Source organism: Salmo trutta, chromosome 34 (genome assembly GCF_901001165.1).
Source record: "Salmo trutta chromosome 34, fSalTru1.1, whole genome shotgun sequence".
Lineage (NCBI taxonomy): Eukaryota > Metazoa > Chordata > Actinopteri > Salmoniformes > Salmonidae > Salmo > Salmo trutta.
Window position 1 is genome coordinate 35,718,321 of NC_042990.1, and position 71,739 is coordinate 35,790,059.

General features: G+C 44.0%; 4 protein-coding genes across 5 annotated transcripts; 2 read left to right on the plus strand and 2 right to left on the minus strand.

The window, feature by feature from the left end:
* The first annotated feature begins 273 nt into the window (after positions 1-273).
* Positions 274-2,033, plus strand: LOC115173223 (gap junction alpha-9 protein-like). Its single transcript, XM_029731140.1, has one exon. It carries the CDS (start codon positions 480-482, stop codon positions 2,031-2,033), a length of 1,554 nt encoding a protein of 517 aa, XP_029587000.1. The 5' UTR covers positions 274-479.
* Positions 2,034-3,612: 1,579 nt separating this feature from the next.
* Positions 3,613-6,769, minus strand: LOC115174082 (c-Myc-binding protein). Its single transcript, XM_029732742.1, has 5 exons — positions 6,443-6,769; positions 6,017-6,089; positions 4,930-4,978; positions 4,092-4,221; positions 3,613-3,891 (listed from the first exon to the last, which is right to left on the minus strand). Exons 1-5 carry the CDS (start codon positions 6,455-6,457, stop codon positions 3,847-3,849), a joined length of 312 nt encoding a protein of 103 aa, XP_029588602.1. The 5' UTR covers positions 6,458-6,769; the 3' UTR covers positions 3,613-3,846.
* A 10,943-nt stretch (positions 6,770-17,712) lies between these two features.
* LOC115174083 (four and a half LIM domains protein 3) lies at positions 17,713-48,215 on the plus strand. Its single transcript, XM_029732743.1, has 6 exons — positions 17,713-17,893; positions 39,433-39,612; positions 43,209-43,383; positions 46,839-47,008; positions 47,148-47,334; positions 47,819-48,215. The coding sequence occupies exons 2-6, from the start codon at positions 39,457-39,459 to the stop codon at positions 47,977-47,979; spliced, it is 849 nt and encodes a 282-aa protein (XP_029588603.1). The 5' UTR covers positions 17,713-17,893; positions 39,433-39,456; the 3' UTR covers positions 47,980-48,215.
* A 12,286-nt stretch (positions 48,216-60,501) lies between these two features.
* Positions 60,502-65,178, minus strand: LOC115174084 (chromatin modification-related protein MEAF6). 2 transcript variants are annotated; one of them, XM_029732744.1, is made up of 8 exons: positions 64,965-65,178; positions 64,353-64,468; positions 64,163-64,250; positions 63,485-63,530; positions 63,161-63,350; positions 62,357-62,386; positions 61,516-61,549; positions 60,502-61,401 (listed from the first exon to the last, which is right to left on the minus strand). In XM_029732744.1, exons 1-8 carry the CDS (start codon positions 65,052-65,054, stop codon positions 61,387-61,389), a joined length of 609 nt encoding a protein of 202 aa, XP_029588604.1. In that variant the 5' UTR covers positions 65,055-65,178; the 3' UTR covers positions 60,502-61,386. The 2 variants fall into 2 exon arrangements, with proteins under 2 accessions (XP_029588604.1, XP_029588606.1); XM_029732746.1 differs by lacking the exon at positions 62,357-62,386 and having other exon boundaries at positions 64,965-65,168.
* Between the last annotated feature and the right edge of the window lie 6,561 nt (positions 65,179-71,739).

Consider the following 71,739-nt stretch of genomic DNA (forward strand, 5'->3'; position numbering starts at 1 on the left):
GGTTCTGACAGGGTACGAGAGTTGAACTCGTACCCTGAAACCCCACCTCTTTAAGGAATAAAGTAATCCTTCTAACCCCCCCCCCCCTTAAAAGATTTAGATGCACTATTGTAAAGTGGTTGTTCCACTGGATATCATAAGGTGAATGCACCAATTTGTAAGTCGCTCTGGATAAGAGCGTCTGCTAAATTATTTAAATGTAAATGTAAATGAACTAAGCTCATGAGGCATTTCTAAGTTATATTCTTCAAGAATCAATGGGTACATATCCTTAATTTAGAAATCCCCAAATGGATGTAGGAATGGCAGATTGCCCCTTTTTATATCATCATCATCATCAATTCTGCTTTATAATAAACATTGTTTGTCCATGTATTATTATTGACCTCACCATACACTTCATCTTGACATTCCATTTTCCATATTTTCAGCTTTTTAACATATAATTTTCCCCATTAATTAGCAAAACCCGCGTGAAGATGGGAGATTGGAACTTCCTGGGTGGGATCTTGGAGGAAGTGCATATCCACTCCACCATGGTGGGAAAGATCTGGCTGACCATCCTGTTCATCTTCCGGATGCTGGTGCTTGGCGTCGCTGCAGAGGACGTGTGGAACGACGAGCAGACCGACTTCATCTGCAACACCGAACAGCCAGGGTGCCGCAACGTGTGCTACGACCGAGCCTTCCCCATCTCTCTCATCCGCTACTGGGTGCTGCAGGTCATCTTCGTCTCCTCACCCTCTCTGGTTTACATGGGCCACGCCATCTACCAGCTGCGAGCTCTGGAGAAGACGCGCCACACTAACAGGGCAGCATTGCGTCGGGAGCTGGAGGCAGTGGCCGTGGAGCTGATCGAGGTGCGGAGACGTATCGAGAGGGAGATGAGACAGCTGGATCTGGGGAAGCTCAACAAGGCCCCGCTGAGAGGGTCCCTGCTACAGACCTATGTGGCCCACATCGTCACCCGCTCTGTGGTGGAGGTGGGCTTCATGATGGGCCAGTACCTCCTCTACGGCCATCACCTGGACACTTTGTTTAAGTGCGAGAGGGAGCCGTGCCCAAACGTGGTGGACTGCTTTGTCTCCAGGCCCACGGAGAAGACTGTCTTCATGATGTTCATGCAGGGCATCGCTGCCGTCTCCCTCTTCCTCAGCCTGTTGGAGATCACGCACCTGAGCTACAGGAAGCTCAAGAAGGGCATCCTGGCCTACCACCCACACCTGAAGGATGACTACTACCATAGCAAATCCAAAAGAAACTCTGACGTCAAACAAGTTAACATGGGGGGAACCTCTGGGGACTGCAAGCCTGTTATCCCCAGCGGACCCAGTGGGTACACACTCCTGATAGAGAAACAGGGCAACGGACCGACGCATTCCCTCCTCAATGCCTCCTCTGCCTTTGTTCCTATTCAGGTGGACCCTGGTATCAAGCCATGTACAGACAGTCACAATAAAGCCAGTAAGGAGGCAGTGCCAAGTCCTGAGCACAACAGCAACTCAAAGAACACCAACCGTGAGACGACACGCTCTGCCCTTGTGGACAAGAAGGATGAGCCAGAGGATCTTGTCGTGCATCCTCTTCCCCACCATGTAGATCCTCTCACCCACCACATGGACTTCACAGGGTCACGGGGCTCTGAGTACCCCACCCTACCCGTGCTACCCTTGATGGATGCCTCCTCATGCCCGACCCTTTCGGTCATTGCAAGAAAACCACGGAGGGTCAGTGCCCCCTGGAACTGTTCCACTGTGGTGGAGGGGAATGGCTCAGACAGTGGGGACTCCTTCCCTGGGACTATAAGCATGAAGCCACGCTGTAGCTTTGCTGCCAGCCGAGCCAGGGCCTTCTCTAAGCCGGACATCAAGAGACTGAGCAGGCCCCAGAGCCAGGACTCAATAGGAGAACTGAGCTCAGTGTCTCGGCACAGCCGCGATGGCAACAGCCCTCCCGTCTGCTCTCCCAACCGCCGAATGTCACCGGCAAGTAACGGCAGCAGCAGGCGAGCTCCAGGCGACCTGCAGATCTAAGGTTTATTACCTTATCTCATCATGTCACAAAAAACTGTAACGATGTTAGGGCTCCCGAGTGGCGCAGCGGTCACTACAGACCCTGGTTTGATTCCAGGCTGTATCACAACAAGCCGTGATTGGGAGTCCCATAGGGTGGCGCACAATTGGCCCAGCGTTGTCCGGGTTAGGGGAAGGTTTGGCTGGGGTAGGCCGTCATTGTAAATAATAATTTTTTCTTAACTGACTTGCCTATTTAAATAAAGGTTAAAAGAAAAATAGGCTATGCTTCAGGGTATACTGTTACGGTGTTAGCTAAGTGTGCCCTGAAGTGTAGCCTAAGAAATTATAATTTTCCATAGATTTGCAGTTCTTGAGACAGTGATGTTTTTCTGTCAGTGAAGTTGAGTACACAGTATTAACGTTAAGATAAACTACTCTGGGCCCAGGCCACAATGCATTTTGTCAGAGTCTGTTTTATGCACCAAGTTTGCACCTGTTATTTTCAGAAGACAAAAAGCAAAGCAGAATTTTGCAATGGAAAACGCTTAGTAAATCTAGATAAAAGACAACAGACATTGTTGCCAGGTCTGTTTTAGTTTGAAGGACTTTCATTGCATTGCGTGCATATAAATGCAAGGCTTACATCAATGAACCAAGAGCAATGGAAAGCAGAATCCCAAAATCTATATCCTTTAGGCTGTAATTCGCAATTACGTAACCCAAAACTCAATCAATGATATTCATTAGAAAGAATGTGTTAACAAGAAAAAGTTTCAAAGCCTGATTTCCTCAATATTGTATTTAAGGTTTTGAACTTTTTAAAAGCACAATAACGAAGTGAATTTGACTTTACAAGTTAAATTGGTGGCTGGAGTTCACTAGCTACCAATCTAATCAGAGGACATTTTCCCAGTGACATGACAACAATCTATTTTAGTATCAGTCCAATTGACAGTTTCTTTGCTCATGATATAGGCTACTGGCCAACTTTATTTCAACTATCCAACTAATAACAAAGCAACAGCTTATTTCAGTTCAACTATAATTGAACTACTACAACAACAATGTAGTATTTGGATAAACAAGTTACATAATATTTTCAACTTGTTCTGTTTTCTTTCAGGTTGGGATACTGCAGATGTCCTCCATCCTGAAAAAGCATTGATATTATTGTGGCACAAAGCCCACTAATCATTTGACAAAGTAAATTATACATTTTGATTGGGAGGAAATGGGACTGATTTTGTACAGGCCTATTGCTTAAATGAAATTGTACTTTATTTTTACTGAACACTACGTCATACATTGATTTGTATATTCACAATTGTATAATTTTACTTGATAAAATAAAGTACTAATATTCTTGAATTACTAATGAGATGATACTTTAACATAATTAGTTTACCAAGATATAAAAATATAAATCCAAACAGCAACAGACAAGAACATTGGCTTTGAATGCTAACCCCATACAGGACCAGAAGTAGTAGGCCTGTTGTCACGGTGACCCTGTGTGTGTGGCATTTAAATGAATAGGCAAGGATCAGTTGGGAATTCCATCTAGAGATGCATCAACACAATAACTTTGCATGAGGAATATTTGCTGAAAAGTGTTTATTGACTTGAAATTGGAGAGAAATAGTTGACACTTCAGATTGAACAAGTGTCTGTACACAGGAAATACTACTTAACACAAATACATTGCTTTTGAAATTAACAGTTCTTCCATCCTTGGGTATAGTGTCATATAATACTACTAAGAAATAATAGCTTTAGAAGTGCCTTTTTTTCCTCAAAACAGTGGACAGAAAGAACAATTCAACCAACTCCGCTACTCTGCTGCTCCATCCTCGGGTGCTGGTTCATACTGCAGAAGCTGTAAAACAAGGTAGAAAAAAGTCTGGTATTTGCAACGTACCGAGATTAGATATTTTTGGGGTATTTGGGGGTGGTTTCCCCGGATACAGATTAAGCCTATTTCTGGGCTAAAAAACTAAATCAATGGAGAATCTAAACTTAATCTGGGACCGGGAAACAAACCCTTGAATTTAGGAAAAATGTTCAATTCTCTCTGACCCTGTTTCGGAGGTCTTTGTTTTCCTCCATGAGCAGATCCCACTTCTGCTGTAGCTCAGTTAGTTCCAGACGAAGGGCCTCCGCATCTGCTGGCTCAGCACCAGCCACACCAAGGTGATGCTTTAGAAAGCTAGGGTTTAGGTGAAGGCTAGTCTAAACTCTTGTTGTTGTTGATAGCTACAGTGAACGAGAAGTGATTGAGATGGGGAGATAGAGGAGAGCTGCTGGTGCATAGAATGTAAAGTGGCATAATCAGGGTTTGAACCCATATCACCAGACCGGTCGGGGGGGGGGGGGGGGGGGGCAGCACCATCACTCCGGCCAGCCACTGCACACCCTAAACTCTCTTTAAAAAGGCCCAGTGCAGTAAAAAAAATGTGATTTTCCTGTGTTTCATATATTTCCACACTATGAGGTTTGCATAATGCTGTGAACTTGTGAGAATTATGATAATGCCCTTTTCGTGTAAGAGCCGTTTGAAAAGGCCACCTGAAATGTCAGCCTGTTTTGGTGGGATGGAGTTTTGGCCTGCCTGGTGACATCACCAAGCGGTAAATTAGTTAATAGAACAATAAGAAAAAGAGCCTTTAAAAGACGTCACATGAACCAAGACACTTTTAGACGAGGATGCTGTAATGTACACAAAGTCTACGCCTGATCGTTTTGCACCAGGGGGGCAGTAGTCATCAGATTTCGGGCGAGGTATTTTCTCTGCCCAAAGCTATGAGTGACTACCTGAATCAGCAAGCAACATCTGCATCAACGGGATCAGTAGAGACGGTGGTCATGGTTGTTGTCATCATATTGGAATATTAATCAAACCAATACAAAAGGATACTCCAAAGCATTATTAGGTTTATCTGTCTCCTCGTACAGGGCGACCAACACTGCAAACAGCAATACAATTGTTATGGATATTGGTGGTGATATGCGAGTCAAAGTTTTGTTATAGATCAGGGGTGTCAAACAGGTTTTGCCCTGGGGGCCGCATTCGTTCTTCAACAAGGTCCGGAGGGCCTCACTGAATATGAGTTATATATCCTCACCGTGAAAAATAGCAAAAAAATAGTAATTATCGCTGTTTGTATTTGATGCTTTCTGACTGTCTAGTTTTCATTTCGGTGATTATAGCAAGCTGGACAAAGTCAAGAAACTGTATGAATGTAGGTGGATTAAAATTTATACACAGTTTTGATTTGTTTTTTTGGTGTATTTTTGTCATGGGCGGTAGGTAGCCTAGCGGTTAAAGGGAAAACATTTTTAATGTCTACTTCATTGTCTTTTTTACCACAAAACATAGAACATACGCCATTTTCACTTATGTTAATGTTGAGGTGGTGCTGGAGATTATGAACGAGAAAGATAAGTTTTTCAATTACATCAACCAATTTGCCTACTAATAATTGGTCAAAATCACCCCATACACACCGATGATGTCATTGTAAACACTTATCTACCTTTTTCACATATGTTGATGTCGGGGTAGTGCTGGACTACCTATGACGTTGAACATTTTTGAAGTTTCCCTTTAAGAGCATTCGGCCAGTAACCAAATGGTCACTGGTTCGAATCCCTGAGCCGACTACGTAACAAATATGTCGATGTGCCCTTGAGCAAGGCACTTAACCCTAATGTGCTCCTGTAAGTTGATCTGGATAAGATTTTATGCTAAATGACTAAAATGTAAATCTAAAATGTTAATGTGTATTGAGTTTTTTTGTAACTCAAATCACGTACGGGCCATATTGGACACCCTCGCCTATGTTTGACACCCCTGCTATAGACTATGCAAGTGGTTAGGATTTGGAATCAAAATGATGAACATGAGGTACAAAATCAAAGTATACCGCATGAGAAACGTTAGACTTTATGCATTTTAAAGAAACTTTGCCAGTAATGTTCTTCAATTTCTGAAAGAGGCTTACCATTGGTGAGACTGTCAAGAACTCCAGCTTTTTCTAGATACCTTCGAAATTGTTCTCTCTTGGACTCTGAAGCCTGTGTAATAAACAACGATGAGAAGAATCAAAAGACTAACAAAACATTTTTGCATAAAGCTGTAACTAGATAACTCTACTTCCGTTTCTTTTGAAAGTTTCCAGGCAGGTAAGCAGAATTTAAAAAAAAGATGTGCCTGGTTGACCATAAACTTTGAAAACGAATTGTTTAACTGGCACAACCATACTTCTGATTCCAATTAATGAGAACTACCTAAGATACAAAGTAATCAATGAATGCAGTTAGTTAGCTAACTTAGTTACAAAGTAACAAGTGAAAACATAGGACATGAAAGAAATATCTTCAAACCACTCGTATTTGAAGTTCATTAAAGAACATTTTCGTATACTTACTCTGTAATGGGCCATTATTGCGAACAGATATGTAGCGTTATGATGATTAACGTTAGTAAATTAGTAAATTAGCTAGCTATCAACAGCCGACAAGACCTAGAGCCTCTGACTGCCACAAAGCAATTCCTCCCTCAGTGGTCCGGTTGCTATAACGACAAAACGACAACAACAATAATTAGCTGAACTGTGAATTATGAGATAAAATGTCAATGATTGATGATAATGATGGACTTTTCTTTACTCCGTCGGTTACTTCACTTAACTTCACTATTTGTTATTGAAATAAATGAAACTGAAACTGAGCTACTTGTGTAAAGGCATTAGGCAAAAAAACCCTAGCTATATATTTGGCGCCATCTCATGGCCATGTAGTGAAACAAGCGTTTGGCTGGAGAACCAATGAGATTGAGGGAGAAATTAGACGAAACAGGCAAATTAACAGTTGTCACTAGTTACCACAGCCACAAAGTAAAAAAAAAAATTAATTTAATGTTAGGCATAATGTTAGCAGTGTGATTAAGGTTAGGGTTAAGGTTAGGGTTAGTGCTAAACAGCGCACTTGCTAAACGATTTTAGGCTATGAATAAGAAAGTGAATTTGTAATTTCCAAAGTGTATGCTGCTTTGCCATCTACTAACAGCAAAGGTTGCATTAAATAGGCGCAATATTTTTTTTATCACCTTACCCCTATACATATCTACCTCCATCACTCCAGTATCCCTGTCCCCTTCCCCCTATACATATCTACCTCCATCACTCCAGTATCCCTGCACATTGTTAATATGGTACTGACCCTGTATATAGTCTCCTTCCCCCTATACATATCTACCTCCATCACTCCAGTATCCCTGTCCCCTTCCCCCTATACATATCTACCTCCATCACTCCGGTATCCCTGTCCCCTTCCCCCTATACATATCTACCTCCATCACCCCAGTATCCCTGTCCCCTTCCCCCTATACATATCTACCTCCATCACTCCAATATCCCTGTCCCCTTCCCCCTATACATATCTACCTCCATCACTCCAGTATCCCTGTCCCCTTCCCCCTATACATATCTACCTCCATCACTCCAGTATACCTGCACGTTGTAAATATGGTTTTGGAACTTACCCTGTGTATATAGTATGCTTACTGTTTTTTCCTAGTATTACATTGTTAATTATTGCATTGCTGGGTTTTGAGTTTACAAGAAATGTAGTCCACTGTACTTGCTCATGTGACATTAAAACATGAAAATAGTCGGGCTTTAACCATAAATATGATTTTGTGATTAGTGACGACCTGAGTTGACAGGCAGAATTACAGTGTAAATGAATGATGTTTACTTTGGCACTAAAATACTGGTATTTATTTCGTAGTGAATACACCATATAACAACAACACTAGAATATATTTTCAAGTCACGACTTGGTTGTCAACTAAACCAGTGCTGCTAGTTTGCTAAACACGATTGAATTTGATCAGTGGATTTAACAGCTGCTAGATTTGATTAGCTGGCAGATTTCAGGTAAATGTCGATTCAGTACGAAGATCCTGCGCTGGCAGGGAACTATCTTTCCCAAAGGATTAAGGCTACGGCGTGGAGGAACCAGATATCGAGAACACGTTAGGTGACAGTAAACCAAGGAGAAGTGGTAAACCGAACATTCAAAAGGTTTGTTGTGTTGCCGCCTAGTCATACAAACTATAATGTTTATGCATGTCACACGACTCAAATTGATAAACTAGCTTGTCAAGTCATCTACACTAAAATGCTCTGTATTGTTAATTTGATGTCTGAAGTGGCCGTACAGCATTTACTGCGATGCAGACGTGAGGGCCGTCCTACTTCTTGTACTTAAGCGGAGCAGAGTTACGGTGATGGAAGTGTGTTTGTACAGGATTTACCGCCCCCAGCTACCGTCAGACAATCATGTCAATGCGGAACTATACGGTGCCCTCCACTAAATTTAAGAGGGCACGGCGATGCTGTACAGAGCTTGATTTGGCCACTGCGTGTCTCTGGCGTATACGCAATTGCGTCACACCCCTATACTAAGACTCCGACCACATTTTCGGATCAAGCATAAGTTCACTTTGTCTATTGTGCTCCACTATTCAGGTTGTAGTCCACAAGATGTCGCCAAACGACACACTGTTCTTGGAGAGCGCCAACAAAATCTACAACGATTACATCTCCAGCAGCTCTTTCGTCAAATTCGAAATCTGGGACTTGCCTGGTCAGGTGGAATTCAACCCTACCTTCAACTAAGAGATGATCTTCAGGGGTACGGGGGCTTTGATCTTGTCATTGATGCTCAAGTGAGACTGTTAGGACAGTTAGATGTTGCACTACCCATGGCAAACATTGAGAAGGCTATACAGTCTATAGTTTCAGATTTTTATGTATTAAAAAATAGGTGACTCTCCTCTGCTTAGAGGGGTTTGTCTTTATTACTTTTGTGACCAGACCAGGGCCTGGTCAAAAGTAGTGCACTATATAGGGCAGGGGTGGACAACTCCAGTCCTCGAGGGCCTGATTGGTGTCACACTGTTTCTCCATCCCTAGCAAACACAGCTGATTAAATCAAATCAAATTTATTTATATAGCCCTTCTTACATCAGCTGATATCTCAAAGTGCTGTACAGAAACCCAGCCTAAAACCCCAAACAGCAAGCAATGCAGGTGTAGAAGCACAGTGGCTAGGAAAAACTCCCAAGAAAGGCCAAAACCTAGGAAGAAACCTAGAGAGGAACCAGGCTATGAGGGGTGGCCAGTCCTCTTCTGGCTGTGCCGGGTGGAAATTATAACAGCACATGGCCTAGATGTTCAAATGTTCATAAATGACCAGCATGGTCAAATAATAATAATCATAGTAGTTGTCGAGGGTGCAACAAGTCAGCAACACAAGAGTAAGTGCCAGTTGGCTTTTTCATAGCCGATCTTTGAGAGTATCTCTACCTCTCCTGCTGTCTCTAGAGAGTTGAAAACAGCAGGTCTGGGACAGGTAGCACGTCCGGTGAACAGGTCAGGGTTCCATAGCTGCAGGCAGAACAGTTGGAACTGGAGCAGCAGCACGGCCAGGTGAACTGGGGACAGCAAGGAGTCATCAAGCCAGGTAGTCCTGAGGCATGGTCCTAGGGCTCAGGTCCTCCGAGAGAGAGAAAGAAAGAAAGAAAGAAAGAAAGAGAGAATTAGATAGAGCATATTTAAATTCACACAGGACACCGGAAAAGACAAGAGAAATACTCCAGACTGACCCTAGCCCCCCGACACATAAACTACTGCAGCATAAATACTGGAGGCTGAGATAGGAGGGGTCAGGAGACACTGTGGCCCCATCCGATGAACCCCCGGACAGGGCCAAACAGGTAGGATATAACCCCACCCACTTTGCCAAAGCACAGCCTCCACACCACTGGAGGGATATCTCCAACCACCAACATACCATCCCGGGACAAGGCCGAGTATAGCCCACAAAGATCTCTGCCATGGCACAGCCCAAGGGGGTGCGCCAACCCAGACAGGAAGACCACGTCAGTGACTCAACCCACTCAAGTGACGCACCCCTCCCAGGGACGGCATGGAAGAACACCAGTAAGCCAGTGACTCAGCCCCCGTAAAAGGGGTAGAGGCAGAGAATCCCAGTGGAAAGAGGGGAAACCGGCCAGGCAGAGACAGCAAGGGCGGTTCGTTGCTCCAGCCTTTCCGTTCACCTTCACACCCCTGGGCCAGACTACACTTAATCATAGGACCTACTGAAGAGATGTGTCTTCAGTAAAGACTTAAAGGTTGAGACTGAGTCTGCGTCTCTCACATGGGTAGGCAGACTATTCCATAAAAATGGAGCTCTATAGGAAAAAGCCCTGCCTCCAGCTGTTTGCTTAGAAATTCTAGGAACAATTAGGAGGCCCGCGTCTTGTGACCGTAGCGTACGTGTAGGTATGTACGGCAGGACCAAATCGGAAAGATAGGTAGGAGCAAGCCCATGTAATGCTTTGTAGGTTAGCAGTAAAACCTTGAAATCAGCCCTTGCCTTAACAGGAAGCCAGTGTAGGGAGGCTAGCACTGGAGTAATATGATCAAATTTTTGGTTCTAGTCAGGATTCTAGCAGCCGTATTTAGCACTAACTGAAGTTTATTTAGTGCTTTATCCGGGTAGCCGGAAAGTAGAGCATTGCAGTAGTCCAACCTAGAAGTAACAAAGGCATGGATTAATTTTTCTGCGTCATTTTTGGACAGAAAGTTTCTGATTTTTGCAATGTTACGTAGATGGAAAAAAGCTGTCCTTGAAACAGTCTTGATATGTTCTTCAAACGAGAGATCAGGGTCCAGAGTAACGCCGAGGTCCTTCACAGTTTTATTTGAGACGACTGTACAACCATCCAGATTAATTGTCAGATTCAACAGAAGGTCTCTTTGTTTCCTGGGACCTAGAACAAGCATCTCTGTTTTGTCCGAGTTTAAAAGTAGAACGTTTGCAGCCATCCACTTCCTTATGTCTGAGACACAGGCTTCTTGCAAGGGCAATTTTGGGGCTTCACCATGTTTCATTGAAATGTACAGCTGTGTGTCGTCCGCATAGCAGTGAAATTTAACATTATGTTTTCGAATGACATCCCCAAGAGGTAAAATATATAGTGAAATATATTCCTAAACTGAAGATCATGATTAGGTGATTATTGGAGTCAGGTGTGTTAGCTGGGGCAAAACTGTGACGCCAATCAGGACTGGAATCGCCCACCCGATATAGGGGATAGGGTGCCATTCAGGACCACCATTTTGATTAAATAGTTTGTCATTCATCTGACAACCAATTGGGTTGATTCTGCTGGTTGTACCATTGTGAGATTATGCTTGCATTGCTTTGTTTTGCTTTTGAGTGCAAACGGAGTGAATGATATCGAATATGTTGTCAGATGTCATAAGGTTATAAATCCTTTTTTTTTTTGGTATATCAAATTGTGAGTAAATTAAGCATTTAAAGGGTTTGAATTACAAGGGAAATGTGAATGTCTCCCACAATATTTTTTCTGAAATTGTGTGAAGCATTAAAGATTTTTTTTTTAATTTGAATATTGTCGTTCATCACTGTAACGTTACCGTTTTAAGCATCCAGTCTACCATTTCGGATCCTATGGTAAATGTATTGTCTTGAACAAAACAACATTTCCTCAGAGGTTAGAACAACAAGCAGCTTGCCTAAATGGAGGATATCAAGTTTGTTTTGGCTCGTCATGGCACTGTTGATCTACTAAAGGAAAAGAAGCACAGAAAAGCAGAGTATGATGTCTGTAACCAGGTTACCATTGTAACCAGGTTACCATCCAATCGTTTTATGCACGTAAAGTACATATTGGATTTAAAAAAGTGTCACGACAGTCCTGATGGATACAGAAAATCTTTTCGGTAAAGTTTCCAAATGTCGACAAAAAAAAATACGCTAGACAAGGTCGGATGTTTTTGTTTTCGGAAAAATTAATGATGCGAGAAATTGGGGGTGAAAACGCCACCGCGCACAAATAATGACCATCATATTGAAGTGAGTGACGCGATGACGTCGTGTGGTCCTCCCACTACGACTCGGGAACACGTGCCGTTTATTAGGCTACAGATTAAATAAATGACTGTTAACTTCACACGGTGGGGAAATGCAAGATGAGCTTCATGCTACTTTCCAATAAATATCAAAGGTTTTATTCTGGGGACATGATAATCGACGCTTGGCTGCCGTTTGACAAATAAAAAATGATCTAGCTCTTTTGTCCATAATAATCTCCTGCAGGCTATACCAGCACTGTATCTGCGAGTTGTTGACTAGAGAGCAAATGCCAATCAATATCAGAGTGGATACGTTCGCTATATAACGCAACATTCTTTGTGACAAAACCATCAGAAGAGTTGAAATAGAAATGGAAACCCATTTCACTTGTATTTTTTATTTGGTACATGGGAATTTAACAGGTGGTGGGAACATTTGCATATTTAATTTATGCAGATTTTTTAATCATATTTGCATAAAAATCTGTCGTTAATTGGATGGAAACCTACATAAAAATCAAGTTTCCATCCACAGTTTTTATGCCAGTAAAGACATACCATGTAAAAAATGACAGCTGTGATGGAAACAGGAAGTTTGGTGCTTGCCTACGGAGCTGTGAGGGGAACGGCGCCGCCGTACCTTCAGGCTCTGATCAGGCCCTACACCCAAGAAGGGCACTACCCTCCCCCCCAAAAAGATATAGATGTACTATTGTAAAGTGGTTGTTCCACTGGATATCATAAGGTGAATGCACCAATTTGTAAATCCTTCCCTGTGGCTCAGTTGGTAGAGCGTGGTGTTTGCAACGCCAGCATGGTGTGTGCAACGCCAGGGTTGTGGGTTCGATTCCCACGGGGGGCCAGTACAAAAACAAAAACAAAAAAATAATGCATGAAATGAAATGTATGCATTCACTACTGTAAGTCGCTCTGGATAAGAGCGTCTGCTAAATGACTAAAATATAAATGTAAATCGCTCTGGATAAGAGCGTCTGCTAAATGTAATTTTTTTTCAGTCAACATGGTGAGATCATTTTGTGTCTGTAAGATTAATTATGCCAGTGGAAACGCCTTTTATGCGCAAATATTGATATAATAATCATAATATCGAAGTAAATTTACTCCCTCAGCCTACCCGTACTGTATCTTGGCTAGAGAACACGTGCCAAGACCAAAATGGGCACATTTGCTTTTTAAAACAACAGTTTTTGTGACAAAACTATTAATAGAGTTGAAAATGTGATGGAAACACATTGAACTTTTGATTTTTATTACGTACGTGAAAACTTAAGTGGAAAAAGTTCATTTTGTGTGCACTATGTCATCACTCACAGATTTTTATCAACAGCAAGTCAATTTGGTGGGAACACACCACTGGTGGGAAAATGTGCATATTTTCTTAATGATATTTTTGAATATTCACATAAATCTGTCACCAATCAGATGGAAACCTAGCCAGTGTTTCTCTACCTGTGACTTTGTCTCAACGTTGGTGACCTTACTCTATGTACAGTTGAAGTCGGAAGTTTACATACACCTTAGCCAAATATATTTCAACTCAGTTTTTCACAATTCCTGACATTTAATCTTAGTAAAAACAGTTAGGATCACAACTTTATTTTAAGAATGTGAATGTCAGAATAATAGTAGAGAGAAGGATTTATTTCAGCTTTTGTTTCTTTCATCACATTACCAGTGGGTCAGAAGTTTACATACACTCAATTAGTATTTGGTAGCATTGCCTTTAAATTGTTTAACTTGGGTAAAACGTTTCGGGTAGCCTTCCACAAGCTTCCCAAAATGAGTTGGGTGAATTTTGGCCCATTCCTCCTGACAGAGCTGGTGTAACTGAGTCAGGTTTGTAGGCCTCCTTGCTCGCGCACGCTTTTTCAGTTCTGCCCACACAGTTTCTATAGGATTGAGGTCAGGGCTTTGTGATGGCCACTCCAATACCTTGACTTTGTTGTCCTTAAGCCATTTTGCTACAACTTTAGAAGTATGCTTGGGGTCATTGTCTATTTGGAAGACCCACTTGCGACCAAGCTTTAACTTCCTGACTGATGTCTTGAGATGTTGCTTCAATATATCCACATAATTTTTCTTCCTCATGAAGTGCACCAGTCCCTCCTGCAGCAAAGCACCCCCACAACATGATGCTGCCACCCCCGTGCTTCACGGTTGGGATGGTGTTCTTCGGCTTGCAACCCTCCACCTTTTTCCTCCGAACATAACGATGGTCATTATGGCCAAACAGTTCTATTTTTGTTTCATCAGACCAGAGGACATTTCTCCAAAAAGTACGATCTTTGTCCCCATTCATTCAAATGATGTCAATTAGCCTATCAGAATCTTCTAAAGCCATGACATTATTTTCTGGAATTTTCCAAGCTGTTTAAAGGCACAGTCAACTTAGAGTATGTAAACTTCTGACCCACGGGAATTGTGATACAGTGAAATAATCTGTCTGTAAACAGTTGTTGACTTGTGTCATACACAAAGTAGATGTCCTAACCGACTTGCCAAAACTGTAGTTTCTTTTAAAACAAAAGAAAAGTGGAGTGGTTGAAAAACGAGATTTAATGACTCCAACGTAAGTGTATGTAAACTTCCCACTTCTACTGTGTCTACGTATGGGGTTCCCGAGTGGCGCAGCGGTCTAAGGCACTGCATGTCAGTGCTTGAGGCGTCACTACAGACAACCTGGTTCAAATCCAGGCTGTATCACAACCGTCCGTGATTGGAAGTCCAATAGCGCGGTGGCGCACAATTGGCCCAGCATCGTCCGGGTTTGGCCGGTGTAGGCCGTCATTGTAAATAAGAATTTGTTCTTAACTGACTTGTCTAGTTAAATGTTACATTTAAAATGTTCAAAATTAATGAGCCATGCGTTTGTGTCCTTCAGGTAGATCTTCTGACCTTGGGAATGATTAGGTCAGGTGGTTGGTATCAACCATAGAGAATGTTTCATTATTACATTGCATAATGTGACCCCCCCCCCCCCCCCCCCCATTTAAAAAAATAATTTAAACATTCTAGAACCCCCTGAGGCATATCCACAAGCCTTTTAACAGTACAGGGTAAACTATCAAGATAAATAGGTTGAAATATGTATGTGACACAAAAGCTTCGTTAATACTCCACATGTGCTCATACATTTTGTCATGCCTAATGAGTAGTGGCAGGATGAAGCCACAATGTATTGAACATAACTCTCTAATCAACCCCAGACCTGCAGTTTGGAGTGGTGGAAAATGGGAGGTAAAATGTTTTTGGGGAAAAAAGATATCTTGCTTGCTAGAGTTTTTTCAGGGACCAGCAATTTCTTGTGACCGCAGAGAATGTAATCTGGTGATTAAGTCGGTAAGGAACCCTAAATGAGTCTGAATGAATGACAACACAAGTAAAGCCTTATGCTAGTTCACTGCTTCAGTTTTTACCCAATCCAATATTAGTGCGACATACAGCCTGGTCCCAGATCTGCTTGTGCTCTTGGCAACTCCATTGGTCATGGTCAAGCAAAACATGGCATGTCAATTAGGAGTTGACACGTTAGTACAGACTGGCACTCATTCACTCAGGCTAACATAAAACAGGGACGAAGAACAAACAGTTTGATGAGGTGTCTGTGATCCAGAAGTAGCCTATACAGAAGCCTATAGAGTTCTGTTCGTGTTTGACTTTTTCACATTGACTTTTACAGTGACAACATTGATATGTTGGCTAAAGAAACACTTTTCAAGTTAACGAAAAGCTCAGTAAAGATTTGTTTGCCTGTGCCATTTGAATTTACTTATGGAAGCCCATTTACCACCACCCCCCAAACAATCTGACTTTTGGGGTAAGGCCGTTGATCATGAGGCATTTCCAAGTTACATTCTTCAAGAATCAATGGTTATATATTAATCATTTAAAATTCAAAAAATATATTAATTAAATCTCATGTCAACCAGATGTCATCAAACAGGCACCAACTCACATCAACAAAACTGTCCATTCCATTAATATGGAACAATATCACCACAAACTCTCTCTCTCTCTCTCATGCACACACACACACACACACACACACACACAAAACGGTCAACGCCAACACAACCGGCGCGTGAACGAAATGACCAGCCCAGTAATAACGGGCACACAGTCCGGAAAGAAAATCAAGGCGAATAGCCAGCACATCCAAAAAGCACACTGACATAAAATAATCCCGCACAAACCTGGGTGGGCTAAACAGGCTTAAATAAACACAAATCAAGACACTCAAATAGGGAACAGGTGCAACCAATAAGACATACAAACAGAAAAGGAAAAAAGGATCAGCAACGACGACCGCCGAGCGCCGCCCGAGCAGGGGAGCCACCTTCGGTGGGATTCGTGACAGACATACTGTCTCATGATGACTTTCTGTCTCATAATAATGACTTACTGTCTCATGCTGTACCTTAGATAGGCTTTTGTACAACTTCATATGGAAAAACAAGCCACATAAGATAAAGAGATGTTATCACCAACAGGGATTGTGATGGTGGTCTAAATGTCTTAGACTTCACTCTCTTTAATCAGATATCAAAGGTCAACTGGATTAAAAGATATATAAAAAAATCCTCATCGTTTCTGGAATATTATACCTCATTTTGTTTTTCAGAAGCTCGGAGGGCTTAATTTTTTACTACAATGTCCATATATTGTGGGTAAACTTCCTGTGAAACTGGCAGATTTTCACAAGCAGGCTTTAATGTGCTGGGCTTTGCTGTATAAACACAACTTTTCACCTCATAAATGTTTTATATGGAACAATGGGTCGATATATAGAAACAAGATGTTGTTTAACCATAAATGGTTCTCGAAAAACATTGTCCTTGTCAACCAATTGGTTAATATTAGTGGGAATCTATTTACACGGAGAGAATTTATGGAAAGATACAACTTTGAGGTTTCAAGCAAGGAATATGACACTGTTATTAAAGCTATACCTAGTGGGATAAAAACTTTACTTCAGAATAATGCATATTTTGGAATATCTCCGATTGTAAGCAATGTTCAGGTGAATGGCATTGGTCTACTAGATACGAAATTCAACAATCGTTTATTAAGGGATATTTTCTACAGGAAGTCGATTCCCTCTGCGATATTCTGTTGGGCTTCATCGTTTGATGTAAACTGGCGCCGTGCTTGGCTCACTCCACACAAATTTATGGTGAACAATAAAGTAAAGGAGATCTCCTTTAAGATTATCCATAGATTATATCCGTGTAATAGCTTGATTTCTAAATATATACTTGATGTTACCAGTGAATGCAGTTTTTGTGAACTAGAAACTGAATCTTATCCTGTCATTGTTTATATAGTGAAGTGTTCTGGACTGATGTAAAAATACATCTTGGCCTCAAATTGCATACAACCATTGATATTACTAAGTTTGACATATTATTTTACTACACTGATTCCACAATTGAACGTGAGTATGTCATAAATCTCTTTATTTTATTAGGAAAATATTTCATACACAAATCAAAATTTATGAAGAAAAAGCCCCTTTCCTTAAATGTTTTATCTGATTTGGAAAACTATTTAGAGTCTTTAAAACGTATACAAAACAAAATGTCAAAAAAAATTATTCGTTATATGTCTGTATTTGATATAATGTGGAATAGTTTTTTTTTCTTTTTTTCTCATTTCTTTGTAATCCCTCTGGCGGGTTTGATTGATGCTGTTGCGCATGGGGAGGTAGTAGCTAGGCTGCACAATGCGTTTCATAGTAGTTGAAGTAGAGGAGGGTGCGCCACTTCGTCGGAGGAGTGGGATCTTGACTGACCATCATTTGGAGTCAATTCAGCTGCCGGACAAAAACTGCAAGCCACAGGTTGGTGACTGAAACAAAGGGACGACATTTCGCAAAGTTCCCTGACACGCAAAGAGCTGCTGCTGGTAAGATATTTGACATTTGTGCACGTGTTAATAACGAATAATAACACACTTATAGGAGTCGATATTATCAGTATTGGATTTAAAACGTGAATTGCCTTATTTCGGGCAAAGAAAGAACCTCGATAATGCAGCGTCAGTCATGCGAATCGATTCACGGTTCATCCGTTGATATTTATCAGATAACATATACCAAATATGTTAACTACTTTCATAAATTGGGAAAGGTAACCTGTGTGTTTTTATCAAGAGAACAGATATTCGCGTGGCTTTGTAGGTCAAGAAATGTGGACACAAACAAAGATATCCTATCTATCACAGCTGTCAGGAGACACCTGTCTGACTGAGTCAGTAACTCAGGCGGAAAAAGACTCCTGAGTCCCGAGATCCGTTTTGAAGTGGAAACGGAATTTAGGTTGAAAATCTGTATCCCTAAAATCTAAAAACGTCCCTACCGTTGACCCCGCAGACAGTGGTGTGGGTGTGATACCAAATCAGTGATATGAATGCGGGTTGAAAACGAAGCAGATGCAGTGCTCTTTAGAAGGAACATTTTATTAGGTGTTGTTTTACACAAGACACAGGCAGAACATGTAACTTATTTCTCTCAGCCTCATACCCCCTCTCTCTCAATTCATTTCAGTGGGCTTTATTGGCATGGTAAACATATGTTTACATTGCCAAAGCAAGTCAAATGGATAAACAAAAGTGAAATAAACAGTCTCTCTCTCTCTTACATATTCTCTCTCTGCCTCATGCTCTCTCTCTCGCCCTCTATTTAGGCCTCATGCTCTCTCAATTCAATTCAAAGAGCTTTATTGGCATGGGAAACATATTTCACTTGCCAAAGCAAGTGGAATAGATAATAAACAAAAGTGAAATAAGTAATACAAAATTAACAGTAAACATTGCACTCACAAATATTCAAAAATAATAAAGACATTTCAAGTGTCACGTTATGTCTATATACAGTGTTGTAACAATGTGCAAATAGTTAAAGTATAAAAGGGAATATAAATATGGATTGTATTTACAGTAGTGTTAGTTCTTCACTGGTTGCCCTGTTGCCACAAGAAAAGGTCACAAATCTCTCTCTCTCTCTCCATTTTATGTTTTCTCTCTCAGCCAACAAATGGTTAAATGTCCTCTATCTCTCTTTAAACGTTCTATCCTGTATAGACAGTGTCCTGACTAGTATAGGGGAGACCTTGTCCTGTTGCACATATTCCTAGGGCTCTAAACTGGATAGATTGTTGGACAGGGATCATAAACTAGATTCGATCCACAGGCCACCAGTAGGGAAACCCTAATTTACTGGATCATTCAAAGTAAGAGCTTGATTGACAGTGTCCTGACTAGTATAGGGGAGTCATTGTCTACTAGGAAGAATACAATAGTTTTGTTTTCTGTTTTACTTTTGTGTGATTTACTGGCCTTATCAGCATCACAGTTAAAACAGTTAGGCCAAATTCTGTATAAGATGCCTATGTAGCCATCTCATATATCATCGCCTTCATTCGATCCACTTTGGTCCAACTGTACATATATTGGTTTGATTATTTAAACAATTGGCATTTTGTGAGGAATCTTTCCCTGTGAATAACCCGCAGAAATGTGGTGGCAGCCAGAAAGAACTCACTCATTATTTGTAGGAAAAGAGGAATTTGCCATTTTTAGAACAGAGGGGTGATGGTAGAAAATGCATTTTGTTAGCTTTTTTTTAATCCTAACATTGCAGCCACATGATTCTGTCCCATTCTGACCACAGTGGCACTCCCCTGACATTCTTCTCATTGGGGAAGGTTGGTTCTCTGTACAATCATTGAAGCTGTGCCAGACGGTTGGCAGGACTTCTAGAGATGGAGTCTTTCCCAGCAACTGCCTGAGAGGGTACACTCTTAGAAATAAGGGTTCCAACAGGGTTCTTTGGCTGTCCCCATATAAACAACAGTAGCAAGGCTATATACAGTAGCGAGGCTATAACAGTAGCGAGGCTATATACAGGCACCGGTTAGTTGGGCCAATTGAGGCAGTATGTACATGAATGTATAGTTAAAGTGACTATGCATATATGATAAACAGAGAGTAGCAGCAGCGTAATAGAGGGGTTGGGGGGGGGGGGGGACACAATGCAAATAGTCCAGGTAGCCATTTGATTACCTGTTCAGGAGTCTTATGGCTTGGGGGTAAAAACTGTTGAGAAGCCTTTTTGTCCAAGACTTGGCACTGCGGTACCGCTTGCCATGCGGTAGTAGAGAGAACAGTCTATGACTGGGGTGGCTGGGGTCTTTGACAATTTTTTGGGCCTTCCTCTGACACCGCCTGGTGTAGAGGTCCTGGATGGCAGGCAGCTTAGCCCCAGTGATGTACTGGGCCGTACGCACTACCCTCTGTAGTGCCTTGCGGTCGGAGGCCGAGCAGTTGCCGTACCAGGCGGTGATGCAACCAGTCAGGATGCTCTCGATGTTGCAGCTGTAGAACCTTTTGAGGATCTTAGGACCCATGCCAAATCTTTTTAGTTTCCTGATGGGGAATAGGCTTTGTCGATCCCTCTTCACGACTGTCTTGGTGTGTTTGGACCATTCTAGTTTGTTGTTGATGTGGACACCAAGGAACTTGAAGCTCTCAACCTGCTCCACTACAGCCCCGTCGATGAGAATGGGGGCGTGCTCGGTCCTCCTTTTCCTGTAGTCCCCAATCATCTCCTTAGTCTTGGTTACGTTGAGGGATAGGTTGTTATTCTGGTACCACCCGGCCAGGTCTCTGACCTCCTCCCTATAGGCTGTTTTGTCGGTGTTCAGGCCTACCACTGTTGTGTCGTCTGCAAACTTAATAATGGTGTTGGAGTCGTGCCTGGCCATGCAGTCGTGGGTGAACAGGGAGTACAGGAGGGGACTGAGCACGCACCCCTGAGGGGCTCCAGTGTTGAGGATCAGCGTGGCAGATGTGTTGCTACCTACCCTCACCACCTGGAGGCGGCCCATCAGGAAGTCCAGGATCCAGTTGCAGAGGGAGGTGTTTAGTCCCAGGGTCCTTAGCTTAGTGATGAGCTTTGAGGGTATTATGGTGTTGAACGCTGAGCTGTAGTCAATGAATAGCATTCTCACGTAGGTGTTCCTTTTGTCCATGTGGGAAAGGGCAGTGTGGAGTGCAATAGAGATTACATCATTAGTGGATCTGTTTGGGCGGTATCACTCTGGGGATGACGTCCTTGATGCACTTATTGATAAAGCCAGTGACTGATGTGGTGTACTCCTCAATGCCATCGGAAGAATCCCGGAACATATTCCAGTCTGTGATAGCAAAACAGTCCTGTAGTTTAGCATCTGCTTCAAGCATTGATTATGCAAGAATGGGCTGCCATCAGTCAGGATGTGGCCCAGAATTTAATTGATAGCATGCAAGGGCGGATTGCAGAGGTCTTGAAAAAGAAGGGTCAACACTGCAAATATTGACTCTTAGTATCAGTGAAGTGGAGGTAGAGCCAGTGGGGCAAGGCAATGTAGGCCTCCAGGCTAATTTAGCTGAATTACGTAGGGACCTGGGCAGTTTTTTCCAGGATAAAGCAAAGGGAGCACATGTAAGAGCTAGATTCTCAATGTTCAAGGAGATGGATGCTCCCAGCTCCTTCTTTGGTTTGGAAAGACAGAGCGGTGAAGCCAAGGTTATGCATTGTCTACGGCTGTCTGATGGGCAGGTGACCTCTGTGGTGGGTGAGATGCGGGAGCGGACTGTGGAGTTTTATACTGAGTTGTATAGGGCAGAAGTGTGTGATCCTATGTGTGCTCAGGTCTTGTTCGCAGGACTCCCAAAGCTCTCTCTGGCACAGAGGGATGAAATGGACATTCCTCTGTTGTCCCATGAACTGGCAGAGGCCGTAACCCAGATGTCCCCCGGCCATGCACCGGGGGTCGATGGACTCCCAGTGGAGTTTTATGAAAAATTCAGGGGACTAATTGGACAGGACTTCTTTTGCATGTTGCGTGAATGTGTCGGGGTAGGAGAGTTGCCGATGAGCTGCCGTCCGGCGGCTCTAACTCTCCTGCCCAAAAAAGGGGACTTGTGTGAACTTAAGAACTGGAGGCCTGTGGCACTGCTCTGTGCGGACTACAAGATATTTGCCAAGGTCCTCGCTAACAGACTGAAGTCCCGTCTGGACTCTATAGTACACAAGGACCAGACATATTGTGTACCGGGACGCTCAATCACTGACAACTTGTTCTTAGTCAGGGACATTTTGGACTTGTCGTGACTGCTGTACCATACTGATGTTGGCTGGTAGGAACCTGCATGCGTGCTGCTGAGGAGAGCTGGCGGACTAGGATTGGACCGGCAGCTGTTCCTCATGAAGCTGGAGAGGCTGAGTACAGCAGGTCTCTCAGAATTTTACTCTGCAATGCTGAGGGCCTGGCAGCTGCTAAGGCCCACACGAGAAGGGGGTGTGGAGCCTGGCCTGTGGGTGTGGGAGGAGCCTATCTTCCACAACCCAGCCATCCCTTTGAGATCGGTTCAGTCGGCCACCCTGCAGAGGAAACTGATGGCAAGGGGTTTACTAAGGCTGGGCAACCTGCGGCTGCGGGGGGAGCAGGGGTGGAAAACCCCGGAAGTCTTGGCACAACAAACAGGACTAACGTCTCAGGGGACCTCCAGTGGAGGGTTCTAGATGGAGCCCTGGCCACTACCAGCTGGTTGGCACGGAACGACCCGGGAGTCGGACAGGGGTGTTCTTTCTGTGTCATGAGTGAAACTGTGATTCATGTGTTTTCTGTGTGCACCAGGTTAATTCCATTAATGTCTCTGTTGAAATGTCTGTGTGAGAGGTTGGGGGAGGTTTTTACTGTTGGGATGTTTATAATGGGGTACAGGTATTCAAATAAGGAAAATGCCAAATGTGTGTTGTTGAATTTTCTGTTTGTTCAGGCAAAGTTGGCTATTTGGCTAACAAGCAGGAACAGGGTCAAAGGTGGAGGGATGACAGACCCTTTACTAGTGTTTAATGGGATGGTCTCTGCGCGCCTTAGGGTGGAGTTTGACTTCTATAGAATGATAAAAAGTGTGGAGATGTTTCAGGAGATATGGTGTGCTGGGGGGGCTGTCTGTATAGCTGAGGAAGGTGTTTCAGAAGATATGGTGTGTTGGGGGGCTGTCTGTATAGCTGAGGAAGGTGTTTCAGAAGATATGGTGTGTTGGGGGGCTGTCTGTATAGCTGAGGAAGGTGTTTCAGAAGATATGGTGTGTTGGGGGGCTGTCTGTATAGCTGAGGAAGGTGTTTCAGAAGATATGGTGTGTTGGGGGGGCTGTCTGTATAGCTGGGGGAGATGTTTCAGGAGATATGGTGTGTCGGGGAGGCCGTCTGTATAGCTGAGGAAGGTGTTTCAGAAGATATGGTGTGTTGGGGGGCTGTCTGTATAGCTGGGGAAGATGTTTCAGGAGATATGGTGTGTTGGGGGCCGTCTGTATAGCTGGGGGAGATGTTTCAGGAGATATGGTGTGTCGGGGAGGCCGTCTGTATAGCTGAGGAAGGTGTTTCAGAAGATATGGTGTGTTGGGGGGCTGTCTGTATAGCTGGGGAAGATGTTTCAGAAGATATGGTGTGTTGGGGTGCTGTCTGTATAGCTGAGGAAGATGTTTCAGGAGATATGGTGTGTTGGGGGTGCTGTCTGTATAGCTGGGGAAGATGTTTCAGGAGATATGGTGTGTTGGGGGGCTGTCTGTATAGCTGAGGAAGGTGTTTCAGAAGATATGGTGTGTTGGGGGGCCGTCTGTATAGCCGGGGGAGATAGGTTGGATATACGGTTGTAGAAGTGGTGAGGTTTTGGTTAATGTGATGTTGTTTTGTATCGTGGGGTAGAGGGCAAGGTGAGTATGCAGCACAAGGGATATTTGTTTTAATGAAATGAGGATGTATCATTAAAGAAAGGCAACAAGTCAAGTCTCTCCCCCGTCTCTCCCCGTCTCTCTCTCCCCGTATCTTTCCCCGTCTATATCGCCCTCTCCCCATCTCTCTCTCTCTCCCTCGTCTCTTTTTCTCTCCCCATTTCTTTCTCTCTCCCCCGTTTCTCTGTCTCTCCCCAGTCTCTCTTTCTCTCTCTCTCCCCCATTTCTCACTCTCGCTCTCTCCCCCGTCTCTCTTGCCCCTGTCTCTCTCCCCCGTTTCTCTCTCTCTCCCCAGTCTCTCTCTCCCCCGTCTCTCTCTCTCTCCCCCTGTCTCTCTCTCTCTCCCCCGTCTCTCTCTCTCTCTCCCCCGTCTCTCTCTCTCTCCCCCGTCTCTCTTTCCCCCGTCTCTCTCTCCCCTGTCTCTCTCTCTCCCCTGTCTCTCTCTCTCTCCCCGTCTCTCTCTCTCTCCCTCCCCCGTCTCTCTCTCTCTCCCCCGTCTCTCTCTCTCTCCCCCGTCTCTCTCTCTCTCCCCCGTCTCTCTCTCTCTCCCCCGTCTCTCTCTCCCCAGTCTCTCTTTCCCCAGCCTCTCTCTCCCCTGTCTCTCTCTCTCTCCCCTGTCTCTCTCTCCCCCGTCTCTCTCTCCCCTGTCTCTCTCTCCCCCGTCTCTCTCTCTCTCCCCTGTCTCTCTCTCCCCCCGTCTCTCTCTCTCTCCCCCCGTCTCTCTCTCCCCAGTCTCTCTTTCCCCAGTCTCTCTCTCCCCTGTCTCTCTCTCTCTCCCCTGTCTCTCTCTCCCCCGTCTCTCTCTCTCTCCCCCGTCTCTCTCTCTCTCCCCCCGTCTCTCTCTCTCTCCCCTGTCTCTCTCTCCCCCGTCTCTCTCTCCCCCCGTCTCTCTCTCTCCAGTCTCTCTTTCCCCAGTCTCTCTCTCCCCAGTCTCTCTCTCTCTCCCCAGTCTCTCTCTCTCTCCCCAGTCTCTCTCTCTCTCCCCAGTCTCTCTCTCTCCAGTCTCTCTCTCTCTCCCCAGTCTCTCTCTCTCTCCCCAGTCTTTCTCTCTCTCCCCAGTCTCTCTCTCTCTCCCCCCATCTCTCTCCTCCCCCGTCTCTCTCTCTCTCCCCTGTCTCTCTCTCCCCCGTCTCTCTCTCCCCAGTCTCTCTCTCTCCCCTGTCTCTCTCTCCCCAGTCTCTCTCTCTCTCCCCAGTCTCTCTCTCTCTCCCCCCCCGTCTCTCTCTCTCTCCCCAGTCTCTCTCTCTCTCCCCAGTCTCTCTCTCCCCAGTCTCTCTCTCTCTCCCCAGTCTCTCTCTCTCTCCCAGTCTCTCTCTCTCTCCCCAGTCTCTCTCTCTCTCTCCCTCTCTCCTCTCTCTCTCCCCCCCCTGTCTCTCTCTCTCTCCCCCCGTCTCTCTCCTCTCCTCCCCAGTCTCCTCCGCTCTCCTCACCCAGTCTCTCTCTCTCCCCCGTCTCCTCTCTCCTCCCCCTCCCTCCCCCTCCCCCCCGTCTCTTCTCTCCCCCCCCCAGTCTCCTCTCTCTCTCCCCGTCTTCTTCCTCTCTCCTCTCTCTCTCCCCCCTCAGCCCTCTCTCTCCTCTTTCTCCCCCAGTCTCTCTCACCATCTCTCTCTCTCCTCCCCATTAGTGTCTCTCTCTCTCTCCCCAGTCCCTCTCTCTCTCTCCACTCCTCCCCCAGTCTCCTCTCTCTCATCCCTCGCCTCTCCTCCCCAGTCTCTCTCTCCCCAGTCCCTCTCTCTCTCTCCCCAGTCTCTCTCCTCTCCTCTCCCCCACGTCTCTCTCTCTCTCTCCCCCGTCTCTCTCTCTCTCTCCCCCGTCTCTCTCTCTCTCCCCAGTCTCTCTCTCTCTCCCCAGTCTCTCTCTCTCTCCCCCGTCTCTCTCTCTCTCCCCCGTCTCTCTCTCTCTCCCCCGTCTCTCTCTCTCTCCCAGTCTCTCTCTCCCCAGTCTCTCTCTCCCCAGTCTCTCTCTCTCTCCCGTCTCTCTCTTGCCCCTGTCTCTCTCCCCTGTTTCTCTCTCTCTCCCCAGTCTCTCTCTCTCTCCCCAGTCTCTCTCTTGCCCCTGTCTCTCTCCCCCGTTTCTCTCTCTCTCCCCAGTCTCTCTCTCCCCGTCTCTCTCTCTCTCCCCCGTCTCTCTTGCCCCTGTCTCTCTCTTAAATTGATTTGTTCTTCACTCCATCTTATAGTTCCTCATACTCCCTCCCTCAAAGCTTGTTGAGTTTCTGGGTTGGGTTGACAGACATTTGTCTCAACAATCCTAAACTGCTTACACATGGAGATGTTACAACAGGCCATAGGGGTGCCTGGGGCTCTGGGAAAATAAACAGAGTTGAGAACATTAACACCCGTGGCCTGGGGTTGGATGGATGGATGCTCCACTGGCTACCAGCAGCTATCTGTTGGGAAAATGTGTTTACATTGGACAAGCATATTTGTTTTGGATAATGACTGACTGCTGATTGTGCGGATCAAGACAACTTTTGTTTATTTCTTCTTTGGTCAAATTTCCACAGAAAAATAATCTAAATGAAACAGCCTGTTGCCACAAGTAACTTTGCTCGAGAAGAAGATTCTAGAGATGTATCTTGCCTCTTCATTCCATGGCTATCTATGACTACATGAAGAACAGTAAAGATTTATACAGTATAGATGTATACAGTATAGATGTATAAGGTATAGATGTATACAGTAAAGATTTATAAGGTATAGATGTATACAGTATAGATGTATACAGTAAAGATTTATAAGGTATAGATGTATACAGTATAGATGTATACGGTATAGATGTATACAGTATTGATGTATACAGTATTGATGTATACAGTATATATGTATATAGTATTGATTTATACAGTATTGATTTATACAGTATTGATTTATACAGTAAAGATGTATAAGGTATAGATGTATACAGTATAGATGTATAAGGTATAGATGTATACAGTATAGATGTATAAGGTATAGATGTATACAGTATAGATGTATAAGGTATAGATGTATACAGTAAAGATTTATAAGGTATAGATGTATACAGTATAGATGTATACAGTATAGATGTATACAGTAAAGATGTATAAGGTATAGATGTATACAGTATAGATGTATACAGTATAGATGTATAAGGTATAGATGTATACAGTATATATTATACAGTAAAGATGTATACAGTATAGATGTATACAGTATTGATTTATACAGTATAGATGTATACAGTATAGATGTATACAGTATTGATTTATACAGTATAGATGTATACAGTATAGATGTATACAGTATTGATTTATACAGTATAGATGTATACAGTATAGATGTATACAGTATTGATTTATACAGTATAGATGTATACAGTATTGATGTATACAGTATTGATGTATACAGTATATATGTATATAGTATTGATGTATACAGTATATATGTATATAGTAAATATTTATACAGTATAGATGTATACAGTATTGATTTATACAGTATAGATGTATACAGTATAGATGTATACAGTATTGATTTATACAGTATAGATGTATACAGTATTGATTTATACAGTATAGATGTATACAGTATAGATGTATACAGTATTGATTTATACAGTATTGATGTATACAGTATTGATGTATACAGTATATATGTATATAGTAAATATTTATACAGTATAGATGTATACAGTATTGATTTATACAGTATAGATGTATACAGTATAGATGTATACAGTATTGATTTATACAGTATAGATGTATACAGTATTGATTTATACAGTATAGATGTATACAGTATAGATGTATACAGTATTGATTTATACAGTATAGATGTATACAGTATTGATTTATACAGTATAGATGTATACAGTATTGATTTATACAGTATAGATGTATACAGTATAGATGTATACAGTATTGATTTATACAGTATAGATGTATACAGTATTGATTTATACAGTATAGATGTATACAGTATAGATGTATACAGTATTGATTTTTCTTTAGATTTTCTTCTAACTTTATGCTCTTTTTCGTTAGCTTGACTAGACCAACTTCAGCACCAGATTATGCTCAGGCTTTCAGAGCGAAGAAGGCCTTGACACAGTGATATCTTTATTTGTTATCTGGTTTGGCACCAGAGGTGGTGTAGGAGGGACGTGGTTATAACAATTCTTTCAGTTGCAGCTTGCATTGTTCTCTGCAGAGTATAAACGGTCAGCTGGAAGCCAAAGCTAAACACAGCCAAGCACGTAGCCTCTCATTAATTTAGCTTTTAATGTTCCTCAGTGGGCAGGTGAAAGATTACAGGATCAGGGTTTCTGTTTTAATGTCAGCAACGGATATTTTGATTATTACCCTACGAGCAGGTGGAGACATGAATCAGTCCGTGCTTGTAAGTAAATTCAGATAAGAATGAAGATTAGATAAGTCTTCACTTGTCTTCATTTGCTACGCCATCATCATCATCATCATCATCGCCCAGTGTGTTTCCCAGTGCAATGCAGTCTTTTTTCAACACATTGCTTCAAGTGACCTCAGAAGGACATTGGTCAAGGAATGTTGGGCTTGGTTGACGTTCAAGCACTCAGTGTCTCAAAACATCCCGTTTGGGTATGTTGAAACAAACAGAAATTGCATATCGATTTGATGAGAGCAAAGACAACAAATGCGAATGCCAGTAGTGTTCATTTTGGTTTCTGTGCGTGCAGGCAGCTAACAGCGCTTTGTGGTCCGTCAGGACATCAGCCACTTCACATTGGGGGTGCCGGTACTGGAATAAAAGAGAGAGGGAGCAGTCATCTGTTTATACTGGGATAAAAGACAGAGAGGAGCAGTCATCTCTTTATACTGGGATAAAAGAGAGGGAGCAGTCATCTCTTTATACTGGGATAAAAGAGAGGGAGCAGTCATCTCTTTATACTGGGATAAAAGAGAGAGGAGCAGTCATCCCACCGATAGCCTAATCTGTGAATAAATATTAAAGTGAAGTTGGGTAACTATTAAATTACAGTTGACCCCTTGTCCTGTTGCTGCTGTTTCTTACTGTTTTCATATGGTCTGCAGTTTTAGGGTGTTACTGTACCAGATGGAGCACCCTCATGATGAGACCAAAGTCAAAAAGCCTTTCTTAGAACATGAAATTACTGTGTCAAGAAACAGGACACATGTTGACTACCCGGTGGTTCTCACATAATACTGATGAACAGTTTTATCCTAGGAAGAATGTAATGTAATGGTAATGTCATCAAGGAAGTAGGCTACCTACACACTACTGAAGGATTATTCAATTTCTCTGTTCTCTCGCTCCTAGGTGACAGACCAGGGGTTTCATCATGGAACGTTCTGGGTTATACAGCATAGGGCACACCAGATGGGGAAAATAAACACACACAGAGCAGACAGAGAGAGCACCCTGTGAACTAACTCATGGCAGAGAGAGCACCCTGTGAACTAACTCATGGTAGAGAGAGCACCCTGTGAACTAACTCATGGCAGAGAGAGCACCCTGTGAACTAACTCATGGCAGAGAGAGCACCCTGTGAACTAACTCATGGCAGAGAGAGCACCCTGTGAACTAACTCATGGCAGAGAGAGCACCCTGTGAACTAACTCATGGCAGAGAGAGCACCCTGTGAACTAACTCATGGCAGAGAGAGCACCCTGTGAACTAACTCATGGTAGAGAGAGCACCCTGTGAACTAACTCATGGCAGAGAGAGCACCCTGTGAACTAACTCATGGCAGAGAGAGCACCCTGTGAACTAACTCATGGCAGAGAGAGCACCCTGTGAACTAACTCATGGCAGAGAGAGCACCCTGTGAACTAACTCATGGCAGAGAGAGCACCCTGTGAACTAACTCATGGCAGAGAGAGCACCCTGTGAACTAACTCATGGCAGAGAGAGCACCCTGTGAACTAACTCATGGTAGAGAGAGCACCCTGTGAACTAACTCATGGCAGAGAGAGCACCCTGTGAACTAACTCATGGCAGAGAGAGCACCCTGTGAACTAACTCATGGCAGAGAGAGCACCCTGTGAACTAACTCATGGCAGAGAGAGCACCCTGTGAACTAACTCATGGCAGAGAGAGAACCCTGTGAACTAACTCATGGCAGAGAGAGCACCCTGTGAACTAACTCATGGCAGAGAGAGCACCCTGTGAACTAACTCATGGCAGAGAGAGAACCCTGCAGAACTAACTCATGGCAGAGAGAGAACCTGCAGAACTAACTCATGGCAGAGAGAGAACCCTGCAGAACTAACTCATGGCAGAGAGAGCACCCTGTGAACTAACTCATGGCAGAGAGAGAACCCTGCAGAACTAACTCATGGCAGAGAGAGCACCCTGTGAACTAACTCATGGCAGAGAGAGCACCCTGCAGAACTAACTCATGGCAGAGAGAGAACCCTGCAGAACTAACTCATGGCAGAGAGAGCACCCTGTGAACTAACACATGGCAGAGAGAGCACCCTGTGAACTAACTCATGGCAGAGAGAGCACCCTGTGAACTAACTCATGGCAGAGAGAGCACCCTGTGAACTAACTCATGGCAGAGAGAGCACCCTGTGAACTAACTCATGGCAGAGAGAGCACCCTGTGAACTACCTCATGGCAGAGAGAGAACCTGCAGAACTAAATCATGGAAGAGAGCACCCTGCAGAACTAACTCATGGCAGAGAGAGCACCTGCAGAACTAACTCATGGCAGAAAGAGCACCTGCAGAACTAACTCATGGCTTAGAGAGAGCACCCTGTGAACTAACTCAAGGCAGAGAGAGCACCCTGTGAACTAACTCAAGGCAGAGAGAGCACCCTGCAGAACTAACTCATGGCAGAGAGAGCACCCTGTGAACTAACTCATGGCAGAGAGAGCACCCTGTGAACTAACTCAAGGCAGAGAGAGCACCCTGTGAACTAACTCAAGGCAGAGAGAGCACCCTGTGAACTAACTCATGGTAGAGAGAGCACCCTGTGAACTAACTCATGGCAGAGAGAGCACCCTGTGAACTAACTCATGGCAGAGAGAGCACCCTGTGAACTAACTCATGGCAGAGAGAGCACCCTGTGAACTAACTCATGGCAGAGAGAGCACCCTGTGAACTAACTCATGGTATAGAGAGAGCACCCTGTGACCTAACTCATGGCAGAGAGAGAACCCTGCAGAATGAACTCATTTTTTTCACTTTTATTTAACTAGGTAGGCTAGTTGACAACAAGTTCTCATTTACAACTGCGACCTGGCCAAGATAAAGCAAAGCAGTGCGACACAAACAACAACACAGAGTTACACATGGAGTAAATAAGCGTACAGTCAATAACATAATATAGAAAAAAGAAAGTCTATATACAGTGTGTGCAAATGGTGTGAGGAGGTAAGGCAATAAATAGGCCATAGTGGCAAAGTAATTACAATTTAGCAGATTAATACTGGAGTGATAGATGAGCAGATGGTGATGTGCAAGTAGAAATACTGGTGTGCAAAAGAGCAGAAAAGTAAATAAAAACAATATGGGGATGAGGTAGGTAGATTGGATGGGCTATTTACAGATGGGTTGTGTACAGCTGCATCGATCAGTTAGCTGCTCAGATAGCTGATGTTTAAAGTTAGTGAGGGAAATGTAAGTCTCCAGCTTCAGCGATTTTTGCAACTCATTCCAGTCACTGGCAGTAGAGAACTGGAATGAAAGGCGGCCAAATGAGGTGTTTGCTTTGGGGATGATCAGTGAGATATACCTGCTGGAGCGCGTGCTACGGGTGGGTGTTGTTATCGTGACCAGTGAGCTGAGATAAGGCGGAGCTTTACCTAGCATAGACTTATAGATGACCTGGAGCCAGTGGGTTTGGCGACGAGCATGTAGCGAGGACCAGCCGACGACAGCATACAGGTCGCAGTGGTGGGTAGTATATGGGGCTTTGGTGACAAAACGGATGGCACTGTGATAGACTACATCCAGTTTGCTGAGTAGAGTATTGGAAGCTATTTTGTAAATGACATCGCCGAAGTCGAGGATCGGTAGGATAGTCAGTTTTACGAGGGTATGTTTGGCAGCATGAGTGAAGGATGCTTTGTTGCGTAATAGGAAGCCAATTCTAGATTTATTTTTGGATTGGAGATGATTGATGTGAGTCTGGAAGGAGAGTTTACAGTCTAACCAGACACCTAGGTATTTGTAGTTGTCCACATATTCTAAGTCAGAACCGTCCAGAGTAGTGATGCTAGTCGGGCGGGCGGGTGTGGGCAGCGAACGGTTGAAGAGCATGCATTTGGTTTTACTAGCGTTTAAGAGCAGTTGGAGGCCACAGAAGGAGTGTTGTATGGCAATGAAGCTCGTTTGGAGGTTAGTTAACACAGTGTCCAAAGAGCTAACTCATGGCAGAGAGAGCACCCTGCAGACCTAACTCAAGGCTCACACACTTCCAACTGGTTCAGATAGGCCTGGTCGGTCGCTGGGCCATGTGGCAGACAAGGCCTGGTCGGTCGCTGGGCAATGTGGGAGACGAGGCCTGGTCGGTCGCTGGGCCATGTGGGAGACGAGGCCTGGTCTGTCGCTGGGCCATGTGGGAGACGAGGCCTGGTCTTTCGCTGGGCCATGTGGGAGACGAGGCCTGGTCTGTCGCTGGGCCATGTGGGAGACGAGGCCTGGTCTGTCGCTGGGCCATGTAAGAGACGAGGCCTGGTCTGTCGCTGGGCCATGTGGGAGACAAGGCCTGGTCTGTCGCTGGGCCACGTGGGAGACGAGGCCTGGTCTGTCGCTGGGCCACGTGGGAGACGAGGCCTGGTCTGTCGCTGGGCCACGTGGGAGACGAGGCCTGGTCTGTCATTGGACCATGTGGGAGACGAGGCCTGGTCTGTTGCTGGGCCATGTGGAAGACGAGGCCTGGTCTGTTGCTGGGCCATGTGGGAGACGAGGCCTGGTCTGTCGCTGGGCCATGTGGGAGACGAGGCCTGGTCTGTCGCTGGGCCATGTAGGAGACGAGGCCTGGTCTGTCGCTGGGCCATGTGGGAGACGAGGCCTGGTCTGTCGCTGGGCCATGTGGGAGACGAGGCCTGGTCTGTCGCTGGGCCATGTGGGAGACGAGGCCTGGTCTGTCGCTGGGCCATGTGGGAGACGAGGCCTGGTCTGTCGCTGGGCCATGTGGGAGACGAGGCCTGGTCGGTCGCTGGGCCATGTGGGAGACAGGGAGAGAGAGAGAGAGTTCTGCTGTCTGGCTCACAGTACAAAGCCTTCAGAGTCGATGACTCCGATTAATCTTTTACCAGCCAGCGCAACCAATATATCACTGAAGAATACCCATGTGTCCTCCTGGCCAGTGTGAAATGCAGAGTTATAACAGCAGTGTGCTAGGAGAGAAAAACACGTCTCCCACTGATGGCTTTTTGTTTGACTTAACATCTCACTGGGAGCGCAACGCAGAGACACAGATACATTTTATGTGGTTTCAGTTGGTTGGAAGAAAGACACATGTAGAAGGATGTGTTCAACCCATCTGTGGCTGAAAACAATCATGCCAGCCAACATATTTAGTGTGTGTGTGTGTGTGTACGTGTGTGTACGTGTGTGTGTGTACGTGTACGTGTGTGTGTGTGTGTGTGTGTGTGTTTGTGTGTGTGTGTGTGTGTGTGTGTGCTGTTCAGTCCATTCTCTTTATTATTCTCTATATATCTTTGAGACATTCCCTCTAAACTGTTTCTATACCCAGGTCACGTTCGTGTGTATTTCCACCCCCCAGTCATAATGATGATGAACCACTGACGTGGCTCATTCAGGATCAGTCATCTCCCTCACAGTACAGTAGTTATTACTATAACAGAACAGTCTGGACATTGTATAAATGAGCTGAAACTGAATTAAACAAAGCTATTGTCTGTGGGTGGGTAGACTCAATACAGTTAGATTATCCAACAGAAAGGCCAGGGTTTGTATTTCAGACATGTTCTTTTTTTGGTACAAAGGAATGTCATAATGTCTGTGCTCAGCAACACAACAGCTGGAGTACAAAGAATACATTTGCAGATGTCCTGCCGGGGTCCTCAGAGAGCTGTAGAATGAGGAAGTATGTCTGGAAGAACGGCCATGGTGTCAGTGTAGTGTTGATTCCAAGGATGTATGGACTAGAATATAAACCTCTTGAGAGACATTAGCTGGGGAAGTCAAGCTGATTTCCACTGCTCTGACAATAAACAGGCATGAAACAGACATGAAGTGTGATGGAGTTGTGTCTGTTTTGGGTTCCGTCCATTTGCCTTTGAACTTGTAAAGCCTCAACCTTCTTCAGGCTGATGCAGTCTAGCTCATGGGAAAGGATATGGCTGTAACGTTCGTTGCCTGGTGACGAGGAAGCGGACCAAAACGCAGCTGGGAGCGAACACATGTTTATTCAACACACTGGAATTAAACATGTACACAAAAATCAAGGAAAATGCCGATACGTTACGTGCTCAAACAAAGAGACAACACCCCACAAACAGCGTGGTGAAAACAGCAACTTAAATGTGATCCCAATCAGAGACAATTAGCGACAGCTGTCTCTGATTGGGAATCGACAGAACCCAACATAGACATCACCCACCTAGAGCCTACACAAGGCTAAAACGTAAACAAACACAAACCCAGGAAAAATACCCAACATGACACACCCTGACCCAAAATACCCGAGTTCACCTGGTCAGGGCGTGACAATGGCTGAATGTTCCCATTCCAAATGCTCTGCTGCTATGACATTTTGTAGGGGCTACTCAACCAAGTTTCAGTTGCTTGATAATAAACAAAATAGACAAATAAGGTGGATAAAACAGGAGTTGATCTTTCACCAGCTCTTCTTTCTTGTTCGCTTACCGTGGTGTTTAACAGGGGCTCAGAATGGTAAATAAAGTCTGAGGCTTTTCATTTTAATGGCACATAAATCCCACTCACTGCTGAGATGACTTCTTAATGGACCAGATGCAAATAACTCGTGGCTTCCAGTACATTTACCTCAGTACCTGGAAAACAGAACATCAACTGTTGGATGGGATTCCTTTCATGGGTCAACCCCCCCGCTCCATATCAAGACACGCCCGTTTGTCCTAATGCATTTCCAAGAAATGAAGTCGGCTTCATTAGGAGCACCAGGTTGTGCGTATCAAATTACACCCTATTCCCTACATAGTGCACTACTTTAGACCACAGCCCTATGGGCCCTGATTCAAAATGAGTGCACTATATAGGAAATAGGGTTTCCATTTGGGACGCAGCCTGTTCCTGGGTTCAGTCACCACTTTGGCATGGAGCCTGTAAGGCTGTGACGTCAGGTCTTTCTGCTCGGTGGGAGCTGCTGAACCCACAACCCCCAGGGTCGTCACTTTAAAAACCCACCGTCTGTTTCTCAGCTGCACATCACTGAACCCACAATCCCCCTCCTCCTCCTCGCTCAACACTTTTTGACATTCTGAAAGCAGTTCAAGGGTATTCTTTGCCCCGAAAAGAGGGAAAATGTTATAAACAAAACGGCTTCCAAGAGAAACATTTGTGTCTGCCTTTAGTCTCTGTCAATGCCATGTTCCTGACATTGTTTCCTTGAGCCGGTGATACCTAAACTCTTCAGACCTTCTGGCAGTCATGTAATTCCTGCGGTGAACTACTTTGAACTACTATAAAGGGAATATGGTGCCATTTGTAATGTTGCCAATATGGATCCTAATAGGCCCTATCGGCCCTTCCTGTTCCATAGGAAAAGCTACAGATACAACCCCCTTCTCTGTTTCCCAGACTGTTCCCCACCCTTTGTTAATGGGGTACATGTATTTGACCTGGGGTCACATGTATTTGACCTGGGGTCACATGTATTTGACCTGGGGTCACATGTATTTGGCCTGGGGTCACATGTATTTGGCCTGGGGTCACATGTATTTGGCCTGGGGTCACATGTATTTGGCCTGGGGTCACATGTATTTGGCCTGGGGTCACATGTATTTGGCCTGGGGTCACATGTATTTGGCCTGGGGTCACATGTATTTGGCCTGGGGTCACATGTATTTGGCCTGGGGTCACATGTATTTGACCTGGGGTCACATGTATTTGACCTGGGGTCACATGTATTTGACCTAGGGTCACATGTATTTGACCTGGGGTCACATGTATTTGGCCTGGGGTCACATGTATTTTACATTTACATTTACGTCATTTAGCAGACGCTCTTATCCAGAGCGACTTACAAATTGGTGCATTCACCTTAAGATATCCAGTGGAACAACCACTTTACAATAGTACATCTATATCTTTTTTGGGGGGGGGGGGTGGGTTAGAAGGATTACTATATCCTATCCCAGGTATTCCTTAAAGAGGTGGGGTTTCAGGTGTCTACGGAAGGTGGTGATTGACTCGCGTCGTGAGGGAGCTTGTTCCACCATTGGGGTGCCAGAGCAGCGAACAGTTTTGACTGGGCTGAGCGGGAACTGTGCTTCCGCAGAGGTAGGGGGGGCAGCAGGCCAGAGGTGGATGAACGCAGTGCCATTGTTTGGGTGTATGGCCTGATCAGAGCCTGAAGGTACGGAGGTGCCGTTCCCCTCACAGCTTCGTAGGCAAGCACCATGATCTTGTAGCAGATGCGAGCTTCAACTGGAAGCCAGTGGAGTGTGCGGAGGAGCGGGGTGACGTGAGAGAACTTGGGAAGGTTGAACACCAGACGGGCTGCGGCGTTCTGGATGAGTTGTAGGGGTTTAATGGCACAGGCAGGGAGCCCCGCCAACAGGGAGTTGCAGTAATCCAGACGGGAGATGACAAGTGCCTGGATTAGGACCTGCGCCGCTTCCTGTGTAAGGTAGGGTCGTACTCTGCGAATGTTGTATAGCATGAACCTACAGGATCGGGTCACCGCCTTGATGTTAGCGGAGAACGACAGGGTGTTGTCCAGGGTCACGCCGAGGCTCTTAGCACTCTGGGAGGAGGACACAATGGAGTTGTCCACCGTGATGGCGAGATCATGGAAAGGGCAGTCCTTCCCCAGGAGGAAGAGCAGCTCCGTCTTGCCGAGGTTCAGCTTGAGGTGGTGATCCGTCATCCACACTGATATGTCTGCCAGACATGCAGAGATGCGATTCGCCACCTGGTTATCAGAAGGGGGAAAGGAGAAGATGAATTGTGTGTCGTCTGCGTAGCAATGATAGGAAAGACCATGTGAGGATATGACAGAGCCAAGTGACTTGGTGTATAGCGAGAATAGGAGAGGGCCTAGAACTGAGCCCTGGGGGACACCAGTGGTGAGAGCACGTGGTGCGGAGACGGATTCTCGCCATGCCACCTGGTAGGAGCGATCTATCAGGTAGGACGCAATCCAAGAGTGAGCCGCGCCGGAGATACCCAACTCGGAGAGGGTGGAGAGGAGGATCTGATGGTTCACAGTATCAAAGGCAGCAGATAGGTCTAGAAGGATGAGAGCAGAGGAGAGAGAGTTAGCTTTAGCAGTGCGGAGAGCCTCCGTGACACAGAGAAGAGCAGTCTCAGTTGAATGACCAGCCTTGAAACCTGACTGATTTGGATCGAGAAGGTCATTCTGAGAGAGATAGCAGGAGAGCTGGCCAAGAACGGCACGTTCAAGAGTTTTGGAGAGAAAAGAAAGAAGGGATACTGGTCTGTAGTTGTTGACATCGGAGGGATCGAGTGTAGGTTTTTTGAGAAGGGGTGCAACTCTCGCTCTCTTGAAGACGGAAGGGACGTAGCCAGCGGTCAAGGATGAGTTGATGAGCGAGGTGAGGTAAGGGAGAAGGTCTCCGGAAATGGTCTGGAGAAGAGAGGAGGGGATAGGGTCAAGCGGGCAGGTTGTTGGGCGGCCGGCCGTCACAAGACGCAAGATTTCATCTGGAGAGAGAGGGGAGAAAGAGGTCAGAACATAGGGTAGGGCAATGTGAGCAGGACCAGCGGTGTCGTTTGACTTAACAAACGAGGATCGGATGTCGTCGACCTTCTTTTCAAAATGGTTGACGAAGTCATCCGCAGAGAGGGAGGAGGGGGGGGAGGGGGAGGAGGATTCAGGAGGGAGGAGAAGGTGGCAAAGAGCTTCTTTGTGGATCTGTGTAATCTGAGGGAAATATGTGTCTCTAATATGGTGATACATTTGGCAGGAGGTTAGGAGTGCAGCACAGTTTCCACCTCATTTTGTGGCCAGTGTGCACATAGCCTGTCTTCTCTTGAGAGCCAGGTCTGCCTACGGCGGCCTCTCTCAATAGCAAGTCTGTACAGAGTCAAAGCTTTCCTTAAGTTTGGGTCAGTCACAGTGGTCAGGTATTCTGCCACTGTGTACTCTCTGTTTAGGGCCAAATAGCATTCTAGTTTGCTAAGTTTTTTTGTTATTCTTTCCAATGTGTCAAGTCATTATCTTTTTGTTTTCTCATGATTTGGTTGAGTCTAATTGTGTTGCTGTCCTGGGGCTCTGTGGGATCTGTTTGTGTTTGTGAACAGAGCCCCAGGACCAGCTTGCTTAGGGGACTCTTCTCCAGGTTCATCTCTCTGTAGGTGATGGCTTTGTTATGGAAGGTTTGGGAATCACTTCCTTTTAGGTGGTTATAGACTTTAACGGCTCTTTTCTGGATTTTTCCCCCAACACCACTTTCCGTCAATATGTATAGCAGGCCCTCGTGCCAATTTGCGTTTGTTTTGGTTTGTATGTTTGTCAATTAGGGTGTGCAGGGTGAAATACGTGGTCTGTCGTACGGTAATTTGGTAAAAAGCCAATTTGACATTTGCTCAGTACATTGTTTTCACTGAGGAAATGTACGAGTCTGCTGTTAATGATAATGCAGAGGATTTTCCCAAGGTTGCTGTTGACGCATATCCGTCTCTCTCTCTCTCTCTCTCTCTCTCTCTCTGTCTCTCTCTCTGTCTCTCTCTCTCTGTCTCTCTCTGTCTCTCTCTCTCTCTCTCTCTCTCTCTCTCTCTCTCTCTCTCTCTCTCTCTCTCTCTCTCTCTCTCTCTCTCATCATTTGTTTTCATGTTCTCAGGGTTCCTGTTAATCACAGATCCAAATGGGTTTGTTATTGATAACAAAAGAAACATTACTAGATTGTGTGTGACAGTTCAATCCCATTAAAACCTCTATTCTCTATCTTCATCTCTAATCAGAGAGCAATAAAAGTTAATAGGCCTTCATTTCCCCTGTATCTGCTGTCTCTCTCTATTTCTCTCTCTTTCTCTCTCTTTCTCTCTCCCTCTCTAACTCATTTCCCCTGTATCTGCTGGCTCTCTCTTTCTTTCTATTTCTCTCTCCTTTTTTCTCTCTCCTTTTTTCTCTCTTTCTCTCCCTCTTTCTCTCTTTCTCTCTCCCTCTTTCTCTCTCTTTCTATCTCTAACTCCCATCTCCTAAAACTCAGTTTACCCGTTAATCTGTGGATTAATTGTCGGAGTAGAGGATATAGTCCATTTCAGCTAGCTAGCTGTCCTCAAATTAATATAATTGGTTCAGAGTTTGTTTTGATATTTCAACCTACTTGTTCTGATCGCGTCTGGTGTGGGGGGACAAAATCAACATGCGTGTTCGGTCTGGTCAACATGTCACTCCCCCTTCCCTCCCTCTCTCTTTCCCCTCTGTCTATCTCTCTCTCTCCCCCCTCTCCTTTACTCCCTACTCCCTCCGCCCTCACATGTTTCCAGCGCTGTCCTGATTCCTTTCCTCCTTCTCTCAGCTAACGCCCCTTCACTGTGGTTGTGATGTTTGACTTCAGGAGGTGAATCAGAAATAAGACAACATGAGTGACCGTTTTGACTGTGGCGAGTGCAAGGAGTCCCTGTACGGACGCAAATACATTCAGGTGGAGGACGTTCCCCACTGCATCCCCTGCTATGACCGTCTGTATGCCAACACATGTCAGGAGTGCAAGGAGCTCATCGCACACAACACACGGGTGAGTATATACAAGGCCCTGTGGTGTGTGTGTGTGTGTGTGTGTGTGTGTGTGTGTGTGTGTGTGTGTGTGTGTGTGTGTGTGTGTGTGTGTGTGTGTGCTTGTCCTTGTCCTTGTCCTTGTCCTTGTGGTTATCTATAGTGGATTCTAAAGAGCAGATGGAGTTTTTGGAAAACATAACTTTCCTGCTCTTTGTCGAATACCAAGACGTCTGCAAATCCCCTTTGAGTTCCTCCAGCCAGACATTAAAGCCTTTTAGTTAGTCAAATGAAAACATAGGGTTGGAGGAAACACCCTCAGGCGCCACGGGGCCACGGGTGACCCCTGAGTTAAATCAAGGTTCTGTTAGCTTTGGCCCTCATCCTTCTCTGTCCCATTCCCTGTACTGGTTCGTGTCAGATCTAATGGATTATTATATATAGTTTTCACCCAGAACATAATGTGAGACATTAATCATGCAATGTGTGTTAACAGTGTTTGCTTCCACTAGGGTTGACCTGGAACAGAAGTGCTGGTTATGGGCACTGTTTCAATATTTACTCAAATGGTTTATATTGAAGTTAGAGTTATGCCGTAAAACCTCCTTGTTAACAGATCTAATCTAGCTCCTTGTTAATCTAGCTCCTTGTTAATCTAGCTCCTTGTTAATCTAGCTCCTTGTTAATCTAGCTCCTTGTTAATCTAGCTCCTTGTTAATCTAGCTCCTTGTTAACAGATCTAATCTAGCTCCTTGTTAATCTAGCTCCTTGTTAATCTAGCTCCTTGTTAATCTAGCTCCTTGTTAATCTAGCTCCTTGTTAATCTAGCTCCTTGTTAACAGATCTAATCTAGCTCCTTGTTAATCTAGCTCCTTGTTAATCTAGCTCCTTGTTAATCTAGCTCCTTGTTAACAGATCTAATCTAGCTCCTTGTTAATCTAGCTCCTTGTTAATCTAGCTCCTTGTTAATCTAGCTCCTTGTTAATCTAGCTCCTTGTTAACAGATCTAATCTAGCTCCTTGTTAATCTAGCTCCTTGTTAATCTAGCTCCTTGTTAATCTAGCTCCTTGGTAATCTAGCTCCTTGTTAATCTAGCTCCTTGTTAACAGATCTGATCTAGCTCCTTGTTAACAGATCTGATCTAGCTCCTTGTTAACAGATCTGATCTAGCTCCTCGTTAACAGATCTAATCTAGCTCCTCGTTAACAGATCTGATCTAGCTCCTTGTTAACAGATCTAATCTAGCACTTTATTAACAGATCTAATCTAGTTCCTTGTTAACAGATCTGATCTAGCTCCTTGTTAACAGATCTAATCTAGCACTTTATTAACAGATCTAATCTAGTTCCTTGTTAACAGATCTGATCTAGCACCTTGTTAATCTAGCACCTCGTTAATCTAGCTCCTTGTTAACAGATCTAATCTAGCTCCTTGTTAATCTAGCTCCTTGTTAACAGATCTAATCTAGCTCCTTGTTAATCTAGCTCCTTGTTAACAGATCTAATCTAGCTCCTTGTTAATCTAGCTCCTTCTAAACAGATCTAATCTAGCTCCTTGTTAACAGATCGAATCTAGCTCCTTGTTAACAGATCTAATCTAGCTCCGGGTTAACAGATCTAGTCTAGCTCCTTGTTAACAGATCTGATCTAGCTCCTTGTTAACAGATCTAATCTAGCTCCTTGTTAATCTAGCTCCTTATTAACAGATCTAATCTAGCTCGTTGTTAACAGATCTGATCTAGCTCCTTGTTAACAGATCTAATCTAGCTCCTTGTTAATCTAGCTCCTTATTAACAGATATAATCTAGCTCCTTGTTAATCTAGCTCCTTATTAACAGATCTAATCTAGCTCCTTGTTAACAGATCTAATCTAGCTCCTTGTTAATCTAGCTCCTTATTAACAGATCTAATCTAGGTCCTTGTTAACAGATCTGATCTAGCTCCTTGTTAACAGATCTAATCTAGCTCCTTGTTAACAGATCTAATCTAGCTCCTTGTTAACAGATCTGATCTAGCTCCTTGTTAACAGATCTAATCTAGCTCCTTGTTAACAGATCTAATCTAGCTCCTTGTTAACATATCTAATCTAGCTCCTTGTTAACAAATCTGATCTAGCTCCTTGTTAACAGATCTAATCTAGCTCCTTGTTAACAGATCTAATCTAGCACCTTGTTAATCTAGCTCCTTGTTAACAGATCTAATCTAGCTTCTTGTTAACAGATCTAATCTAGCTTCTTGTTAACAGATCTAATCGAGCTCCTTGTTAACAGATCTAGTCTAGCTCCTTGTTAACAGACCTAATCTAGCTCCTTGTTAATCTAGCTCCTTGTTAACAGATCTAATCTAGCTCCTTGTTAACAGATCTAATCTAGCTGCTTGTTAACAGATCTAATCTAGCTCCTTGTTAACAGATCTAATCTAGCTCCTTGTTAACAGATCTGATCTAGCTCCTTGTTAACAGATCTAATCTAGCTCCTTGTTAATCTAGCTCCTTATTAACAGATCTAATCTAGCTCGTTGTTAACAGATCTGATCTAGCTCCTTGTTAACAGATCTAATCTAGCTCCTTGTTAATCTAGCTCCTTATTAACAGATATAATCTAGCTCCTTGTTAATCTAGCTCCTTATTAACAGATCTAATCTAGCTCCTTGTTAACAGATCTAATCTAGCTCCTTGTTAATCTAGCTCCTTATTAACAGATCTAATCTAGGTCCTTGTTAACAGATCTGATCTAGCTCCTTGTTAACAGATCTAATCTAGCTCCTTGTTAACAGATCTAATCTAGCTCCTTGTTAACAGATCTGATCTAGCTCCTTGTTAACAGATCTAATCTAGCTCCTTGTTAACAGATCTAATCTAGCTCCTTGTTAACAAATCTGATCTAGCTCCTTGTTAACAGATCTAATCTAGCTCCTTGTTAATCTAGCTCCTTGTTAACAGATCTAATCTAGCTCCTTGTTAATCTAGCTCCTTGTTAATCTAGCTCCTTGTTAACAGATCTAATCTAGCTCCTTGTTAACAGATCTAATCTAGCTCCTTGTTAATCTAGCGCCTTATTAACAGATCTAATCTAGCCCCTTGTTAACAGATCTAATGTAGCTCCTTGTTAACAGATCTAATCTAGCTCCTTGTTAACAGATCTAATCTAGCTCCTTGTCATATTAACATAATTTATGAATGTGAATCAGCGGAGGCTGGTGTGCAGAGATATAGAAGGACGGGCTCATTTTAATGGAATGGGAGGAATGGAAAGGTATGGAACGATATCTCTGCCCACCAGCCACAACTGATGTGAATGGTCTTTCAATCCCAATTTTATGGATTATAATGCTGTGTTCATGACCAAGTAGGAAGCTGTTAATTACCAGTTGTAAAGTCACAAATACCAGTTGGATGCATTCACATGCTTTAAACTCGTTGAGAAATGCTTATTGGCTAATGGCCAACAAGCTGCATCAACCATAAACTAAAAGTACAGCTGTCATGTTTACCGTGTTAAAATAATGTATGAATAGTTTGCTTTTTATAAATAATGTGTTTTGTTGTTGCATTTAACTGCCGAAAATGTAACTGCTGAGTTTCCCATCAGTAATTACCTTTCTTCCTTTCCCTCTCCAGGAGCTGTTCTACGAGGACAGGCACTACCACGAACACTGTTTCCGTTGTTTCCGCTGTGACCGCTCACTGGCGGACGAGCCCTTCACCAGCCAGGAGGAGGCGCTGCTGTGCAACGACTGCTACCGCAATGAGTTCTCGTCCAAGTGTGTGGCCTGCGACAAGACCATCATGCCAGGTACCCACAAGTGCTACTGCTTCCCTTGAGTAGCAGAAACATCGAAACTCCCAAAAACAACACCCTTCCGCCCTACTGAGCTGAGCCGAGCTGAGCCGAGCTGAGCGGAGCTGTACTGTGCTGCCCAGGTTACCTATCCATCATAGTTGCCGTGGCATAAAAAATGGCCTGCTTTGGCCTCAGTTACTCAACTGCTCTGTTCTCACACCTATCACTGACAGGCGTTTAATACCTGGGGAAACCACTGTCAGGACTATAGAGTAAGCAGCTCTGTCTCAGTCAACGTCACGCAAGTATAGACATAGGAGTTTTCACAAGCAGTCGCAGAAGACATAGCCGTATGGGCCTGGTCAGAAGTGATGCCCTACATAGGGAATAGGGTGCCATTTGGGACGCAGTCTAATGTATTTTTGTGGTTGAGCTGGGTGTGACACAGCTTAGATGTGAGTGTGATTGTCTGCTGACTTGACTGAAAGTACCTCTCAGTTGAATTCTGGCCCAACGGTCTTTGTGACGGCATGGCAGCGTTCCACCACCAGCAGACGCTGGAAATGACACAGGATTCAATCTGGACAGGGCAGGTTGGGGGTTTTTTCTCCACAGTTTCTGTACAACTGAGCACTGAGTAGTCGTTTTAGCTTGTTTCTGTGGTCTAACGCAGTTCAACTCTACACTGCCCCCTCGCCCCTCTTAAAAATGCAGCCAATTGCGATTGCACTGGCTGACCTCCCCACGTGCACATTTCAGTTCCCAAGGCTCGTCAAACAAAGGCAATGATTAAGAGATCTGATGTTTGTTTCCATAGGCATGGCTCGCTGTTTATTTTGGCTACTTTTATTACCTACTTGGAGGAAGTGTTTATTTGTTGGAGACACTTAAAGTCAGAAGTTTAAATAAAGTATGAATAATATTACTGGATGTTTGGATGGTGTTACAGCAAGTCAGACTGGATGGTGTTACAGCAAGTCAGACTGGATGGTGTTACAGCAAGTCAGGACTGGATGGTGTTACAGCAAGTCAGACTGGATGGTGTTACAGCAAGTCAGACTGGACGGTGTTACAGCAAGTCAGACTGGATGGTGTTACAGCACGTCAGGACTGGATGGTGTTACAGCAAGTCAGACTGGATGGTGTTACAGCAAGTCAGGACTGGATGGTGTTACAGCAAGTCAGGACTGGATGGTGTTACAGCAAGTCAGACTGGATGGTGTTACAGCAAGTCAGACTGGATGGTGTTACAGCAAGTCAGACTGGATGGTGTTACAGCAAGTCAGGACTGGATGGTGTTACAGCAAGTCAGGGATGGATGGTGTTACAGCAAGTCAGGACTGGATGGTGTTACAGCAAGTCAGACTGGATGGTGTTACAGCAAGTCAGACTGGATGGTGTTACAGCAAGTCAGACTGGATGGTGTTACAGCAAGTCAGACTGGATGGTGTTACTGCAAGTCAGACTGGATGGTGTTACAGCAAGTCAGGGATGGATGGTGTTACAGCAAGTCAGACTGGATGGTGTTACAGCAAGCCAGGACTGGATGGTGTTACAGCAAGTCAGACTGGATGGTGTTACAGCAAGTCAGACTGGATGGTGTTACAGCAAGTCAGACTGGATGGTGTTACAGCAAGTCAGGACTGGATGGTGTTACAGCAAGTCAGACTGGATGGTGTTACAGCAAGTCAGACTGGACGGTGTTACAGCAAGTCAGACTGGATGGTGTTACAGCAAGTCAGACTGGATGGTGTTACAGCACGTCAGGACTGGATGGTGTTACAGCAAGTCAGACTGGATGGTGTTACAGCAAGTCAGGACTGGATGGTGTTACAGCAAGTCAGGACTGGATGGTGTTACAGCAAGTCAGACTGGATGGTGTTACAGCAAGTCAGACTGGATGGTGTTACAGCAAGTCAGACTGGATGGTGTTACAGCAAGTCAGACTGGATGGTGTTACAGCAAGTCAGGACTGGATGGTGTTACAGCAAGTCAGACTGGATGGATGGTGTTACAGCAAGTCAGGGATGGATGGTGTTACAGCAAGTCAGGACTGGATGGTGTTACAGCAAGTCAGGACTGGATGGTGTTACAGCACGTCAGGACTGGATGGTGTTACAGCAAGTCAGACTGGACGGTGTTACAGCAAGTCAGACTGGATGGTGTTACAGCAAGTCAGGACTGGATGGTGTTACAGCAAGTCAGACTGGACGGTGTTACAGCAAGTCAGACTGGATGGTGTTACAGCACGTCAGGACTGGATGGTGTTACAGCAAGTCAGACTGGATGGTGTTACAGCAAGTCAGGACTGGATGTGTTACATCAAGTCAGGACTGGATGGTGTTACAGCAAGTCAGACTGGATGGTGTTACAGCAAGTCAGACTGGATGGTGTTACAGCAAGCCAGGACTGGATGGTGTTACAGCAAGTCAGACTGGATGGATGGTGTTACAGCAAGTCAGGACTGGATGGTGTTACAGCAAGTCAGGACTGGATGGTGTTACAGCAAGTCAGGACTGGATGGTGTTACAGCAAGTCAGACTGGATGGTGTTACAGCAAGTCAGACTGGATGGTGTTACAGCAAGTCAGACTGGATGGTGTTACAGCAAGTCAGACTGGATGGTGTTACAGCAAGTCAGACTGGATGGTGTTACAGCAAGTCAGGACTAAATGGCTTTATGTTATCAGAGATGACTGGGAGGTATATTGTGTCTGTGTACAAACAGGTTCAGGTTTTACTGAATTATCTGGTTTGGTAAAAAAAAAATATGACCTTTATTTAACCTTGATTTTGTCAGATAGTCATACTGAGAACAAAGTATATGAGCCCTGAATTACAAAAAAATACAAAAAATACACATCATAATATAAATCCAAAATGCAAGCAGAAAGAAAACCACGGTCATAAAAAACAAACACATTTATCAGTAGTAAGGTCCTCAATCAGAACCAGCTATAGCAGTAGGTGTCAGAGCCAGGAGATTACACAATACTGAGGTTTGACATTCTAACCCAGAAGTGGCTGACATGGCACACAAACCTGTAGTTGTGATGACTACACAGGTAATGACTCTTGCAGACAGAGTGAATTATACCAAACCTGTCTGTGTCTCAATCTCAGTCTCTGTCTCAACTATGTCTCAGTCTCAATCTCTGTCTCAGTCTCTGTCTCAACTATGTCTCAACTATGTCTATGTCTCAACTATGTCTCTGTCTCAGTCTCAATCTCAGTCTCAATCTATGTCTCTGTCTCAATCTTAGTCTCAATCTGTCTCTGTCTCAACTATGTCTCTGTCTGTCTCAATCTATGTCTCAGTCTCAATCTATGTCTCTGTCTCAGTCTCAATCTATGTCTCTCTGTCTCAATCTCTGCCTCTGTCTGTCTCTGTCTCTCTCTTTCCATCTCTGTCTCTCCCCTCCCCTCTCTCTCTCCCCTTCTCTCTCTCTCTCCTTCTCCCTCTGGCAGGCTCAAAGAAGTTGGAGTATGGGGGCTCTGCGTGGCACGAGGACTGCTTTGTGTGCCATGGCTGTGAGAAGCCCATCGGTGGCCAGTCCTTCATCCCCGACAAAGACGACTACTACTGTGTACCCTGCTACGAGGGCAGGTTTACCCCGCGATGCAGCCACTGCAAAAAGGTGAACCAGGGTCTCCTCCAATCAACATTATCCTCTCCCTGTCACTGTTATTGACCTTCTCACGGTAGTAGATGGGTTTGTTGTGAAACCACTTTGTCAGATCAAGTCAGTAAGGTTGATGGGTATGTATCCTGCGTAGGTGCTGGCGACAGGGGGCGTCAGCTACAAAGATGAGACGTGGCACAAGGAGTGTTTGGTGTGCACGGGCTGTAAGAGCCCACTGGCCGGCCAGCCCTTCACCTCCCAGGGAGACACGCCCTACTGCGTCAAGTGCTTCAGCAGCCTCTACACACAGAAGTGTGCCTCCTGTAACTCGCCCATCACAGGTCATGTCTTCTCCATTTCACTAGATAATATGGGTTGATTTCAAACACTCAAATGGTACCCTATTCCCTAAATACTGCACTTACACCGTGGCACTAAGTACGAGCCCAGGCAAAGACGCCCTGCATGCCAGAGCACAGACATACTGGAAATATACTGGTAGAGCCTGTGGCTGTTTAGAATGCCAGTGTTTCAGTTGAACACAGAGAACTGGCTGGTATTGCAGCCAACCATAGAATTACCCACATGACTTAATGTTCAGAATGTCATTTCTTACTGCACACCTGTCACTCCAGGTGAGAGTCAAAGTTCTCTATGTAGACATAGGGTACGTCCCACATGGCATCCTATTCTCTTTTTAGTGCACTACTTTTGACCAGGGCCCATAGGACGCTGGTCAAAAGTAGTGCACTATATTGGAAATAGGGTGCCATTTGGGACATACTCGTATGCTACTATACATGCTAAGTGTTTTATTCCCTCCAGGGTTTGGCGAGGGGAAGTACGTTTCTTTCCAGGATCGGCAGTGGCACCAGCCCTGCTTCAAGTGTTCCCACTGCTCTGTCTCTCTTGTTGGGTCCGGCTTCTTCCCTGACCGGGACCAGATCCTTTGCGGAGACTGCAACAACGACCAAGAAGACCAATGAGAATCACTGTCTCTGTCCTTCAACTGTGCCTGACCAATCACAAATGTACAGTTATTGCTATCCTGTTTGTAACACACAGTGGTGACATGACCACCATGACCACCTATCGTACAGTTAAGAAAGCCTCTAAACCTCAACCTATATTTAATACTACATCACCCTAAATATATACAGTACCAGTCAAACGTTTGGACACACCTACTCATTCAAGGGTTTTTCTTTATTTTTACTATTTTATACATTGTAGAATAATAGTGAAGACATCAAAACTATGAAATAACACATGTGGAATAAACAAATCAAAATATTTCATATTTGAGATTCTTCAAAGTAGCCACCCTTTGCCTTGATGACAGCATTGCACACTCTTGGCATTCTCTCAACCAGCTTCATTGGGAATGCTTTTCCAACAGTCTTGAAGTTCCCACATATGCTGAGCACTTGTTGGCTGCTTTTCCTTCACTCTCCGGTCCAACTTATCCCAAACCATCTCAGTTGGGTTGAGGTCGAGTGATTGTGGAGGCCAGGTCATCTGATGCAGCACTCCATCACTCTCCTTGGTCAAATAGCCATTACACAGCCTGGAGGTGTGTTTTGGGTCATTGTCCTGTTGAAAAACAAATGATTCTCCCACTAAGCTCAAACCAGATGGGATGGCGTATCGCTGCAGAATGCTGTGGTAGCCATGCTGGTTAAGTGTGCCTTGAATTCAAAATAAATCACAGACAGTGTCACCAGCAAAGCACCCCCACAACATCACACCTCCTCCTCCATGCTTCACGGTGGGAACCACACATGCGGAGATCATCCGTTCACCTACTCTGCGTTTTACAAAGACACGGCGGTTGGAACCAAAAATCTCAAATTTGGACTCATCAGACCAAAGGACAGATTTCCACCAGTCTAATGTCTCTTCTTCTTATTGGTGTCCTTTAGTAGTGGTTTCTTTGCAGCAATTTGACCATGAAGACCTGATTCACGCAGTCTCCTCTGAACAGTTGATTTTGAGATGTGTCTATTACTTGAACTCTGTGAAGCATTTATTTGGGCTGCAATCTGAGGTGCAGTTAACTCTAATGAACTTATCCTCTGGAGCAGAGGTAACTCTGGGTCCTCCTTTCCTGTGGTGGTCTTCATGAGAGCCAGTTTCATCATAGCCCTTGATGGTTTTTGCGACTGCACTTGAAGAAATATTCCAAGTTTGAATGACCACGTCTTAAAGCAATGATGGACTGTTTTTTCTCTTTGCTTATTTGAGCTGTTCTTGCGATAATAAGGACTTGGTCAATACCAAATAGGGCTATCTTCTGTATACCACCCCTACCTTGTCACAGCACAACTGATTGGCTGAAACACATTAAGAAGGATAGAAATTCCACAAATTAACTTTTAGTAAGGCACACATGTTATTTGAAATGCATTCCAGGTGACTACCTCATGAAGCTGGTTGAGAGAAGGCCAAGAGTGTGCAAAGCTGTCATCAAGGCAAAGGGTAGCTACTTTGAAGAATCTCAAATATAAAATATATTTTGATTTGTGTAACACTTTTTTGGTTACTACATGATTCCATATGTGTTATTTCATAGTTTTGATGTCTTCACTATTATTCTACAATGTAGAAAATAGTACAAATAAAGAAAAACCCTTGAATGAGTAGGTGTGTCCAAACTTTTGACTGGTACTGTATACATCTTAAAATATATAATACACATTTTTTTCAGTGTTGCATGTACATCTATGTTGTTAATCTGATTTTCAAACATAAAAAGCACATTGAAATATATTTATAATGTAAACACTTTTTTACCCTTTTTTCTTCCCAATTTCATGGTATCCAAGTGGTAGTTACAGTCTTGTCTCAATGCAAAAACTCCCGTACGGACTCGGGAGAGACGAAGGTCGAGAGCCGTGCGTCCTCCGTAACACAACCTAACCAAGCCGCACTGCTTCTTGACACAATGCCCACTTAACCCGGAAGCCAACCGCACCAATGTGTCGGAGGAAACACTGTACACCTGGGGACTGTCAGCGTGCAATGCGCCCGGCCCCCAACAGGAGTCGCTAGAGCACTTCTAAGAATACATGAACTATTCGTATCCCAAAGGAGCTTACATATTAATGCAGCTGACCTGAGCTCTGCTGAAATATGGCATTAATGATGCACACACAGTCTGAACTAAATAGTGTCTTAACAGCTGTATTTTATTGCAGCTATATCAAAAAGTATCAAACAGTATTCAAATGTAATAAGGGCTCAGCTTGTCAATTATATTTGTTTGTATTCTTTTATAACTTTCTTTCCTTTGTTTGCTGTATTGTAACCAGTAATATTACAACTCTAAACCAATCCAGTATGTACTGTAATAATAACACAATTGGGTCAGAATACTGTGTCTGTAAAGGTGGGCCAAAATAAAAACTTCATAAGGCTTCTTTGAGGTGTGTTGTCTTCCAATGAGAACAGCCTGGACTACTGCGTACATAACACATTAATATCTTCCTTACTTAACCCCCGGTGTGAACAACTTTTATCATTTTTACAATGGTCATGCCAGGGTGGCGGTGCCAATGTGATGCCAGGCCAGGGTGGTGTCCAGTGCCCACTCGCTGGAATCCAGTGAAGGTTCAGGCAGACCAACACAGGCAAACTGTCCCAGAAGGCTGACTGAGTCTTTATTTAGTCTGGAATGTAATTTTCCTCAAACTCCATAACAGGCTCTATATTTGCGCCCATTGTTTTGGATTTCTATCACAAAATAAGTTACTTGCTAAAGCCTTGGCATTATGGAAACTGTAAGGCACTATGGAAAAGCCCATACTCTCCATTTGTACCTTAGAAGACTACACAGAGAACAGTTAAAGACATGCTGGCGACTATTTAAACCTCCTGCTGTGGGCTGGATGTGTCAATGTGTAGTTCATACATGCATAATCTATGAACAGAAGTACTGTCTAACTTTTATTAGCCACAAAATCCCTAGTATGAAAGCTACAGTTTTTATGGAAGATGTGCTGTGCCATTTCCCCTAAATGTTTCCCCACTTGGGCCAGCCCCCTAGCAATTTAAGTTCAACCAATGAGCTTCAGCCCGTTGCCATATGAGTGACAGCTAGCAAGATGCACATGATGCACCCACAGCACAGCAGAGAGAGAAAGCGATGACGTGGTGCACATATCTGCACATACAGCGCATTCGTAAAGTATTCGGACCCCTTCCACCTTTTGTTATGTATGTTACAGCCTTATTCTAAAGTTTTTTTTTCTTTTAAATGTTCCTCATCAATCTACATACAATACCCCATAATGACAAACTGAAAACAGGTTTTTTTTTTCCATTTTTGCAAATGTATTAAAAATATAAAACAGAAATACCTTATTTATATAAGTATTCAGACACTTTGCTATGAGACTTGAAATTGAGCTCAGGTGCATTCTGTTTCCATGGATCATCCTTGAGATGTTTCTACAACTTGATTGGAGTTCACCTGTGGTAAATTCAATTGACTGGACATTACTTGGAAAGGCACACACCTGTCTATATAAGGTTCCACAGATGACAGTGCATGTCAGAGCAAAAACCAAGCCATGAGGTCGAAGGAATTGTCCGTAGAGCTCCGAGACAGGATTGTGTCGAGGCAAAAATGTCTGCAGCATTAACGGTCCCCAAGAACTCGGTGGCCTCCATCATTCTTAAATGGAAGAAGTTTGGAACAACCAAGACTCTTCCTACAGCAAGCTGCCCAGCCAAACTGGGCAATTGGGGGAGAAGGGCCTTGGTCAGGGAGGTGTCCTTCCAGAAGGCAAACCATTTCTGCAGCACTCCACCAATCAGGCCTTTATGGTAGAGTGGCCAGACGGATGCCACTCCTCAGTAAAAGGCACATGACATCCCTCTTGGAGTTTGCCAAAAGGCACCTAAAGGACTCTGACCAAGATTCTCTGGTCTGATGAAACCAAGATTGAACTATTTTGCCTGAATGCCAAGCATCACGTCTGGAGGAAACCTTGCACCATCCCTACGGTGAAGCATGGTGGTGGCAGCATCATGCTGTGGGGATGTTTTTCAGTGGCAGGGACTGGGAGACTAGTCAGGCTTGAGGGAAAGATGAATGGCGCAAAGTACAGAGAGATCCTTGATTAAAACATTCTCCAGGGCGCTCAGGACCTCAGACTGGGGGCGAAGGTTCACCTTCCAACAGGACAATGATCCTAAGCACACAGCTAAGACAACGCAGGAGTGGCTTCGGGACATTTCTGAATGTCCTTGAGTGGCCCAACCAGAGCCCGGACTTGAACCCGATCGAACATCACTGGAGAGACTTGAAAATAGCTGTCCAGCAACACTCCCCATCCAACCTGACAGAGCTTGAGAGGATCTGCAGAGAAGAATGGGAGAAACTGCCCAAATACAGGTGTTCCAAGCTTGTAGCGTCATACCCAAGAAGATGACTCGAGGCTGTAATCGATGCCAAAAGTGCTTCAACAAAGTACTGAGTAAAGAGTCTGAATACTTATGTAACTGTCATATTTGAGTAAAAAAATAAAAGTCAAGGGGTCTGAATACTTTCCGAATGCACAGTACAAAGGTACCGGATAATCTCTTTAAAAAGAGATCTGTTGGTCACTGGGGTCAATAGCAAAACACAACACTGTTCACACATTAATAACAGGATTGACAGCTGTGTGTCTGTAGTAAATTAAAAACTATGGTTCACAGTAAGTGAGGGGCTATAACCTATGAAGTCACAAGGGCATGTGCTTGAGGATCCACCCTCTGGGACCAGCAGACCAGTATCAGCACCCAGATCAATGCAGTGTGTACACATCGGTGAAGAATTGGGGTGGGACTGATAATCAGGATTTAGGTAGGGATTCAATCTGAGGCGCGTTGTATAGTCCCAGCCATATGTACGCATGGCATCATTCGCAGGTGTCTTAGCAGTGGATCGTAACAGTGTAATAGATCATGCAACTCTCATTCAAAACAGATTTGTTTTGTTCCCATAATCCATTTGGACCCATATTAGAAACACCAACTGCGACACAAAAGCCTCAACAAAAGCCTATCTGATTTAGATCGACAATCTATGAAATCAAGGGCACTGTTGTTTTTATATGTAGCTTTTCCCATGACTTCTGGAATACGGCTGACCCTGTTTGATCCCACGAGGGCTATCAGCCAGGCCACACTACCCACTGAGATCTGTGCATCAGATCTGGGACTGGGGACTAATGCAGTGAACAGGCCCCATTGAAAACTACCATGCATCCCAAATGGCTCCCTATTCCCTATTTACGGCACTACTTTATAGGGAATGTATAGGAAATAGGGTGCCATTTGGGACGCATGTCTAGTCAACAGAGTTCTGCTGGTGGCAGCTGCAAAACAAATCACCACCCACAGGCCATCACATCACTGAGATACAGGCCTAACATCACTGAGATACAGGCCTAACATCACTGAGATACAGGTCTAACATCACTGAGATACAGGCCTCACATCACTGAGATACAGGCCTCACATCACTGAGATACAGTCCTAACATCACTGATACAGGCCTCACATCACCGAGATACAGGCCTCACATCACTGATACAGGCCTCACATCACTGAGATACAGGCCTAACATCACTGAGATACAGGTCTAACATCACTGAGATACAGGCCTAACATCACTGATACAGGCCTAACATCACTGAGATACAGGCCTCACATCACTGAGATACAGGCCTCACATCACTGAGATACAGGCCTAACATCACTGAGATACAGGCCTCACATCACTGAGATACAGGCCTAACATCACTGAGATACAGGCCTCACATCACTGAGATACAGGCCTAACATCACTGAGATACAGGCCTCACATCACTGAGATACAGGCCTCACATCACTGAGATTACAGGCCTCACATCACTGAGATACAGGCCTCACATCACTGAGATACAGGCCTCACATCACTGATACAGGCCTCACATCACTGAGATACAGGCCTCACATCACTGAGATACAGGCCTCACATCACTGAGATACAGGCCTAACATCACTGAGATACAGGCCTCACATCACTGAGATACAGGCCTCACATCACTGAGATACAGGTCGAACATCACTGAGATACAGGCCTAACATCACTGATACAGGCCTAACATCACTGAGATACAGGCCTAACATCACTGAGCTACAGGCCTCACATCACTGAGATACAGGTCTAACATCACTGAGATACAGGCCTAACATCACTGATACAGGCCTCACATCACTGAGATACAGGCCTAACATCACTGAGATACAGGCCTCACATCACTGAGATACAGGCCTAACATCACTGAGATACAGGCCTCACATCACTGAGATACAGGCCTCACATCACTGAGATACAGGCCTAACATCACTGAGATACAGGCCTCACATCACTGAGATACAGGCCTCACATCACAGAGATACAGGCCTCACATCACAGAGATACAGGCCTCACATCACAGAGATACAGGCCTAACATCACTGAGATACAGGCCTCACATCACTGAGATACAGGCCTCACATCACCGAGATACAGGCCTCACATCACTGATACAGGCCTCACATCACTGAGATACAGGCCTAACATCACTGATACAGGCCTAACATCACTGAGATACAGGCCTCACATCACTGAGATACAGGCCTCACATCACTGAGATACAGGCCTAACATCACTGATACAGGCCTCACATCACTGAGATACAGGTCTAACATCACTGAGATACAGGCCTAACATCACTGAGATACAGGCCTAACATCACTGAGATACAGGCCTAACATCACCGAGATACAGGCCTAACATCACTGAGATACAGGCCTCACATCACTGAGATACAGGCCTAACATCACTGAGATACAGGCCTAACATCACTGATACAGGCCTCACATCACTGAGATACAGGCCTCACATCACTGAGATACAGGCCTCACATCACTGAGATACAGGCCTCACATCACTGAGATACAGGCCTCACATCACTGAGATACAGGCCTAACATCACTGATACAGGCCTCACATCACTGAGATACAGGCCTCACATCACTGAGATACAGGCCTAACATCACTGATACAGGCCTCACATCACTGAGATACAGGCCTCACATCACTGAGATACAGGCCTAACATCACTGATACAGGCCTCACATCACTGAGATACAGGCCTCACATCACTGAGATACAGTCCTAACATCACTGATACAGGCCTCACATCACTGAGATACAGTCCTAACATCACTGATACAGGCCTCACATCACTGAGATACAGGCCTAACATCACTGAGATACAGGCCTCACATCACTGAGATACAGGCCTCACATCACTGAGATACAGGCCTCACATCACTGAGATACAGGTCTAACATCACTGATACAGGCCTAACATGATACACTGGGTCTATAACAGGATACAGCACAATATGCTGTAGGCTACTGGAATTAACCTCACAACACAGAATCAAATCTCAAGTGCATGCTGGCCAGCTACTTCATTTGGCTAACACTTATGTTAAGTTTGTCATGGGAGAGTACGCTAGAACCAATTATACAACTTAGTGCCATTTGGAGGAACTCAGTCGTTCCAGGAAACTTTCAGTCCCAGAATTTCCATCAGGATTCTTCAGTTCATGAATTTCCTGAACTGTCTGGAATCAAAATACAATTGTCCCTGAACCTGTAGTACATGTGTATTTTTCTAGCTGATTTACACAATCCATTGATCAGATAAGATTTTTTTTTTTATGGAGCAGTAAACAGCCGCCAGATCATATTGCTACAGTAAACAGCCGCCAGATCATATTGCTACAGTAAACAGCCGCCAGATCATATTGCTACAGTAAACAGCCGCCAGATCATATTGCTACAGTAAACAGCCGCCAGATCATATTGTAACAGTAAACAGCCGCCAGATCATATTGCTATAGTAAACAGCCGCCAGATCATATTGCTATAGTAGACAGCCGCCAGATCATATTGCTACAGTAGACAGCTGCCAGATCATATTGCTACAGTAAACAGCCGCCAGATCATATTGCTACAGTAAACAGCCGCCAGATCATATTGCTACAGTAAACAGCCGCCAGATCATATTGCTACATTAAACAGAAGCCAGATCATATTGCTACAGTAAACAGCAGCCAGATCATATTGCTACAGTAAACAGCTGCCAGATCATATTGCTATAGTAAACAGCCGCCAGATCATATTGCTACAGTAGACAGCTGCCAGATCATATTGCTATAGTAAACAGCTGCCAGATCATATTGCTACAGTAAACAGCTGCCAGATCATATCGCTACAGTAAACAGCCGCCAGATCATATTGCTACAGTAAACAGCCGCCAGATCATATTGTTACAGTAAACAGCCGCCAGATCATATTGCTACAGTAAACAGCTGCCAGATCATATTGCTACAGTAAACAGCTGCCAGATCATATTGCTACAGTAAACAGCTGCCAGATCATATTGCTACAGTAAACAGCCGCCAGATCATATTGCTACAGTAAACAGCCGCCAGATCATATTGCTATAGTAAACAGCTGCCAGATCATATTGTTACAGTAAACAGCCGCCAGATCATATTGCTACAGTAAACAGCCGCCAGATCATATTGTTACAGTAAACAGCCGCCAGATCATATTGCTACATTAAACAGCAGCCAGATCATATTGCTACAGTAAACAGCTGCCAGATCATATTGCTATAGTAAACAGCTGCCAGATCATATTGCTACAGTAGACAGCTGCCAGATCATATTGCTATAGTAAACAGCTGCCAGATCATATCGCTACAGTAAACAGCTGCCAGATCATATTGCTACAGTAAACAGCCGCCAGATCATATCGCTACAGTAAACAGCCGCCAGATCATATTGCTACAGTAAACAGCTGCCAGATCATATTGCTACAGTAAACAGCCGCCAGATCATATTGCTACATTAAACAGCAACCAGATCATATTGCTACAGTAAACAGCCGCCAGATCATATTGCTACAGTAAACAGCCGCCAGATCATATTGCTATAGTAAACAGCTGCCAGATCATATTGCTATAGTAAACAGCCGCCAGATCATATTGCTATAGTAAACAGCCGCCAGATCATATTGCTACAGTAAACAGCCGCCAGATCATATTGCTATAGTAAACAGCTGCCAGATCATATTGCTACAGTAAACAGCTGCCAGATCATATTGCTATAGTAAACAGCTGCCAGATCATATTGCTACAGTAAACAGCTGCCAGATCATATTGCTACAGTAAACAGCTGCCAGATCATATTGCTATAGTAAACAGCTGCCAGATCATATTGCTACAGTAAACAGCTGCCAGATCATATTGCTACAGTAAACAGCTGCCAGATCATATTGCTACAGTAAACAGCTGCCAGATCATATTGCTACAGTAAACAGCTGCCAGATCATATTGCTACAGTAAACAGCCGCCAGATCATATTGCTACAGTAAACAGCCGCCAGATCATATTGCTATAGTAAACAGCCGCCAGATCATATTGCTACAGTAAACAGCCGCCAGATCATATTGCTACAGTAAACAGCCGCCAGATCATATTGCTACAGTAAACAGCCGCCAGATCATATTGCTACAGTAAACAGCCGCCAGATCATATTGCTACAGTAAACAGCAACCAGATCATATTGCTACAGTAAACAGCCGCCAGATCATATTGCTACAGTAAACAGCCGCCAGATCATATTGCTATAGTAAACAGCTGCCAGATCATATTGCTATAGTAAACAGCCGCCAGATCATATTGCTATAGTAAACAGCCGCCAGATCATATTGCTACAGTAAACAGCCGCCAGATCATATTGCTATAGTAAACAGCTGCCAGATCATATTGCTACAGTAAACAGCTGCCAGATCATATTGCTATAGTAAACAGCTGCCAGATCATATTGCTACAGTAAACAGCTGCCAGATCATATTGCTACAGTAAACAGCTGCCAGATCATATTGCTATAGTAAACAGCTGCCAGATCATATTGCTACAGTAAACAGCTGCCAGATCATATTGCTACAGTAAACAGCTGCCAGATCATATTGCTACAGTAAACAGCTGCCAGATCATATTGCTACAGTAAACAGCTGCCAGATCATATTGCTACAGTAAACAGCCGCCAGATCATATTGCTACAGTAAACAGCCGCCAGATCATATTGCTATAGTAAACAGCCGCCAGATCATATTGCTACAGTAAACAGCCGCCAGATCATATTGCTACAGTAAACAGCCGCCAGATCATATTGCTACAGTAAACAGCCGCCAGATCATATTGCTACAGTAAACAGCCGCCAGATCATATTGCTACAGTAAACAGCCGCCAGATCATATTGCTACAGTAAACAGCCGCCAGATCATATTGCTACAGTAAACAGCCGCCAGATCATATTGCTACAGTAAACAGCCGCCAGATCATATTGCTATAGTAAACAGCTGCCAGATCATATTGCTACAGTAGAACTGAATAACTTTTGTACCTACATATGACACGACTGCTGCTCATGTCAGACTCCATGGCAACAGACGTGGGAAGAGACAGGGAGGGGAGACTGGTTTAGTAGAGAATGGAAAGAAGTACGTCACTTGAAATGCAACATTATTCTTTATGAGTGATTATGATTGGGGTAAAAGCTAGAGGATACAGTTTGTTAGAGAAAACCCCAAATCCTTATTACGTAAATCCCCCCACACATCAACAACACCCAAATCCAAGAGGAGTGGTAGGCCTGACTGTGGAAAGTAGCATCAACGAGAGGACAAATAAAATCTAATTCTATAGTACATTCCAAATGAAATGTGACTGTAAAATGTGTGGCAGGAGAACAGCGTGAAACAGGGATTGAGTAATTCCAGACAGCCTCTCCATCTTGCTTGTCAGAAGTTTGGCTTTGCCTGGGTTTCACCAGTGAGATGATGCTTGGAACCATTCAGTTTGCATCCTATCTCCTATATAGTGCACAGCTTTTGACCAGGGCCAATAGTGCTTTGGTCAAAAGTAGTACACTATATTTAGGTTATAGGGTGCCATTGGGACACGCATGGTCTGTAGGCTAACGTAAAAGTCACTACATCATTAATAGGTCAGTGTTCTGACTAACCTTTGCTGTACTGCCCATGACCATAACAGAACTGAGAGATGTGTGATTTTTAAAGAGGACGACCTCTTCTAAATACTGAAGAGATACATGTGTATCCCAAATGGCACCCTATTCCCTATATAGTGCACTACTTGTAACCAGAGCCCTATGTGTCCTAATCAAATGTAGTGCTCTAAATAGGGAGCTATAGTAGTGTACTAAATAGGGTGCTATTTGGGATGTACACAGATATCCATGAGCCAAGCCCAAAAGCCCTGGTCGTAAAGGTCTTTAAGTGTGCCTTGGGGACATCATACTGTTGGCATGGCAGAATACAGGTTTGGAGGACAAACACCCTATTCATCTGAGGATCTTTGGCCTTACAGAGAATTAAAGAACAGCATAAACCATGCATTTGATAGATTGATGGCAGATTTAACAACCCACTTATGACTCATAGTCCTAGTAGTCACACTGTGGGACCGGGTTAGGACTTTGTTTATGATACGGGAAAGCCTGTGGTTGAGACATTTAAGGCAATGCTTTTGAGTACTGTCAAATACACATTGTGAAGTAGCACTACCTAGTGAAGGAATGTTGTATTGCATACTGACAATAAAGTATTCACTAATAAGCATATCTACTTTAAATAGACATAATACTATATTGTTATCTGGATGATCAAAATGACAACTTTGTCTGTATTCACCAAACTATTTCAATACTACACACCTGATCAGTACTGGTCGCACACAGGGAACATTCTAGAAATAGCATGGGACCAGTGTTGGAGAAGCTACTCTTAAAATATAGATTTCCAAGCTAACATTTACATCTCACTGGCAGACTTTAAGCTACGCTAAAGCTAACCTTAAGAAAAATGTTGTTTACTTAAAGTTGCTTTGAAAAAGTAGTTCACTACATCCAAACTACTTCATGAAAAAGTATCATATCTAAATCTTAAAATGTCAGACTACAAATTCCAAGAACAGATCACACTAGGGTCAAATGTTAACAGAATGTGTAATTTAGCCAATTAAACACAAAAACAATGTTTCAAGTGAGAATTAGGCAGGTATGATGCCGAAAAATAAAGGATTGTATCATGTTAGGCCTGTATCAGTGATGTTAGACCTGTATCTCAGTGATGTTAGCTACACAACAAAAAAAGTTAACTACTGAAAACACTACCAAGATTTGAATTTAGTTCAAGTACCACCAAACTACTGTAAAATGTAGTTCAATTACTAGTTAAACTACATATAGTTCACTGCTCCACAACGTGGCATGGGTCATGTGTTGTCATCCTGTTGCCCCCTGGTTCACTTTAACTGCCACTGTTCAAAAATCAAACTCAAATCTCTGAAATTGCCACCATAGGAATGCCATAATGACTTCATATCTTTGTGTGTAAACAGAGTTATTTTAATCGTACTTGGGGGAGTCAGAATAAAGCTGTTTGAAGGTGAACACAGTACTAAAAACAATTTCCATGATCTCACTGAAACTTCACCAGTCAAACGTAGTGCATTATAAATGGAATAGGGAGCTATTTGAGACTCAGCCAATAAGCTGGTGGACTAGAGAGAGGGCCTCATCTGAGCACCTTGGCAGGTAACAGGGCCATGAAGAAGCCACAATAAAACCAGGCAGTAGATGCTGTCAGACACAGATGTTGGTCATAAACTCGCTTCCCTGTTGATTTCCCTGCTATATGATTACTGAAGAGTGCAGAGTAAAGACGGAGATTACATTTTGATTAACAGCAAGTCATTTTCAATGCTTCTGGTGGGCTAGACATTCACAAATTTAGATTTTTACCATAAACAACTATATATAGTGATATTTATCATTTCAATGTTTTATTACAATTTTATGCTAAACAAATCTCAAAATAAAATAAAATAAACAGAAGCTGGGATATTCTAGAGCTACAAAACTACACAAGGACAAAAAAAATAATGATTATTTTTGTCACAAGAAGAGCAGTAATGTGAAGTTACATGATAAATATAGAATGTTCCACACTATACAATAACCCCAGCTGGGTATTGAGTAACATGCAATAACACACCTTGTACTTTTCTGCAGGAAAATCATGAAACAAATATTTCCAGGAGCAGGTGGGAGGGGCAACAGTTCATGCAGTATACACAAAGCAGAAACCAAGTCAGTTAACATAAGGCATATAAAGTTCACAAAGCCCAGAGAAGTGACTCTCTGCTTCACTGTAGACTTCTCCTGTGTGGCCAGTTCTGGTCTGAAGTGCTTAACACCCCCATTCATCATCAAGTTGAATAGTCCTGAGGAACAACGATAACGTCGACAACAGAATTAAAAACAGAACTTTTAAATATTTCTAAATCACATATTGCTTAATTGGAAGCTCAAGACAACATAACATTCCAATAGCTTACCGCTCTTGGTTTTTTGTTCACCTTCATGTCGAATCTAAAAACAAAAGAAGCAAGAGTTACGACAGGTCTTTCAGGTTTCACTAAATACAACACGAGTAACCATGGAGACAACAAGCACCACTACAGTTACTCAAACTAAGAGACCAAGCAACACACAAGGAGACAACTAAAGAACCATATGAAAGCCTGGGATGTGCTGAAAGATGTGGGTTTTTACTCAACCTGTGAGCTCCCCATCTCATTTTGGCAGGAAGAGCAGACTTTTTCATAACTGGATTAAGGGACCTTTATGGAATGAAACCAGGGTCAAGAAATAAATTGTGCTTCTAAAGAAGTAGTGTTTATGCCCCTATGACTCAAAACACTACAGAATCAAGCGTTGAGTCTACAGAAGCTAGGTGCTAATACTTTATTAGATACAATGCATTATTTGAGAAATGAAGGGTGCGTCCCCAAAATGGCACCCTATTTCCTATATGGGCCCTGGTCAAAAGTAGTGCACTAAATAGAGAATAGGATGCCATTTGGGATAGAACCAAAGATTTGGACATGTAGTAATGATAGATTTGCTATGATGCCACATTAACTGTGACAGAAGCAGATAGAGAGCTGAGGGAGAGAGAGAGTGGGAACGTCAGGATGTGGTCAGAGAAGGCAGGGGTAAGTCCCCAACATGGCACCCTATTCCTGACACGGGGCACTACTTTGACCAGAGCCCTATGGGTCAAAAGAGCTCTGGTCAAATGCAGTGCACTATATAGTGAATAGGGTGCCATTTGGGACACAGACAGGGGGCTGGATGCATCACCACAGGAAGCAGGAAGTAAAATTTGAGACTTACTCAAAGTCATAATGAAACATGGCAGAAGGGCTGGGGCAGCATTAGAGGAAGTAGAGAGCAGTAGTAATTACTACACCAGCCTGACTCACTCTAAAGGGATGCTTTTGTATCTGGAAAATACAGGCTTGTTAATAATTGAACTAGCTAACACAATATTTTGTCTTTTCATTTAAGTTATTGAGATGATTTTGTCTAAAAATATATGGTGGTTTTATTAGTCTACATACAACATAACACAATGTGGCTAGGAACTGGTGTGATGAGTTAATACAGCTGGAAAAGTTGCCATTGTTTCTTACTACTCCTCACATTCCAGCTCCAATACAAACAGACTAAGCCACTTGCTATAAACCAGTAGTACAGCCAATCAAACAGACCCTCCTGATGTTTATACAGTAGTACAGCCAATCAAACAGACCCTCCTGATGTTTATACAGTAGTACAGCCAATCAAACAGACCCTCCTGATGTTTATACAGTAGTACAGCCAATCAAACTGACGTTTATACAGTAGTACAGCCAATCAATCTGACCCTCCCAGACAACTTTTTAAGAAAGTTACCTTGCGCGCAAGAGAGATACACTTGCACATATTTCAGACTTGATAGCAGGGCCATGTTCAGTAGCCAACGATTGCAGATAGAAATGACGTTAATAGACCCACTTTGATTCCATATTCTACATGTCAGAAGGGCACGTTTGTTCTACAATGCATATTTCTATCCGAACGTTCCACAACGTTGTGTTCTGCTGAACGTGCCCTGGGAGTTAGTTTAGACCAGCAACTGCGTTTAGGGTCGAGTACCTGTGTCTGTTTTTGTTCTTCCTTTTCTTGTGGCTCCCGTGGTGGCTTCCGGAGGAGGACGAGGTAGCCTTCTGGGGTTTGAGGTCCTGCAAGGCCCCGTCTGCGTCCTCCGTGTCCTCCTGACTGGGCTCGTTCTCCTGGTTCTGGAGGTCTGGGGATGTGTCGCTCTCTGTCCCACTGCCGGGCTCACCTGAAGGGCCAGGCAACAGGAAAGCGGCATGCCACCTTGGAGCTCAACTCCCTCACATACCAGTAGGCTACATTCAGTTAGCACTGTGGCAAACAAAAGTTTATCCATTTGAGATGGCTGAGCCATATACTTACGCTTTTCATTCATGTGATCTGGTATCCCGCCAAGTGCACAGACAGCCTGTTCAACAAAGACAAAAAGTTGGTCAGCATTTACACGTTATTACAATCATAGATGGCCTCCTAGGACAATACTGAGAGGACCGATGGCCTCCTAGGACAATACTGAGAGGACCGATGGCCTCCTAGGACAATACCGAGAGGACCGATGGCCTCCTAGGACAATACCGAGAGGACCGATGGCCTCCTAGGACAATACCGAGAGGACCGATGGCCTCCTAGGACAATACCGAGAGGACCGATGGCCTCCTAGGACAATACCGAGAGGACCGATGGCCTCCTAGGACAATACCGAGAGGACCGATGGCCTCCTAGGACAATACCGAGAGGACCGATGGCCTCCTAGGACAATACTGAGAGGACCGATGGCCTCCTAGGACAATACTGAGAGGACCGATGGCCTCCTAGGACAATACTGAGAGGACCGATGGCCTCCTAGGAAAATACTGAGAGGACCGATGGCCTCCTAGGAAAATACTGAGAGGACCGATGGCCTCCTAGGAAAATACTGAGAGGACCGATGGCCTCCTAGGACAATACTGAGAGGACCGATGGCCTCCTAGGACAATACTGAGAGCATAAATGGCCTAGGAAAACACTGAGGACAGGCAGAAAATAGAGTGAAGCACTCACTGCTACAGAAGTGACTGAAGACTTGCTGAACAGACGCTCTGCCTCCTTGAACTTTCTGTTTCTTCTGTCTGTCTTGCTGTTAGAATTTCTGACAGAACAATACAAAACAGAGTAAATAGATCATAAACACAGGCAAGATGATTCAATATCAACACTATATCTGAATAGCCATGGCCCATGTCTTGCTTACTTTTGGTTGGTGAGGTATCTGTCCCATCCTCTAATGATATTCCCATACATCTGGGTGTCTTCTAAGTAGCTGCCCTCAAATGCATAGATCTGTCTTTCCAAGTTCACCAATGTCTCCTGTGGAAAGTATGTAAAAGGCATTAGACTGCATTTCAAATGTATGAAGCTGACAGAAAGTGTAATTACTATATAGCCAGAGACAGTACCACAGCCATGCCCATGGTGATGTGGGCATTAACATAGTAGGGTTTGACTGCACCTTGTGGGCAAAGAAAGTTACTACCTAACTCCAACGACATTGTACATAAACATTGATATATCTAGTAAAAATGCAATACATATGGATGTATGACGCTGAATAAAAGCACATACTATTTTATAATTTTTCATTTGTGTGGTAACGTTAGCTAACGTATCTTGTCAGCGAGAAACAAATATTTACCGGCAGTAGAGAGCCGAGGCCTAGTCGTAGTAGCTTAGCTAGCTTAGCTAGCGCGGCCTAGTTAACTAGCAAGCTACCTTGCAACTTAAACATAAGATGCAGCAAATACGCATGTAGCAAAATATTGACTCATACGGAAACGTAGCTAGCTACAGCAGCTAATAAACTTACCGCAAGTTCTTGTTTCCTCTTGACCAGTTCCGACAGTTCCCGACGTGTGTCGGGAATCTGTGGCGGTGTCGCCTTCGTATGCATCGCCATGATGAATCTCCGAAAAACGAAACAAGTTGCGCGTCTTCAACGATGAGGTAAAATAGGTAAGAAAGGACTTTCACCACACGTGGGCGCTAGATGACTGGGTACGTTTGCTTGTCTTGCAACGAGCCAAATGCCTTTTCTTCTCCTGCCGCTCTGCTCTCACCGAGTACTCGTTGTCATGGAAACAGATCGTATGCGGAAACGTTGTATCCACACTCGGAAGTTTGTTTCTGGCTACAGTAACTTTGCAGTGTGGTATGAATGAATGTGTTGCATCCTAGGATTACTTTGCGAATTTGGTAAACGTAGTCGGGCTACATTTACTATTCAAATTGCTACTTAGTCAGCATGAGGGTGTTGCAGTCATTGCTTGAGTTGGGTACCAGCACCTCACATGTTCTACTGCTTGAGCCCCTGTATTTCTTATAAAAATATTAGCAACACAAGTATTGTGAAGTTCAAGCTCCTGCACGTAAATATGAACAGTACCGGCACCCAAAATGATTACAGGTACCTGTTTCAGTCCAAGTCAAGCACGGGTGACATTACAAACTCTCCTCCCTTCTAAACAGATTTTTTTTAAATGTATTTATTTCACCATTATTTAATCAGGTAGGCAAGTTGAGAGCAAGTTCTCATTTACAATTGTGACCTGGCCAATATAAAGCAAGCAGTTTGACACATACAACAACACAGAGTTACACATGGAGTAAAACAAACATACAGTCAATAATACAGTAGAAAAATAAGTCTATATACAAAGTGAGCAAATGAGGTGAGATAAGGGAGCTAAAGGCAAAAAAGGCCATAGTGGCAAAGTAAATACAATATAGCAAGTAAAACACTGGAATGGTAGATTTGCAGTGGAAGAAAGTGCAAAGTAGAAATAGAAATAATGGGGTGCAAAGGAGCAAAATAAATAAATACAGTAGGGAAGAGGTAGTTGTTTGGGCTAAATTATAGACATGCTATGTACAGGTGCAGTAATCTGTGAGCTGCTCTGACAGCTGGTGCTTAAAGCTAGTGAGGGAGATAAGTGTTTCCAGTTTTAGAGATTTTTGTAGTTTGCTCCAGTCATTGGCAGCAGAGAACTGGAAGGAGAGGCGGCCGAAGGAGGAATTGGCTTTGGGGGTGACCAGAGAGATATACCTGCTGGAGCGCGTGCTACAGGTGGGTGCTGCTATGGTGACCAGCGAGCTGAGATAAGGGGGAACTTTACCTAGCAGGGTCTTGTAGGTGACCTGGAGCCAGTGGGATTGGTGACGAGTATGAAGCAAGGGCCAGCCAACGAGAGCGTACAGGTCGCAGTGGTGGGTAGTATATGGGGCTTTGGTGACAAAACGGATGGCACTGTGATAGACTGCATCCAATTTATTGAGTAGGGTATTGGAGGCTATTTTGTAAATGACATCGCCGAAGTCGAGGATCGGTAGGATGGTCAGTTTTACGAGGGTATGTTTGGCAGCATGAGTGAAAAATGCTTTGTTGCGAAATAGGAAGCCAATTCTAGATTTAACTTTGGATTGGAGATGTTTGATGTGAGTCTGGAAGGAGAGTTTACAGTCTAACCAGACACCTAGGTATTTGTAGTTGTCCACATATTCTAAGTCAGAACTGTCCAGAGTAGTGATGCTGGATGGGCGGGCAGGTGCAGGCAGCGATCGGTTGAATAGCATGCATTTAGTTTTACTTGTATTTAAGAGCAGTTGGAGGCCATGGAAGGAGAGTTGTATGGCATTGAAGCTCGTCTGGAGGGTAGTTAACACAGTGTCCAAAGAAGGGCCAGAAGAATACAGAATGGTGTCGTCTGTGTAGAGGTGGATCAAAGAATCACCTGCAGCAAGAACGACATCATTGATATTTACAGAGAAAAGAGTCTGCCCAAGAATTGAACCCTGTGGCACCCCCATAGAGACTGCCAGAGGCCCGGACAACAGGCCCTCCGATTTGACACACTGAACTCTATTAGAGAAGTAGTTGGTGAACCAGGCAAGGCAATCATTTGAGAAACCAAGGCTGTTGAGTCTGCCGATGAGAATGTGGTGATTGACAGAGTCGAAAGCCTTGGCCAGGTCAATGAATACGGCTGCACAGTATTGTTTCTTATCGATGGCGGTTAAGATATCATTTAGGACCTTGAGTGTGGCTGAGGTGTACCCATGATCAGCTCTGAAACCAGATTGCATAGCGGTGAAGGTACGGTGGGATTCGAAATGGTTGGTAATCTCTTTGTTGACTTGGCTTTCGAGGACTTTAGAGAGGCAGGGTAGGATAGATATAGGTCTGTAGCAGTTTGGGTCAAGTGTGTCCCCCCCTTTGAAGAGGGAGATGACCGCAGCTGCTTTCCAATCTTTGGGAATCTCAGACGACACGAAAGAGAGGTTGAACAGGCTAGTAATAGGGCTTGCAACAATTTCGGCAAATAATTTTTGAAAGAAAGGGTCCAGATTGTCTAGCCCGGCTGATTTGTAGGGGTCCAGATTTTGCAGCTCTTTCAGAACATCAGCTGACTGGATTTGGGAGAAGGAGAAATGGGGAAGGCTTGGGCGAGTTGCTGTGGGGGGTGCAGTGCTGTTGACCGGGGTAGGGGTAGCCAGGTGGAAAGCATGGCCAGCCGTAGAAAAATGCTTATTGAAAATCTCAATTATACTGGATTTATCGGTGGTGACAGAGTTTCCTATCCTCAGTGCAGTGGGCAGCTGGGAGGAGGTGTTCTTATTCTCCATGGACTTTACAGTGTCCCAGAACCTTTTTGAGTTTGTGTTGCAGGAAGCAAATTTCTGCTTGAAAAAGCTAGCCTTGGCTTTTGTAACTGCCTGTGTATATTGGTTTCTAACTTCCCTGAAAAGTTGCATATCACGGGGGCTGTTCGATGCTAATGCAGAACGCCACAGGATGATTTTGTGCTGGTCAAGGGCAGTCAGGTCTGGAGAGAACCAAGGGCTATATCTGTTCCTGGTTCTAAATTTCTTGAATGGGTCATGCTTATTTAAGATGGTGAGGAAGGCATTTAAAAAAAATAACCAGGCATCCTCTACTGAAGGGATGAGGTCAATATCCTTCCAGGATATCCGGGCCAGGTCGATTAGAAAGGCCTGCTCGCTGAAGTGTTTCAGGGAGCGTTTGACAGTGATGAGTGGAGGTCGTTTGACCGCTGACCCATTACGGATGCAGGCAATGAGGCAGTGATCGCTGAGATCTTGGTTGAAAACAGCAGAGGTGTATTTAGAGGGCAAGTTGGTTAGGATGATATCTATGAGGGTGCCCATGTTTATGGCTTTGGGGTGGTACCTGGTAGGTTCATTGATAATTTGTGTGAGATTGAGGGCATCAAGCTTAGATTGTAGGATGGCTGGGGTGTTAAGCATGTCCCAGTTTAGGTCACCTAGCAGCACGAGCTCTGAAGATAGATGGGGGGCAATCAGTTCACATGGTGTGAACTGGTATCCTGAGCACAGCTGGGGATTTTCAGGCGATGCAATACATGTCAGGCACCTGTCCCTCCAGTTGTGTTGAAAGTCTCTTAGCTAATGATGGGAAAAAATACACAGAGAATGACAGTAAGTGTCCTTTTTTTGCCTTGCATCCCTTGTAAATCTAAATGCTCAGACTTCTGCTATCGCTTTTTACATTAATCTAGGTGGCAAACATCTAGAATACATTTCATCAATACCCACCAAATACCAAACACTGGTGATCATCAATGAGGTCGATAAGAAGGGGTTCTTGTCACAAGCTAAGAGGTTATTTTCAGAAGACAGTCAGGTAGATATGTCAACCAATAAGTCAATCTACCCTCCAGCTAATTAATACATGAACCAACCAATTAATTGTCAAAGTAAGATGTGATTTTTACATTTAGTTTTCAGAATGAAAACCCAGGGCCAGGCACATATTTCTCAAAGGCCTGCTGAAATCAGCAGCCCGTCCTCAAAGAAAGGAACAGGAGGCTTTGCATCCCAGGTCAGACATTTTAATGCTACCCTACTCACGACCTCAGGAACAGGAGGCTTTGCATCCCAGGTCAGACATGTTAATGCTACCCTACTCACGACCTCAGGAACAGGAGGCTTTGCATCCCAGGTCAGACATGTTAATGCTACCCTACTCACGACCTCAATCTTTATTTTTATTTTTTTATTTTTTTTACGGAGTAGATCAGCTTTAATATTGCAGATATATTGTGGCTTCCATCTATGTAATTGTCCGCATTATTTCCAATCCTCATATATGTTTTTTGTAAATATATATATATGATTATCTATTATTTTCCTCTAACCCTACCACCCCTCCCTTAATTGGATTAAACTAATGGACAACAACACTTAGGCTTCTACTTCCAGTTTATACCTACAATATACATTTTAGGGACACAGTATATTTTACATGAGTTATCTTGTTATTTTTAGTCCCACACTTCAGCTCCACTCAACCCCTCCCATCTATCTCTGGGGCGGCAGGTAGCCTAGTGGTTCATTGGGCCAGTAACCGAAAGGTTGCTGGATCAAATCCCCGAGCTGACAAGGTAAAAATCTGTCGTTCTCCCCCTGAACAAGGCAGTTAACACACTGTTCCCTGGTAGACGTCATTGTATATAAGAATTTGTTCTTAACTGACTTGCCTAGTTAAATAAAGGTTAAATAAAGGTTAAATAAAAAAATAAAACATCTCTGAACACCATCCAGTTTTGATTTCTATTTGCCATATATTTTCAACTGTGCTGTGATGTTTTACAAAAATTCTGAACCTTTCTATTCTCATAGTTTCTACAGATTGTAAAATAAAGATACAAATTTTTGCTAACAGTATTAATATATTATTGATGGATTGACTATGACTTTTTAAATCACCCAGCAGTGCTATCTGCAGAGTTAGCTCCAGGTAAATGTTGCAATTCTTCATCCATTCATGGACCTGTGACCAAAAACAAGCTACATATGGCTGGTACCAAAACAAATGATCTAATGATTCTGTCTCTTCGCAGCAACATCTGCAGGGCTGGGATGGTTGTATCCCCCATATATACATATATGCAGTTGAAGTTGGAAGTTTACATACACTTAGGTTGGAGTCATTAAAACTCGTTTTTCAACCACTCCACAAATTTCTTGTTAACAAACTATAGTTTTGGCAAGTCGGTTAGGACATCGACTTTGTGCATGACACAAGTAATATTTCCAACAATTGTTTACAGACAGATTATTTCACTTATAATTCACTGTATCACAATTCCAGTGGGTCAGAAGTTTACATACACTAAGTTGACTGTGCCTTTAAACAGCTTGGAAAATTCCAGAAAATGATGCCATGGCTTTAGAAGCTTCTTATAGGCTAATTGACATCATTTGAGTCAATTGGAAGTGTATTTGTTGATGTATTTCAAGGCCTACCTTCAAACTCAGGGCCTCTTTGCTTGACATCATGGGAAAATCAAAAGATATCAGTCAAGAAAAAATAATTGTAGACCTCCACAAGTCTGGTTCATCCTGGGGAGCAATTTCCAAATGCCTGATGGTACCACGTTCGTCTGTACAAACAATAGTACGTATGTATAAACACCATGGGACCACGCAGCCGCCATACCGCTCAGGAAGGAGATGCATTCTGTCTCCTAGGGATGAACGTACTTTGGTGTGAAAAGTGCAAATCAATCCCAGAACAACAGCAAAGGACCTTGTGAAGATGCTGGAGGAAACCGGTACAAAAGTATCTATATCCACAGTAAAACGAGTCCTATATCGACATTACCTGAAAAGGAAGGAAGGAAGGAAGGAAGCAGCCACTACTCCAAAACCGCCATAAAAAAGCCAGACTACGGTTTGCAACTGCACATGGGGACAAAGATGATACTTTTTGGAGAAATGTCCTCTGGTCTGGTGAAACAAAAATACAACTATTTGGCCATAATGACCATCGTTATCTTTGGAGGAAAGAGGGGGATGCTTGCAAGCCGAAGGACACCATCCCAACCGTGAAGCACAGGGGTGGCAGTATCCTGTTGTGTGGGTGCTTTGCTGCAGGAGGGACTGGTGCACTTAACAAAATAGATGGCATCACGAGGAAGAAAGATTTGGTGGATATATTGAAGAAAAATCTCAAGACATCAGTCAGGAAGTTAAAGCTTGGTTGCAAATGGGTCTTCCAAATGGACAATGACCCCAAGCATACTTCCAAAGTTGTGGCAAAATGGCTTCAGGACAACAAAGTCAAGGTATTGGAGTGGCCATCACAAAGCCCTGACCTCAATCCCATAGAAAATTAATGGGAAGAACTGAAAAAGTGTGTGCGAGCAAGGAGGCCTACAAACCTGACTCAGTTACACCAGCTCTGTCAGGAGGAATGGGCCAAAATTCCCCCAACTTATTGTGGGAAGCTTGTGGAAGGCTACCCGAAACGTTTGACCCAATTTATAGGCAATGCTAATTGAGTGTATGTAAACTTCTGACCCACTGGGAATGTGATGAAAGAAATAAAAGCTGAACTAAATCATTCTCTCTACAATTATTCTCACATTTCACATTCTTAAAATAAAGTGGTGATCCTAACTGACCTAAGACAGGGAATTTTTACTAGGATTAAATGTCAGGAATTGTGAAAAAACTGAGTTTAAATGCATTTGGCTAAGGTGTATGTAAACTTCCGACTTCAACTGTATATACACAAGTTTACATACACCTTAGCCATTTGC

Coding starts and splice junctions, on each gene's coding strand:
- LOC115174082 (XM_029732742.1), bottom strand. Junction 4,222..4,929: donor AAACCTAATAATGCTTTGGA/GTATCCTTTTGT, acceptor CCTAAACCCTAG/CTTTCTAAAGCATCACCTTG. Junction 3,892..4,091: donor ACAAAGACCTCCGAAACAGG/GTCAGAGAGAAT, acceptor CTTGTTTTACAG/CTTCTGCAGTATGAACCAGC.
- LOC115174083 (XM_029732743.1), top strand. CDS start 39,457: ATGAGTGACCGTTTTGACTGTGGCGAGTGCAAGGAGTCCCTGTACGGA. Junction 43,384..46,838: donor CGACAAGACCATCATGCCAG/GTACCCACAAGT, acceptor TCCCTCTGGCAG/GCTCAAAGAAGTTGGAGTAT. Junction 47,009..47,147: donor GATGCAGCCACTGCAAAAAG/GTGAACCAGGGT, acceptor TATCCTGCGTAG/GTGCTGGCGACAGGGGGCGT.
- LOC115174084 (XM_029732744.1), bottom strand. CDS start 65,054: ATGGCGATGCATACGAAGGCGACACCGCCACAGATTCCCGACACACGT. Junction 64,251..64,352: donor AGATACCTCACCAACCAAAA/GTAAGCAAGACA, acceptor TTGTTCTGTCAG/AAATTCTAACAGCAAGACAG. Junction 62,387..63,160: donor AAGAACAAAAACAGACACAG/GTACTCGACCCT, acceptor ATGCTGCCCCAG/CCCTTCTGCCATGTTTCATT.
- LOC115173223 (XM_029731140.1), top strand. CDS start 480: ATGGGAGATTGGAACTTCCTGGGTGGGATCTTGGAGGAAGTGCATATC.